Source organism: Oryza sativa, chromosome 1, assembly GCF_034140825.1.
Source record: "Oryza sativa Japonica Group chromosome 1, ASM3414082v1".
NCBI lineage: Eukaryota > Viridiplantae > Streptophyta > Magnoliopsida > Poales > Poaceae > Oryza > Oryza sativa.
The window spans coordinates 3,903,239-3,961,866 of record NC_089035.1 but is presented as its reverse complement, the minus strand read 5'-3'; the positions used below and the strand labels follow the sequence as shown (position 1 = coordinate 3,961,866).

Sequence of the window (58,628 nt, the reverse complement as noted above, 5' to 3'; positions counted from 1 at the left end):
GGTTTTAAAGCATATTGCAATGGGGATAATCACCAGATATACCTAGCTGTGGGAATCACACCACCCTCTCTCTCCCAACTCCCCAACTTGCATTACAAAAAATCAAAAGAAATCTATATTAGTACCTAAATTTCAACCGGGAATTATCGATACCGATATTCATAGATTCTCACATCCAACAGACAAGGGCCAATTAATCAACTTTTCTTTTCTCTCTCTCTCTCTCTCTCTCTCTCTCTCTCTTTACTGGTTGATGTTCTAATGGGTGAAGATTCTTTACATGATTAATCAAAGGAGGAAGGAATTAAATGGGTAAAGCAGTACTAAAAGCATATATCACACATAATTCAAGCCAAAGATATGAAAAAAGATCGCATGCCCTAGGTCTCTTTGCTTTGAAAAGGGGTGAGCTGCATCCCTTCACACACAAGCTCCAAAATTCTTCTGTGCTCTTCTTCTTCACACATGCATGTGTTTATGTACATGTATATGCATGTTGTGGCACTGTTATAGCACATATGGTAGTCTAGTGAGTGTGTGTAGATAGAGAGATAGCTAGATAGATAGGAGGACTGGCACACTTTGCATTCACAAGGGAATATATCAGCATGGCTCAAGCAAGGAATATCTTAAGGCTTTGGAGGGGGATATGAAGCACACGCACAAAAGGACACCACAAAGGAAGACATGGTGTCCTTTAGAGAGAGAGAAGAGAGGGGTGAAGGGAAGGAGAATGTGAGAATCTCCCTGCTGCTACTACTCTTGGCTTTTTAGGAATTGGGGAGGAAGCTAAGAAGATTCTCTCTCTCTTGATTTCTCTCTCTAGCTAGTTCATACACACAAGAAGAGGTGGGAGAAAGGTGTTGTGTGTGTGTGTGTGTGTGTTTTAGTGCATCGAATTCCCTGTGCAATAATTAGGGTTGGTCGCTTTCTTGGGGCAATCTTGAGGTACAAGACTCCAATCCCTACCTTTTCCATGGATTCTCTCTCTCTCTGTACGAACGGCATGGTCGCAGTCGTCGTACTGCATGCTATATATCCAACGTATAGCTAGCCCATGTATACGTATATACGTATATCATCTACGTACCTGAACACCGTACATGTACATGCCCCAAAAGTATATATATGCATGCATATACATTTGCATGGTCCAGAGACAAGAATATTCGCGTACAAGGTACAGACCAATACATGCATGTGTGTACAGGAACACTAGCTTGCACATCTGTTGTCTATGCATGCATGAATTCATTGGTCTTACTCACGCTACATGTTTTTAGGCATGTAATCCCTCCATTTATATTATAAGGCCTGGTTTAGTTCTCAATTTTTTCTTCAAACTTCCAACTTTTATATCACATCAAAACTTTTCTACACACACAAACTTCTAACTTTTCCGTCACATCATTCCAATTTCAATCAAACTTTCAATTTTAGCGTGAACTAAACACACCCTAAGTAGTTTTATTTTTTTCATCAAACTTCTGTAAGCTTGACTAAATTTATTAAAAATAGGGTAATTTGGAACCATACCATTATAATTTTGTAAAGTTTAAGATATGACATCGGTATCTCAATAACATATTTAATATTATAGCAATATTTTCAATACCAAACATACAATCAAAATATATTTAATATTATATTTAATGGAACTGATTTGGTATTACAAAAGTCAGCTTGTTTCTCGATAAATTTAGTCAAAGTTATAAAAAGTTTGACTAAAAGAACCAAAACAACTTATAATATGTTACGGAGCAAGCACTTAAAGAATTTGCGGTACATGTTTTGTAGCATTAGAAAAATTGTTCTGATATGTACACTTATCCCTACACATACGGAATTAAACGTTTTTTTAGGCGGGCTAAATAATGCATTTCTATAGGCAGGTTTTGTGCCCGCCTCTAAGTAAAGGCATGTGAAAATGGTTGTTTCCACAGGTGGACAAGAAGCCGCTAGTGGATATAATCTTGCGTGGAAATGATATATACATGTGACCTTTTTAAGCGGTCCATCGATAAAATGATTTGTTCGTACAGCTGACGTTTTTAATAGGAGCCCCGCCTCTGTAAATGTTTTACAAGAAGGATGACAAAGCTATACATAGTGGCTCATATTTGATCGGAAATTCAAAGATGTCTCATAGAAAGTTTTGTATATATTCATAGAAATGTTGCACTAAGTTTTCGTTTGTGAAAAATCGGTTTATGTTAGCCGGTTTTCGTACGGTATTGATCGAATATTTTTGTTTTTTTATCAGCTTTTGGCAAATCAGTAAGGAGCTGTTTTCACTTCGAAAAATTAGTGATAAGTTAAACCCTGGGTCTAACCGTTGAGCCGTTGAGGCAACTTTGTCGTCGTGACACGCGTGGTTTGGTCAGTGGTGGCCTGCCTTCCCTGACCAAAATCGTCCTCTGAATATCCCTTTTGTCTGGCCCGACGCCAAGAATATTCCCCTCCCTCATCGTCTTCCTCCTCTTTTCATTTCTCTCCGACCCATGCATACAATACCACCAGCTGATACTAGTCCTAGAGCTGCCATTTCTTTTCCCATTTTTTTCGCTCGCCTTTCCACACCAAATGATCCCAGCGAGCTTTGCCCCCATCTTCTCTTCGGCCTCCGGGCCAATGAGCAGTGAGTGTACTGGAACAAGATCGTCAGCATGGATGGATCTTGTTGATTGGTTAATTTAATTTAATTACCTGCATTGCCCTGCTCTAAATTCCATGGTCTGATCTGATCGATCGATGGACCGAGGTTTTGATTAATTACCCCCAAGTTTTTCCTTTTTGTTCTCCAGTGTTGAGTGTGTACTTTTTGGTGGTGTTTGCTATTCGGATTTCTGAATTTTGCCTCGGTTCCATCCATGACAGTGCTACTGCTACTTGCTGTGTGTGTTTTTTGTCAGTTCTCTTGGAAAATCGTTCCGGATCACATGGAAGTAAGAAAGAAAAGTAGAACTATGGTTACAACTCCATGTACACCAGGATTTACAATGTACTCCACTACTTTTATATTTACATACGTGCATCCCTGCATACAGACGAGGCCAAAGATAGGACGGTTTGGTTTGTGTCCATAATTTGCCATATTTTACCACGTCTCAGCTTAAGCAAGCAACTTAAATATTTGTTTGGTTGTAGCCATAGTTACGACAAAATACCCTATAACAAACTAGCTAGATCCCAAACATCAATGACTTAAAAAGGTATAGCGAGATTAATAACTTAGTCTTGTAAGAGGGTGTCAGAGATTGAACATCTATGGCCCGACTTCTGATAACCGAACTAGTCCTAAGTCGCCAAAGCGCGCTACAAGGGCAATAAAATTTGGCACTCATCCAAACAACCCCTAAGGTCCCGAACCAAACAACCCGTAATTCTGTCACTCAATGAAATACCCATTATTTTTTAAAAAAAGATCTACAGTATTCACTATCAGCTGAGAATACAATGTGCTCGAGACATGTCTCTATAATAGGCGTGTGTAAGTATCTAGTGTAGACAGCAACAGAGCGCACTGACATGTGGGCCCTCCCTTAGTTATTCCGCGGTTTTTGCATGCATATGCTTGGGGGGGCTAAGGAGGAGAATAATGCAATGTGGGCAGCGATGCAGAAAAGGAACGGCCATTGCTCATTAGGAATCCAACGGGATGCTAATTGTCACCGGTTAAGGTTCTTAGAGTAAAGCACCATCCAACTTTGTTTCTTCTTCTCTGATTGATGAGCAGCAAAGCTGAGAAAATGCAAGTGGAAAGATCGAAAAGAGAGGGAATTTCCTTTAGGGAAAAAAATCATATCTCTTGTTGGGTCGATTCGGATTTGGGTTCTGAATGTTCCTCATATCCTCCAGCTCTTAGCTTAGCTATGATCGATTGACATTCCTTTGCTTTGCTTTGTTTGCTTTGCAAATGGATGGATGGTTAAAGAAAAGAGAGGAGATGATTGCTCTCTCTCTCTCTCTCTCTCTCTCTCTCTCTCTCTCTCTGGGACTTGAAAATTTTAGGTCTAGATTCGATTGAGCTCCGACGGTTTTAGATTTTTTAGATAATGATGACGGTTTTAGATGCTGATCATCATAAGCAGATGCATTTGTAAAAACCGATGTGAATAAACTGCATCAGAGGAGACTCTGAACAGTTTCTAGTCTTCTTGTCACTGCATTGTTCTGACTTGTTTGTCTGCCTAAAAGTCTTCTCTTTTAGTAGGTTCAAATATTTTTTTTGGCGGTTTTATATAATTTATCCGCATCTATTACTGTGTTAGTGTATTCAACTTGCAACATTCATTATCTAAAAAAAATTCAACTTGCAACACTGAATATTACTTGCAAATCAGAAACTTTGGTTCGATGCAGAACGAGTTTCTTCAGAGTCTGCCTTTTCAGAAAGATAACGAATGATGCATTAGCAGTAAAACATTCCTCATATGGTCCGAGATTAACTTTTCCTTTTCATCCTCATTCACATTAGTGTAATCTAGTACAGTAGTAATCTAGCAGTAAAAAAACACTGGTCCACGGTCATCTTCGAGAAGTAGGCCACCTGTTGTCAAACTAAAGTTTCAGAAATCAGAACCTGCCTGACCAGGCAACCACTCTCGTTACCGTTTTAATCCCATTGATTAGATTAGCAACCCATCTTTTCCCCGACATCAAAGATGCTAAGCCACGTTAATCAAAGCCTGAAATGCTACTGCATGATTCTCTCTTGCTTCTACAAGGTGTTTTTGGCTTGGCTGCCTCTGAACCCAACCCATTCGTTCTCAAGTTTCTCTGCATTTGTTTTCTACTGTACAATGTTTGATGCTTTGCCTAGCTGCAGATCAGCCTTCTCGAGTATAGGCTTTACGAATCGATTCTTCCGTACCACAAGGAGCCATGAACAATCCATCCAATGTATTGTTCATCCCGGTGCAACACAAGATATATCGGGCTATCGGCCAATGGATCGCCATGGAAGTATGGAACTGTGAGTACAGTAATTCTGACGAAGTGTGACAATGTCAAGTCATTTCAGATTGAAGAACTTTTTTCTTTTCTGTTTTGCAAGCTCGTTTTCATCTCCAATTCTTTTCTGCAAAGATTAAATATCATGATATGCAGTGGTGTCTTGGCAGATCTTTCTTGGCTTATTGCTTCACACGAATTCAGAGGATTGCTAGTTTCTGTACTACTAGCAGGAGAACAATTCCTGAACTCTGACTCAAATCCTTTTTACCTGAACACTCCTGCAGCTGCTACGCAGTGTCCCAACTTCCATGACAAGATGAGTACTGCACTGCATTGACTGGAGTAGTATGGCACAAATCTTTCTGTGACCACTTTATATAGGAGTATCCCCTACTAGCTACCTTTGCAGCAAATTTCAGAGTCCAACTGCTGTCATTTCTGAACACACATTGCATCCATCCATCCTTACTACTGTTTTTGTTTTTGTGAGAGGGATTAAAGTTTAGCCCCACTTTAGTCCCTCCAACCAAACACCACCTTACTGCTGTTCTCTTTACCTCATGCCACCAATCACTTGTCGCATTGCCTCTTGGAACCTAGAGTATGGACTGCAGGAGACAGAAGCTTGGGCTCATAAACCCAAGCCAATCATTTGGAGATAGATACTGCCATGGCTGGCTGCAAACAAGAGGTATAGCTAAAGAAAACAAAACAAAACAAAATGCTTACTACTCGCTCTGTTCCAAAATACACCATCCGTCCTAGAAAGAATAAACTTCTAGGCTCAGAAGTTGTTGTTGTCTCGTTTAAAACAAAGGGAGTTTGGAGTATTAAGGATTTATAGGTTGTTTAGAAAATACTAAGTTTAGGGCAATTTTTTTTGTCATTTTAGTTGTCAATTTTTAAATTTTGAATTGCATAGATTCTCTTTCCAAGCATCTAATTGGCTTTGGAATTATTGAAATGATGGGAATTGTAGAAATCAGAGAAGGAATGCTTATATGAGTATTAAAAACTAAATACTAGAAATCCTGATATTTTGAAACGGAGGGAGTACTATAATTAAAACACATGCATTGGGATAAGGTTAGAGGGGGATCTATGCTGCTGCTGTGGACTGTGGTGAGCTTTAAAGGGTTTTAAGGGAAGGTGCTTGAAGATGTCAAAGACAATGGAAAAGTGGAGTTGGGAAAAGATGAAAAAGAAGCATCTTGGAGCAAGGATGGGAATCCAGATTCCATCCATCCATCCACAAGATGAACTGAAGAAGAAGAAGAAGAAGAAGAAGAAGACTCTGCTTTCAAAGGGGCTTTAGGTAGTCAAGTAAAGTACTCTAGCTGCATTTGCAAAAAGGCTTTTCTTGGGCCAGTAGAAACATGAGGAAGCTAGGCATAGGCAGAGGAGCTCTTGGTGATGATCCAAATCTTGGAAAGGGATACTGCAACTGCATGCAGAGTGGATGGATGCCATTGGGAACAGCAGCTGTTGGTTGGCATCGATCTCTGAATGACGAGTTGCCACTTCACAATGATAACTCTTGATCAATTCCCACTTTGCAAGTAAAAAGCATCAGAGGTTTTATACTCTGTTTTTGCCCTCCAGATTTCAAATACTACCTGTTTTTATATTTTTAAAAATATATTAAATACCGGTTTTCATAAATTTTGGTTGAGATTGAAGTAGTTTTACTCCATGTGCCTGTGTTGCAGCGCTTGATCTGATCCCTTGTCATTTACAGGACGAGGCCACAATGCAAAGTTTTGGTAATTGCGAGCACATGGGCCGTGAGAGAGAGAGAGAGAGAGAGGGGGGAAATTCGGCGAGTGGGCCATGCAGCCCACATAGTCAGCTTTGGCCTGGCCCGGTATCGGGGCTATGGGCCGCTCTAGATAGGCCCATAAATGACAGACCGCGGCCCATCATGCACGGCGTTCTCCAGATGGGCTCCAAATCTGACACTTCGGCTTAGGCCCCATTCTAACCTCCAACGACGACTTACAATTTTCTTGTTTTTCGTTAGCAAATTGCTAAACTCCTAAACGGTATTTTGGGGCAGCCTAGGCTCGGGCGCCCGATCAATTCGGAGTAAAATCGCCTCCGATTTACGTGTAAAACTACTTTAAACTGATTTTTCTTTTAAATTACTTATCCAAATCATGATCCGATTGCACCATTAAATTCGTTGCAATTAAATCTTCAAAACAAGATTACACATGGATATATTCCGATGAAAAAAATTAGCTTATTATTGAATTACTTTTAAGGCAAAATTGGTTATATAGCATCGAAAGTTCACGTTTTTGGTTTTATAGCACCGAAAGTTACCGGTTCACTTTAATAGCACCCAAAGTTTACCATGTTCCCATTTTTAACACTTCCGTCAATTCTCGATCGTTTTCCGTCCGTCTTGATCCAGTCACACACACGATATGACGTTTCTACCCCTAATAAGTACAAGTATAATGCATGTCAATGAGGGGTAGAAATATCATATCATGTGTGTGGCTGGATCAATAACGATTAAGACGGACGGAAAAATTGATGGAAGTGCTAAAAATGGGAACAAGGTGAACTTTGGATGCTATTAAAGTGAACCGGTAACTTTCGGTGCTATAAAACCAAAAACGTGAACTTTCGATGCTATATAACCAACTTAGCCTTTTTTTAAATGTTGCACGATGTTCCACCAGGTATATCGAAATTGTCTCACTAAGTACATCGAAAATGTTTCACTCGTTTAAATCGGGTGTTGTTTCACCTTATATAAAAACAATGTTTCAGCAAATAGCGAAAGAATGTTTTAGTTTACTGCAACATTTGATCCATACATAGTGAAACATTATAAGTACACTAGGTGAAACATTTTTCGATGGAACAAAAAATAAAACGAATTCCCTTAATAGGGGGTTTCCAAAATATGTGGGTTTTTTTGTTGCAATGGAATATCTCAGTTTACTGCAACATTAGATCTATACATAGTGAAACATTGTGAGTGCACTAGGTTAAATATTTTTGGTGGAAAAAAATAAACCAAATTTTCTTAATAGAGAGTTTCCAAAATATATGGTTAATTTGTTGCAGGGGCAGGCACTGTGGTGGGCCAGACACATGGTGGGCCAGCGGCATGCAGGCGCATGGCCGCGCGCGGGGAGCGGGGCCGGGGGGAGCACCCGATTTTGCTCCCCCGTCCAGTCACCCAGATAGCAGCATTTCCCCGGTATTTTTATAAAGGAAAAATATAATACTGGAATTGATCATGCGTAAATAATATGTCTCGTTTTTTTCCTCAGACTGATTTGTCTGTCTACACGGTATGATGTGTTGGATGGATTGAACTTTCAAGTTTAGGCCGTGTTCAGTTAGTTGGCCAATTTTTTTTATGTATACTGACACATATTTGAAGTATTAAACGTAGATTAATGACAAAACAAATTATAGATTCCGCCTGTAAACTGCGATACAAATTTATTAAGCTTGATTAATCTGCCATTAGTAAATGTTTACTATAGCACCACATTGTCAAATCAGGACACAATTAGGCTCAAAATATTTGTCTCGCAATTTACATACAAACTGTATAGTTGGTTTTTTTCGTCCACATTTAATGATCCATGCATGTGTCTAAATATTTGATGCGATGTTTTTTGCCAAATTTTTTTAAAATCTAAACACAGCCTTGTTGTTGTTTTGGAATTCAAATTCGTATGATTAGCGAGCCTCATGTTGATTTGGGAGTAGTAGAACAGCTTTCACCTGGCACTCCGTACAACCGCTCATCCTAGCCGAACGTGTATGACCTCGAATGCTTTCGACAAGGACAATCATTAACCATGTTTGTTTCAGGGCCCTGGCAAATGGATCACAACGATTTCACATCACTTCGTAAACCGTTTACTCCGTCCTAAAAAATCCAACCTAATACTCTATCCGTCTCAGAATATAGTAACCTAGGAGCGGATGACGTATCCTCTCTCCGTCTCAGAATATACTAACCTAGGAGCGGATGACGTATCCTAGTACTGGATACGATACAACCTAATTCTATAAATTTCTATTCAGATTTGTTTCGTTGTGTTAGAATATGTCATATTTCTTCATTATTTTTTTTACGAAGAGAGTAGTAGATCTCACATCTCGGTAGTCTATTCAAATCAACCTTGGCCGCCGTCCTATCCACGGCGAGCCCCACGGCCCCCAAACCCGCCGGCCGCCGGTGGGCCACCGCTCCCCCCACAACAATTAATTACTAACTCCTCATTACTAAATGATCTCTTTATTAATCCCTTGTACACCTGTAACCACTCCACAGTCCACCCCAACCCAGCGTAACGTCCACTCATCGCGAGCCGCTCAATCCAAATCCAACGGCATCCCGCAACCCACGTGTCCCTCACCGCGCGCGAGTTTGAATTTCCCAACGGCTCTCTCGACCGTTGCTGCCACGCTCCTGAAAAAAACCAAAAAAAAAAATAAAAAAAACACGCATCTGTTTTTATTCTCTCCCATCTCTCCCGATCTCTCGCCCATTTGCCACTGATCCCGAAACAAACAGTTGGCGGCGGCGGCGGCGCGAGGCGATGGCGGCGACGGCGTTCACGGAGGAGGAGAAGGCGGTGGATGACTCGCTCGGCTACCCCAAGGCCTACGCGCGCCTCTGCCGCGGCGGCGGCGGTGGCGGCGGTGGACTCCCGTACGGCCACGGCCCGCCGCACGGCTTCCTCCCCTACGTCCTCCACCCGCACGAGGTAATGGGTGCTCGTCGAGGTGATGGTCGCGGCTGCTGGTGCGGTGGTGAGCTGATTGGGGTGGTTGTGTTGGGTGGTGGTGCAGGCGATGCGGGCGAAGGATCTGAACGAGATGTTCCCGGTGGCCGACGCGGAGGCGGCGCCGACGGCGAACCCGCGGGGGTTCGCGAACCTGCTGTGGAAGCAGCTCGACCACCTCGGCAACGCCGGGTTCGACCCGGCGCTGTTCCGCGTCGACGCCTACGGCAACGTGCTCTACCTCCACGCCGACTCCGCCTCGCCTCTCGCGTGGGACATCGACCACTGGTTCCCCTGCGCCCGTAAGAAACGCAGATCGAACGAACTCATCCCAACATCCGCTTCCACATCATTCCTTCGATCTCTAACGAGATTGTTTTTTTTGTATTTGCTCGCAGGAGGTGGGAGGACGGTGCCGAGCAACCTGAGGATCGTGCAGGCGCAGGTGTGCAGGAAGAAGCACAACAAGCTGGAGTTCCTCGTCCCGTGGTGGGATCTGCAGCTCGGCATCTCCGTCAACCAGTTCCTCTCCATCTTCGCCTCCAAGAACGCCGACTTCAGGTTCGCCCATCCGCATCGAACAGCTTAATGTGTCTCTGCGGGTTTTTTTTTACCGATGCATCATGGATCGAATCCTTCTGAGACTTGCAGGAACAGAGCATTCACGTTCTTGTTCGTCGACGGGGCCAGCGAGGAGCTCACCTCGATGCAGGCTGTGGAGGCGCACGCGTTTCCGCACCATTTCTCCGATTTGACCAAGAAAGTTGGCCTTGCCCCTGCTGCCATTGTTTCCTCCAGGGGATCCGATAGCTCGGTGCTCAAATCTCTTGATGCAAACCGGCCGCTCAGGCCTAATTATCCTCTCATTGGTATGCGAAATACCTATTTTTCGATAATTTGAAGGATTTGTTGTGTTTGTACATGAACTTGTGCTAAACTAAATGTTCACTACCTGTTTCTTTAGCTGCCAAGAAATTCACGGGAGAAAAGGATGAGAATTTTAACGTGCCAATGTCCAACCATGGGCCTAATTCGACTAAGGAGAACAATAATCCGGATGCTGATGGCTACATTAGCAACCCTTACCTGTCCATTGCAACGGCTAGGGACTCGCTGAGGCAAAGGGAAGAGGCCAAGAAGAAGCAAGCTGAGCTCACTGAGCTGGAGAACGAGGCCACTGAGCTGAAGCAGAAGAATGAAGAGGAGCGGGTGGCCATCCAGGACATGGAGGCCCTCCTCATCAAGAGGCGGCGGCGCGTCGAGAAGTGCCGCCGCTTGGCGGAGGCTCAGTCGAATTACAAGGCTGTGCTGGAGAAGATGATCAGAGACGCCATGCACCAGTAAGGATGAATCTATGCAGCAAGAGCCAAGAACTCTCATGCAGTTGATTTCAATGTCGATTGTTTGTGCTAATTGTTGATTGTGGTGCAAAATGTGCAGGTCTGTTGTGTACAAGGAGCAGCTTAGGATGAACCAAGCTGCAACGAGCACTCTCATGGCGAGACTCGAGGCCCAGAGAGCAATGTGTGACTCATCCGAAACCGAGCTCCGGAGGAAGTACCAGCAGAAGGATGAACTGGAGAAGCAGATCAAGCCTTTCACCGATCAAGCAAGGAAGCGGTATCGTGTTGACGATGATGGATTGCTAGAGGAAAGGCACAGCTTAGAAGAAAGGCACAGTGAAAGGGTGAAGTATTTTCCAGGAATAAGACTGAGGAGCAGAAACCCTCTCAAGCAGGAGCTGAGGGTTTTCCTGGAGGAGGACCAGAGGGCTTCAGATGCATACATCTCCCTAGAGGAAGAGGAAATTGCAGGTGAAACTTCAACAATGGGAAATTTCAGGAATTCACCTTTCAAGGTGATAAACTTCCCAAGGAGGTCCATGGAAGACAACACAGTTGACACTGAGAGAGGAAGAGCATCAGTGAGGGAGAAGCTGGAGCATCTGGCGATCAAAGAACGGCAGCGCGGCAGAAGGAGAGAAAGGACCATGTCATCAAGGGGATCAAGGGCAACTAGCACTCCTGTGAGGTCAAGAGATGGCAATGGCAAGGGCAAAGCAGCCATGGTGCAATGTGAGTCTGAGACTGAAAGATCTCAGACAGTTTCAGTGCCAAGGACATCCTCAGTTCCTCCAAGTCCTCCTTACAGAGTAACTGGCATGTATGGAACACCTAGATATCCTGCAGAGAAATCGGTGCTATTGAAAAAGAATAATGTGATTCATCGGCAAGGCGTCGGTCGATCCGAAGGCGACGCAAACATGAACCACACCGGCAAAGGAACTGTGGATAAGTGGCTTCAAATGCTCATGGAGGATCAGCAGCAGCAAGAAGATCCTGCAGCAGCATATCATTCTTCTGAAGATCACAACACTGCTGATGAAATCGCTTCAGACGAGCACCAAATGCAAAGCAGAATTGATGATGAGAGCTGCAGGAATGAGATCACCGAATGCTCCGATGAGATCGTCGAGGTCGGTGGCGATGGTGCTACTGAGCAGCAGGACAGGTGCAGGAACAGCTTTGAGATCAAGGAGAGGGGAGAGGAGAAGAAGATCTGGTTCCCAAGGTCTGACAGCTCCAGGGGTTTCAGGTCTCTGCCTTCCTCACCTTCCAAGATCCTTGGAATGAGAAGGGGTGTGGAGTGCATGAGCAGGAAGCCCAAGGTGGTCGGCGACGACAATGGCAGATACGGCTATGAAGATTCAGTGTCCACAAGCAGCAGCAAGTTCCTCACCAGGTGCAAGCAAGCCATCAAGAAAGCAGTGAACAAATAAACAATTCTTTGCACCATGATGCAGCACATTTCAACCTGTTTATTCTTCAAATCTGTGTGTTTAAATTCGTGTCAAATTGCTAGTTTTGTTTTCTGTAGCTGAATAAGTTAGTACTCAAGTGAGGCATACATAGCTTTGCAGAGTTCCTTCTGCAACTAGTGAGACAGACATTTACTGTTCATGGTCACTATTATGTGATCATACTGGCGTTGTACAACTATTTGTTGATTTATTTATGAAGAGAAACTAAATTCTTAAGTCCATTTCGTCCTCGACCAAACCAGAAATCTTATATGCTTCCCTCTCTTTTTAGAACATCACAGATTTATTTATGCACTCAAGTGAGCAGATTTATCTGAATGGTTTCACCACAAACAATAGTTCAGACAGAAAGGTAACTGACTGTAATTAAAGGTAGTAAAACAGATTAACGACCCACTTAGCCATCAGCTTTGGCTTCAGAATTTCAGATCCTCTCATGACATCGACTTGCGCCATTTCGGCGTCGGCGTCGCGGCGGCGGCGCCGGCGGCGCCGCCCCTGCCCTTCTTCCCGCTCGCCGGCGTCCGCCGCTCGATGCCGCTCTCGGAGTCCTCCACCCGCGCGACGTCGGCGCTCATGCCGCCGAACCAGAACGTGCTCCACTTGAAGAACCCGCCGCCGCCACCGCTGCCGCCTCCGCCGCGCCGCCTCCTCTCCGTGCTCAGCCTGTCCACCTGAGCCTGCAGCGCGCTGCACTGGACCTGCACGTCGCGACGAAGACGAGGACGAACACCTCAAAAAGCTTTGAATCGAATCGATGAACGGCGGCGAGCGGCGGCGGAGATGGCCGTACCTGGAGGCGGGCGAAGTCCTCGCGGAGGCGGCGGAGCTCGTGGTGCTGGGCGAGCACCTCGCGCTTGGAGGGGCAGCGGGCGCCGGGGAGGTCAAACGCCGGGCTGGGCGCGCCGAAGGAGGAGGCACCGCCGCTGAGCTCGGCGAGGCGGTTGAGCTTGCCGTGCTCGGAGAAGAGCACCTGCAGCACGGAGCGCACGGGGAGGCGGTCGTTCTGGACGGCGTGCGCCGCCGCCTCCGCCGTCAGCTTCCGCGCGTCGATCAGCCGGCACAGCGACTTCCTCTCCTCCTTGCTCGTGCTCGCGTGTGCCTGCTCACCATGAAACAGCCAAAAAAAATTAGCTCTTTCTTAAAACTAGTTGGGTGGCCCGCATAATTGCGCGGCTAGCACCCAAACAAAATCATATATTTTTCAGTATGATTTCACTTAAAATTTATTAAATAGCTATCCACGTATCATCCCCATATTTCTAATTACGTAGCTTTTAAAAGTTATACCAGCTGCTACCCGTTACTTCTGTCATATCCTTTTTTATTTGCTTGCTCGGTCTACCACTATTTCTATTTATTCTTCTTGAAACCTTTAAAAATTAGATCTTATAGTTTTTTGAGTTTATTATCTCGTTGGGTTTCGTTTTTATAATTTCTGGAAGTCCCATCAAACGCTGCCATTATACTCCTTTACGGCCCATCCACTGTCTTTTCTCTTTATTGTCATTAGAATTTTACAAATCGAACATAATTATCGTTCAAGTTTATTTTTTTACTTTCTATAAGTCCCGCCAAACCGTCAGTGGCTTTGCCATTGTACTCCTTTATGGCTCACCCGGTGTCTCCCTTCTTTATTCTCATTGAGATTTTAAAATTATACATGATTATCATTGGGTTTTTTTTTTTACTTTTTAGAAGTTCCGAACCTTTAAAAATTGGACCTTGTAGTTTTTACAATTTATTGTCTTGTTGGGTTTCATTTTTTAATTATAATTTTTAGAAGTGACGTCAAATGATGCCACTATACTCCTCTACGACCCATTCGCCGCCTACTCTTTATTGTTATTGGGATTCTGAAATTCGAACATAACTATCGTTTCAATTCATTTTTTATTTTCTAGAAGTCCCGCCAACCATCGGTGGCTCTGGAACTATAATCCTATACATCATGCCCGCTGCTTCTCTTTTTTATTGTCATTGAGATTTTGAAAATCGAATATGATTATCAATGGGGTTTTTTTTTCACTTTCTAGAAGTCCGGCAACCATCTTACACGTTTGCTTCATGGCCTGCCTATCATCCCTCCTTTTAATCATTATTAAGATTCTATTTGGTGTTTTACTAATAGTTTTTATATGTCGTATCAACCGCCACCACTCTACTCTTTTATAGGCTTGTTACTTAATTTATCTCATCGTATGTTTTATATGGTCTTTTTTTTCAATAGTCTTTATTTTTATCACCAATTTTAGTTATTTATAAATTGTATTCCTAATTGAAATATTTTTTATTTTTCTTATTTTAGAATTTATTTTTTAAAAAAATTATTTAATACCATATAGCATTCTTTTAATATTTTTATTTTTTATTTTTGAATTTTAGTTGTTTCAAAATTGTATTCTTACTTGAACTCTCTTTTAGTTTTTCTAATTTTGGATATTATTTTATTTCTTTATTCTGAATTTTAATTAATCTCGTATTGGGTTATTATATGGATCCTTCTTTTAATATTGCTTATTTTTAATTCCGAATTTCAGTTAATTTTAAATTGTATTCCTACTTGAACTCTTATTTTCTTTTTGCTAATTTCGGATTTTATTTTTATTTTTATTCCGAATATTAACTAATCTCGTATTGGGTTCTTATATGTACTCTTCTCTCAATGTTCCTTATTTTTAATTCCGAATTTCAGTTAATTTTAAATTGTATTCCTACTTGAACTTTTATTTTATTTTCTAATTTCGGATTTTATTTTATTTTTATTTCGAATTTTGATTAATTTTGTATTGGGTTCTTATATGGACACATCTTTCAATATCGCTTATTTTTAATTCCGAATTTCAGCTATTTTTGAATTGTATTTCTACTTGGACTCTCCTTTTCTTTTTCTCCGATTAATGTGAGAATTTCTAGCTTCCACAGCGAACGTGGTGCCTCCTTTCAAGACTGTTTTAATAATATAATAGATAGATTATTTTTCTTTTTTCACTAATGCGCAAAATGATTACATATCAATATAATAGAAGAAGAAGAAAAGTAAAATAGAAGAAGAAGAAAAGTAAAGTTTAATTACACAACACAAGCAGCAGAAGGCTGTTGTCAGTGGACAAGGATAGAAGAACCGAAAACAAGTAACAAACAAAAATGTTACTCCTTCCGTATTTTAATGTATGACGTCGTTGTCTTTTTTATAAACGTTTGACCTTTCGTTTTATTCAAAAAATTTATGTAATTATAATTTATTTTATTGTGACTTGATTTATCATCAAATATTCTTTAAGCAAGACATAAGTATTTTTATATTTGCATAAAAATTTTGAATAAGACGAGTGGTCAAACGTTGGTCAAAAAGTCAACAGCGTTATACATTAAAATACGGAGGGAGTACTAGCTACTAAGAGGGAAAAACTCCTATCGCTAGGGAGGTTGAGGGGTTTAAAATCCTATACTCCCAAAAGGCCCCCAAAACAAGTGGCGCCAACAGCGAACCACAAACGGCCTTTTTTTCTTTTTAAAAAATATTTTTTGCACTTGAAAAATCATTTCTCCCATGATTTCACAGCACTTTTTGCTCAACAAAGTGTAAATTTATTCTAGACAAAAAATTTTGAAGAACAGAACTGAACAAAAGATGGCATCTTGATATTTGGCATAGTGCCATTGGCATGAACTTGCATGGCCTAACTGCCTAACATATGATTGGTTTTGACATTGAGAATCTTTCATTTGCAGACAGCAGCAACAATGCTGAGTTGCTGGCATTTCTGATGAACAGGGGATCTGTAAAAGCGCAGAGAACAGCAGAAACAGAATTCCACATGATTTTTGTTTGGTGTCATTTGGATCTGAAACTCTCAGCACTGTCAAGTCCTGACATGTAGAGCCATGAAATTGAAAGATGAATCTCCTGGCTCTGTTATACAGTAGTCTGGTACGATGGTTGTTAAAGACTGTTAATAAGTACCACCTGCATGACTGTTCATGCCTGCAAGATCTCTGATACTTGCATGTTTATCTGGCAATTTCAATCATCCACACGTTTTTAGAGTACTAAGGTGTGTTTAGTTACACGTCAAAATCGGAAGTTTCATTGAAATTGAAACGATGTGACGAAAAAAAGTTGAAAGTTTGTGTGTGTAGAAAAGTTCGATGTGACATATTTGGGTTCAAACTTTGAATCTAAACCAGGCCTAGGAGTATGATCTTCTCTCTTAGTACTCTTTGGACACTCGTTTGCTCGGTTGATAAAATTGAATGAAACAACTAAAAATAATTAAGTACAAATGTGGTTTTTTTTGTTTGTTGAAACGCGCAGCTACAGTAAAACTGCTTGTTAGTCACTCGCACCAGGACAAAGCACAAGTGTTGATGAGAACAGCAGGCAGCAAGCTAAGGGACAAGAAGGATTTGATATCCACAAAGCACCTATTCCCATGTGTAAATACAGGTAAACCTTTGTTCTTTAGCAGTTTGGAGCTCACGTGATCTCTTCCCTACGCTTTGTTCTTACCCTACTTCATAGAAGTACTCCGAGTTACGATTTATTTTTTTTTCAGAAAAAAAAACTACAAGTGATTTGGCTGAACAATCTTCAGATATTAGTAACTTTATAGTTTGGACACTACAGTAAACACCAACAGAACAAACACAAAGAAGGATCTTAATGGCCTTAATGAGCTATTTTAGTTTTATATATTAGTGAAGTGGGAGAAGCAACTACTGATATCAATCATTCAGTTCACAAGCTAACAAGACAAAACAAACCCAAGGGAGAAAATAACAGGTCTTATCAGTTGTCCTGATTCTCCTCCTGTTGATATACAATATTACACAAATTTTGTTTCTTCCAAAGTTCCAAGCCTATATCTAATTGGTTTATTTTGATTGTGCACCCTACACTAAACTTTATACTTATACTTGCAAAAAACCAAAAGGATGTTTAGTGAGTAGATGACACACAAGATTCTCTTCGACAGAGAAAAGTGAGCACCCGTACTACCAAACGGAGTATGTAGAATATGCTATGCTGTTAGTGCATTGTCCGATGCAATTTCAGTGGTCAAACACAAAAACAGATGCAGTAGACGCCTCACAAATTTTCAGGCTGTCTCGTGGCGATTGACCAAAGAACAAAACTCCCCATTTGGTTCAGTACATTTATATTGAACATGCATGATGCATCCAACGTTGGCACATCGGCCAACACATTTGCATGGTTGCATACTTTGCATATGCTAGCTGCTACTAGTGCAAACCCAACACACCACTAGCTACCATGTCAGCTGGAATTTAATTTCTTGTGAAAGAAAAACAAGAATTTCACCATAACAGTCAAATCAAAATATTCTATTTTGCGAGTAAAAAAATTCAAAACCTTCTTTTTACTAAATGTTGTGCATATTAGTTACATAGTTATAAAATATTCTGAATGAAATAATTCGTGTTTGCTAAAATTATGACACCATATTTTTTACGGCTACTTTCAATATGTTTCTCTCTCCTATCCCATTTTAGTTCTAGGTAGGTTATTGTTATTGTTGTTGTTGTTGTTGTTGTTGTTGTTATTATTATTATTATTATTATTATTATTATTATTATTATTATTATTATTATTATTATTATTATTATTATTATTATTATTATTATTATTATTATTATTATATTGTACGTGTACTGCAAATTTAAATTACAGTGTAGGTTTTAAAAATGTTATAATGTAAGTATATGTAATTTACAGTGTAATAAAATTTTGACAATTTTTTCTTAAATTGTAACGCCATGAATATTAAAATGTAGCTAGCTGGTCCCAAAATAATTCACAATTGTTTTGACGATATGTAGAAGATGGTGATATCAATTTTTTGAAACCGAAAAGATTGCGACATCAAATTTGTCCATAAGGTGTAAAAAAGACCTTATCGGTATATCGAGACACAATATGCAAAGCTACATTGGTAGCTTTTTTTTTTAGTAGTAAACGGAAACGTAAAATTAGTGGAGATGGAAGGAGGAGTACGTGTGGGTGACCTTGAGGTAGGTATCGACGGCGCGGTAGAGCGCGTCGTCGGCGGGGCGCGCGTGCGCGGGCACGGCGCGCGCGAGCTCCTCGAACTCGGCCGGCCGCAGCCCGGCCTCGAGCGCCGCCTCGGCGAGGTAGGCGTCGACCAGCCTCGCCACCCTCGCGGCGGCGGCGCCTCCGCCACCGCCTGCCTTGGCGGCGCCGCCCCCGCCGGCGCCGGCGTCCTTGAGGAAGCCGCGCACCAGGCGCAGCACCAGCGGCACGTCGAGCAGCGTCCCGCACGCGTACCCGTGCCCGAACGCCGGTATCATCACGGCGCCCAGCGTCGCCTGGTCCAGCCGCCGCGCCGCCCTGGACTCCAGCTCCTGCAGCAGCGCCGCGTCGGCGCCCACCATGCTCCCCGCCCGGAGCAGCTTGAGCAGGAAGTCGCACGTGATGCCGTCGTCGGCCGCTCCTCCGCCGCCGGCGGGAGCCGGCGGGTCAGGCGGGAGCGCGGCGACGAGGGACTCCAGGAGGAGCCGCTTCTTGAGCCACGTGGCGGTGGGGCTCTCCGGGGGCAGGAACCGCCCCGACGCCGACGTCGCCGGCGACGAGGACGACGACGACGCGGCCACCACGTCGGGGAGCCACTTGGCGGCGTAGTGGGACAGCACGGACGCGAGCATGTCGGGGCGCGACGCCGCCGACGAGCCCACCAGCTGCCTAGACTTGGCGGCGGCGACGGTGCGCGCGAAGTTCTCGACGTCGTTGACGCACGAGTCGTCGCAGGTGCTCGCCACCGCCGCCGCCACGAGCCACGGCTCCGAGGAGGACCGCGTGTGCTCGGCGGTGGCGGAGGTGGCGCGCGGCGACGGCGTCCTCGGGCTCTGCCCCTGCGACGACGACGACGCCTTCATGGCCGCGCCGCGCACGAGAGCTTCAGCTCGTTCTTGGCTGGCGAGCTATGCCCACGAGAGCTGCATAATATATGTCACCCGCGTATGGATGTGAAATTGTGGATGGAAACGTGCATGTACGCGTACAAATACGCAATTTTTTTTAGATGATGACAAATACGCAATGATAAACAAGAAGCTCGTGTACAGCGCTGCATGCTTCAGTATTCATTTATTTTTGCTGGGTAAAAATGAAAATTTTGTGTGGAGGGAGCGTAGCTTAACACGTTAGGTTTTGTGGTGTAACTAGCCTATATGGATGCAAGTCTTAGGCTTGATGGTATTCGCATTTACGGCAAATTATTCTTTAAGAGATAGCCAACGTAACCTATACCCCTTGACAGCAACCCGGTACTCGTATTTACGACTAGTTATTCTTTGAGTGATAGATGACATACCCTGTACCTCTCGACGACAACAGGCTCAATCTTCTGAAGATACTCATTAAAGGTAGGATGAGTGTGCGCGCATTATACGTCTGCTTGTTTTTTTTTAGGAAAAATGAAAATCTTGTGATTAATTATGCTGCGTGTACAACTAGGCAACTATCTAGTAGCTACTACTACTGTTCATTGTATGGGTGCGGAGTGTACGTGCATTATGAATGCCTACTTATTTTCCATGATAAAATGAAAATTTTGTGATTAATTATACTTTGTGTACGACTAGGCAACTGGAGTATATAGCTGCTGCTACTACTACTGTTCATTGTATGTGGATGTAGTACACTCCTGTACAATGTGTAATGCAGGGAAACTGACAAACAAATCCGTCCGCAGTGTGCCACCTGGCATCAACTAGCTAGCATTTGATTAAATCAAGGTGCTACCTAAGCAACGTAGGTATGTATACTCCTGTTCATCTATATATGGTTGTACATGGTGTCATGCATATATGTTGTATGTGTATTTACCTTGACTTTGCAAAAGCTTAATTGATAAACCAAGTGAGCGGAAATATCCTTTCGACTAAGAATAGGTGACTTTGACCATTACTACATCAGTTTCATATAATAAGGTTTTTAAATAAGTTTTTCCTAAGTCAGCTTTTTAAAGTATGATTAAATTTACAAAAAATCTAAGCATTATTTCCGACACTAAACAAATATACTATCAAAATGTATTTGATAATGAATTCAATAAAATGTAGTACTACGTTTTTATGGGACCAAAGCCCATATGGTCGAATGGACCACGAGCATCGTTGGCCATATACAGTGCATTGCATACCAACTTTACTTTTTTCTTTTTAGAACTATACCTATATACATGTGTGCGCATTATATCCGTACAAGTGCAACGCAAGTTAAGCTTGCCTATGTAGCACGAACGTTGTTAAAAGTTTCTCTAGCCATCAATAGGTTATTATTAGTCCTTTTTGCTGAGATGTACTAGTAGTAGCATCTAGGTTAGTCATTGTAATTCAGTTTATAGCTCACGTGAAGAGGTTACAAAAATTGCTGTCATGTCATGTCTTCAACGAACCCAAAGTTAGCCTCATCATTATTTCAAGTGCACATTTTTTCCTTAAATTGAGCCCAGGTTTAGTTCGTGTGCCAATTTTTTTAAAATATACAGACACACATTTAAAGTATTAAACGTAGACTAATAATAAAACAAATTACAAAGACTGCCTGTAAACCGCGAGACAAATTTGTTAAGCCTAATTAATCTATCATTAACAAATATTTACTGTAGCACTACATTGTTAAATAATAGCGTAATTAGACCCAAAAGATTCGTCTTACAATTTACATGCAAACTATGCAATTGGTTTTTCTTTTTATCCACATTTAATGCTCCATATATGTGTCTAAATATTTGATGTGACGGAATTTTCGAAAGTTTGAAGGAAACTAAACACTGCCCGAGACTCTTACCATTTTTCATGGATATAAATATGAGTACAACATCATATCCTCTTCCTTTGCACTCGATCTCGATCAATAGAATGAATAGGCACGTTTTTCAAGCTCCTAAACATACTTTTTCTAGAAGCATATATTTTCAATTTTATTAGTATATTTAATTCATTTATATGTATAAAAAAGGACGGAAAACGTGACGATGATGACATGATTCAAATTTCAAAAAATATTGATGGCACCCAATCGATATCATGAACAGTGGTGATATTTTTTAATTAGGTAAAGTTGTAATGACATGGATTCAATTATCGCAAGAAACAAACGCTGGCTTTTATTCTAAAGATGTGAAGATACAATCCGAAGCACCATATTACCATGTTTTCTAAGAAAATAAGCAAGGGCTCTACCTGAATTAGACGAAGATGGAAAAAGGGATGAAAACAACCAACTTTGCCTGCAAAACGGCAAAGAGATTAACAAAGAGAAAAAAAAACAGAAGACCTTTGTTCTTTTATGAGAACTCAAAACAGAATGCAATTAATATCCGTGTACCATATATTGTTTACATTCCAGAGCAATTAACGAGGACTCCAAACAAACATGGCGTAAAGGTGACAAACAAAATTCTCTCTATTATCTGAAAAGAAAAATCTCTCTGCACCTCCGGGTCCTATTCGTGCGTATACGTACAATAATACATGTGCGTACATATGTACGGTGACATCGACGTTGCTAGATACAACAAAAATCCTTCATTATACCTGTACATCTGTACATGTACGTATACCCGTCGTATACTAGTACAAATTGAATAATAACCGTATAATAATAAAAATATTTTTCATTATTTTACCTGATGCTTTACCGTGCCTTTGGCTTCAGAAAAAAAAAGAAAAAAAAACACCGAGCGACTAAGAGAAGGCGAAGCACTCGCCGCCGGCCCGCTGTCTCGCCGCGGAAATTTCGTCTTCCCCGGGATTCCGCGGGGAGGCGGCGCGGTAACCGCCGGCGGTTATTCCGTCAATAGAATGGCGGGGACCGCGTGGGGGAGGCCTGAGGAGAGGAGGTGAGGCGGATGGTCCGCGCCCTGTCACGTGCCCGCAGCCTGCTCGACGGAATTCCCCACCGGCGGGGGCGTGCTGCGAGTTCGTCCGTGTCCGGCCATGGCGCGGAGGAGGCTGTTGCGGGATACGTCCGCATGCTGGCTGGCGGGGCCAGGCCCGACGCGTACACGTTCCCGTCCTTGCTCAAGGCGGCGGCGGCGGCGCGGGGCGCGGCCGTGGCGGCGGCATCAGTTGGCGGTGCCATCCACGCGCACGTGGTTAAGTTCGGGATGGAGTCGAACGCTCACGCGGCGAGCTCCCTGATCGTCATGTACGCGGCCAGGGGAGACGGCGCCGCGGCGCGCGCGGTGCTGGAGGCGGCGTGCCTCGCCACGGGAGGGGGAGCGCCGGTCATGTGGAACGCGCTCATCTCTGGCCATAACAGGAGCGGGCGGTTCGAGCTGTCCTGCTGCTCCTTCGTGGACATGGTCAGAGCCAGCGCCATGGCCACCGCGGTCACCTACGTCTCGGTGCTCTCGGCTTGCGGGAAAGGGAAGGACCTGCTGCTGGGGATGCAGGTGCACAAGCGCGTCCTCGAGAGCGGGGTGTTGCCTGATCAGAGGGTGGAGAACGCTCTGGTTGATATGTACGCCGAGTGCGGCGACATGGACGCGGCCTGGGTGTTGTTCGAGGGCATGCAGATGAGGAGCATGGCGTCCTGGACGTCGGTAATTTCTGGCCTTGTGAGGTCAGGCCAGGTTGATCGTGCCAGGGACCTGTTTGATCATATGCCTGAAAGAGACACCATCGCATGGACCGCGATGATCGATGGCTATGTACAGGTTGGCAGGTTCAGGGACGCATTGGAGACATTCCGTTACATGCAGATTTGCAAGGTGAGAGCAGATGAGTTCACCATGGTCAGTGTGGTCACTGCCTGTGCCCAGCTAGGTGCTCTGGAGACAGGGGAATGGGCAAGGATTTACATGGGAAGACTTGGGATCAAGATGGATGTTTTTGTCGGGAATGCACTCATAGACATGTACTCAAAGTGTGGGAGCATTGAGCGCGCATTGGATGTATTCAAAGATATGCACAACAGAGATAAGTTTACCTGGACTGCCATTATACTTGGTCTCGCAGTGAATGGCCGTGGGGAGGAGGCTATTGACATGTTCTATAGAATGCTCAGGGCTTTACAAACTCCAGATGAGGTGACCTTCGTTGGTGTTCTCACTGCCTGCACTCATGCTGGCTTGGTTGACAAAGGCCGAGAGTTCTTCCTCAGCATGACAGAGGCATATAATATTTCCCCTACTGTGGTGCATTACGGATGCTTAATCGATGTCTTAGGCCGAGCTGGGAAATTAAAGGAAGCATTGGATACAATAGACAAAATGCCCATGAAGCCCAACTCCACTATTTGGGGAACCCTGCTGGCATCCTGTAGGGTTTATGGTAATTCAGAAATAGGTGAATTGGCAGCGGAGCGTCTCCTTGAGTTGGATCCAGATAACAGCACAGCGTACATCTTGTTGTCAAACATGTATGCAAAATCTAATAGATGGAAAGATGTCCGACGGATTAGGCAGATAATAATGGAGAAAGGAATCAAGAAAGAACCTGGTTGCAGTATGATTGAAATGAATGGCATAATTCACGAATTTGTAGCCGCTGATAGGTCTCATCCTATGAATAAAGAAATCTACTCAAAGTTGGAAAATGTGCTAACTGATTTGAGGAATGCTGGATATGTGCCTGATGTAACTGAGGTCCTTGTTGAAGTCACGGAAGAGGAAAAGCAGAAGGTTCTTTACTGGCACAGTGAGAAGTTGGCAGTCACTTTTGCTTTACTCACTTCAGAATCTAATGTTATCATAAGAATTGTGAAAAACTTGAGGATGTGTTTGGACTGCCACAACGCAATAAAATTGATATCGAAATTGTATGGAAGAGAGGTCATTGTGAGGGATAGGACACGCTTCCATCATTTTAGACATGGATCCTGTTCATGCAAAGACTATTGGTAAGTGGTAGCACATTAATACATTATATATGAATCATACGGACAACTGAACATCTGTAAGCAAGTGAAAACCCAAATGACCAACAAGCATTTCAGTTGAAATGTGGCAGTGACTGCAAATTTTTAGTCCAGGGAATGAAGTTAATAATGAGAGAATATTCTTAATCCAGCTTAGCCTATACATGTTGTGCTCTCCTTAAGGCACTATAATATCTTGGTGTAAACCTCTCTGTCGCTGATGGTTGTACTGGCAAAGTTCTTATTGAAAGGAAGGTAACCTTACATGTTCTCTTTTATGTCATGCTGAAATCTGTTTTCCTTTTTCTGGTTAGAGAGTATTAAGTTTTTCCTGATTTCTCAATAAGTTGTTCCTTAATTTAGACTATTCTGTTAAGGAGGTTTTCTCATTCAGATTCTTATGAGCTAAAAATCGAAATATGATATGTATGGAATTTATTTATTTTTAAAACAAATCCTTTTACTAACATGCTGTACATGATTCACTATGCGACTTGCCAAGATATCTTACACTTGGAGCTTTTCCAGCTTTGCAGAGATTTTCATGTAAGAATTTCTTGCAGTAATGTTAAATTTATCTTGTGGTCTGGAGCTAATCTGGTGCGCCGTTATGCTATTAAGCAAAGGAGGATGTCTGATGGAGCCTTACTGTTTCATTCATAGAAAAACCAGGTATGCTTTATTTTCTCCAGTCTGCAGCTTTCATATATTTGATTCCATTTGCTAGGCTGCTATTTGAAATTGTAATGACCCAAAACATGCATTTGACTTGCTTGGTAAAGCTTTAAAGAACTTAAAAACAGTCTATTTCTGTTTATCTGCTTTAACATATGGAGGTTTGTAAGGGATGCATGATCTTATGAAGCAGCCACAGTTGCTAGATAATATACAATATTTTCAGAAAAGTTAAAGAAGTATATAATTGGCAAAGTATTGTTTTCATAAATTTACACCAGTCCTCTATGCTCGTAAGATGTACCAGTCGTACACCCAAATTACTTGGAGATTAGACTTTGAGAGCATTTTGGCCTAGGGTGTTGCACAAACGCTATTTTATTTAATTTTTACTCCTTCTCTAAAATGTATCAACTCTGCTGAGAAACTGAGCAACTGATGCAATTTAGACCAGGTTTATTTTAAACCATAGAATCATACCACACAACATACTGGTCATTTGTAAAACACAATCCTTTATAGTTAGAGGGATGAAATTCAGGCCAAATCCATAGTTGAATAACCAAATGTGGACATCTTCCATACTTTATGAAGATATAAGTATGATAGGTCCTCCACTTCATGCTCATCATGATTAAAAAAAATGCTTATTCCCATCTGTATCAACCAGATGCATTTTGCTTGTTTCCCATTTCTTGAATCAATAGGCTTATGTTATCATAGGAAGAACCTCCCTCTTCCAAAGCCCTCCTTGCCTTTACACCCAAGTCTTTTGCTCTCATCCTCATCTCCTGTGCAGCTTCTCCATCATTCATCAATGTGGACACTGCTGTCTCCACAGCATTCCTTGTCACCCTAACTTCTTTATGTTCACTTCCCCATTGTGCCACTCCTTTCACTCCAATCTCCAGCCCAATTTTCAGCAGATTCACCACAAATTTCTCATTCAAAAACTGCTCTGCGAAATGTGGCCATGTGATCATGGGCACGCCCGCGCAAATGCCCTCTATTGTTGAGTTCCACCCACAGTGTGTCATGAACCCTCCAATGGCCTGGTGCCATAGGATCATCACCTGTGGTGCCCAGCCCCTTATTATCATGCCTCTGTCTTTAACGCGTTCCTCGAACCCATCTGCAAGCCATTCCTCAACTTCTGGAAACTTATTTCCTGCTTTGATCACCCAGATGAAAGGCTCCTTGGAAGCTTCAAGCCCCAGTCCCAGCTCAACAAGCTGCTGAGGTGCGGTGCTGGCGAGGCTGCCAAAGCTGACAAAGATCACTGAACCAGGCTTCTTTGAATCAAGCCATTGCAAGCACTTTGCCTCATCCACTGATGCCTTGTTTCCTCTAGCAGCCATCATGTTGCTGTCTCTGTCACAGAGGCACATTGGGCCGATTGTCCAGACCTTCTTACCTGTTATCTGTTCAAAGGACTCGATGTACAGAGTCTCCAGCTCCTGGAAGCTGTTCATTACATTGCCATCGCTTTGCAGCTCCTCCTCATACATCTTATCACGAATTTGTTCCATACCTGGAACACACAAGCTTCCAGGGCATCTAGCCTTTGGCAACTCAAGCAGCATAGGGAACCCTGAGAAAGTGACGATCTCCTCATCTGCGACATTGTCCAACAGTTTGTCGCGGAAAATGATATACCTGCAAGGTAGTATCGTACTTCAGTTACATCTAACTGGTACTTCTTATGCTACCTGAAAATTCTCTCCGGTTCAAGTGCATGCTCTTCATATTGAGAATACTTTATTGACACAAGATTAACTCATTCGAAAGCTAGTTGCCTCACAAAACTTGCTTTTTCTATGATTTTTACCTGGCAAGGGAGGCGAAGGTACAGAAGCCATCAAATGTTAGCCTTGGGATACCGAGCTCCCTTGCAATTTCACCGGTCCACCACTGCACCATGTCAGATATGATGCAGCTTGGAGGTGGGCATAGCTGACGGAGCCTCGCCGTGAGCGGCTCCCGGAGCGCTCCGCAGGCCTCCATGAAGTTTCGGCTGAGATCCCTGGACTGGATCATATCCAGGTTTTCGCACCCGTCCGGCAACCCAAACTCGGTGGCCGGGAAGGGGAGCTTCACCAGCTGCACTGCCAGGCCAGCCGCCTCCACAGCGGTGACGAATCCTGCCATCCTGGCGGCGTTCACCGGAGTGGTGACAAAGCTGACCTGCGCGCCATGCTCGGCCAGCAGGCGGGCCATGCCGGTCATGGGGATCATGTGTCCCTGCGCCATCATCGGGACCAGCACGAAGTGCGCCTTCATCGTGGTGGATTTGCGCTGCTGGTCGACGGCGTGGCCGGCGGAGGACATGGCTGTGGTTGTATCTAGTCAAGCGGAGGTATGCAATAACTCTGGAGAAGTCGTATGCTGTTTGAGTTGATGACTGCAAGCAGTCTGAGGGCAAGTTTTATATTGGAGGTGACTATCGCATCTAATTTTATACATAACATAGATAATTAAATTAAGAGGTGATATGTATAATAGGTCATCTCTACCACACAATCCCTAATATTTCTAACACTCTCACATGTTTATTAAAGTTTGTGTAGGGGCTGCCCCTTGCATGAGAGGTGACTATTTCTCTCTCATCCTTCTTCTCTCCTCCACCTCACAATTTAGTCCTATGTGACATCTTGGGGCTTGTGCTTGGATGCTCATAGTACTTGCTTTGAGGTGCTACGGAGTAGTGCCTGATGCTTCGGATCTCGGAGTCGGAGGAAAGTGGAATGTTGCCGATTAATCAAATAATTGCAGCTTCTTTCAAAAAAAGAATTAAATAATTGCAGAGCAGCTTGTCCTCCTATCAAATCAGCCAGTTTGAGCTCATGCTGAAAAGGATAACAGCATCGCTGAACTTTGGCAACTTTGGTGTGCATGTTATAGTTATGGACTCATAGCCAAAGTCCTCGAGTTTATTCCATTCTTTGAGCCGTCCGGACAACGCGGTTGGTCAGGTTAACCACGGTTGCTATACATACTCATACTCCCTGTCCTCTGCAGTCTCACTATTCAGTATTTTTTTTCTTTCGAAGTCTACGGCATAACTTGACCACTATTCCTAATTTTTATCTTCATATATTCAGAAGTAACTAGGAAACTTGGGCAAGAGTGTCAGAAACAGAAAGTGATATAATTTAATAATCCAGACTGTAAACAATCATGCCACAAACGAGCCTCATACAATAATACTGATCATTTGTAAAATACTCCCTCTTTGCATCTGCAGGGATCCTGGAAATCCCCTCCACTACAGGAGCTGGTGGACTGCCAGGCTGCAAATGTAAGCCATTTTATGCTTCACGATTCTTTCTCAATATCAAGTCATTTTAGAATACAGAAGTTTTTACTATTCTTCCAGATTTTCCATACTAAATAAATGTTATCCTTCTAATAAATAAATCATATTTATGCACAAGTCTTTACACGGCTTGTATTTGGAATTGAAGGGAGCACAATTCTTAGGGATGAAAATCCGGGCAAGACCATAGTTAAAGGGCCAAATATGGACTCCTCCCATCCTTACAAGTATATAGGTACGATAGTATCCTCCAATTCATTCTTTCAGATCTAGAATTTTAATAAAAAAAGCTTATTCCCATATATATGTATCAACCAGATGCATTTTGCTCGTTTCCCATTTCTTGAATCAATAACCTTATGTTGTTATATGAAGAACCTCCCTCTTCCAAAGCCCTCCTTGCCTTTATGCCAAAATCTTTTGCTCTCATTCTCATCCCCTGTGCAGCCTCCCCCTCATTCATCAATGTGGACACTGCTGTCTCCACAGAATTCCTTGTCACCTGAGCCTCTTTTTGTTCACTTCCCCACTGTGTCACTCCTTTCACTCCAACCTCCATCCCAATTTTCAGGTGATCCACTACCAGTTTTTCATTCAAGAATTGCTCTGCAAAGTGTGGCCATGTGATCATAGGCACACCCGCGCAGATGCCCTCTATTGTCGAGTTCCACCCACAATGTGTCATGAACCCTCCAATGGCCTGGTGCCACAGGATCATCATCTGTGGTGCCCAACCTCTTATGATCATCCCTCTGTCTATGACACGTTCCTCGAATCCATCTGCAAGCCATTTCTCGACTACTGGAAACTTATTTCCTGCTTTGATCACCCATATGAACGGTTTGTTGGAAGCTTCAAGCCCCAGTCCCAGCTCAACAAGCTGCTGAGGCGCGGTGCTGACAAGGGTGCCAAAACTGACAAAGATCACGGAACCTGGCTTCTTTGAATCGAGCCATTGCAAACATTTTACTTCATCCAATGACGCCTTGTTTCCTCTAGCAGCCATTGTGTTTCTGTCTCTGTGACACAGGCACATTGGGCCGATCGTCCAGACCTTATCTGTCACCTGCTTATAGGACTCCATGTACAAAGTCTCCAGCTCGTCGAAGCTGTTCATGACCTTGCCGTCGCTTCGCATCTCCTCATCATAGATCTTCTCACGGATTTCCTCCAGACCTGGAACGCACAAGCTTCCAGGCAATCTAGCTTTTGGCAACTCTAGCGGCGTAGGGAACCCTGAGAGCTTAACGACCTCCTCCTCATCAGTGAGGTCCCGCAATAGATTGTTACGGTAAACAATGTCCCTTCAAGATAGCAGTCTTAGCTCTTAAAACACATCCAACCGGCAGTTCTTAAGATACCATGAAAAGTTTTTCTATTTTCTGAAATGAGTTAGTAGTGCTGCCAACCAATTGCCAACCTGACCTGAAGTATTTTTTAGATAAAAGGCTTAATGTGTGGTTTTGATTAAAATCCTTTAACCAATATCATTCTCATGTCTTGCCTCGTCTATTGATCAATTCTAACTATTTGTTGTTCTTGTAGAGATAAATATGCCAGTGGCCTGTGATTTTTACCTGGCGAGGGAGGCAAAGGTACAGAAGCCACTAAAGGTAAGCCAGGGGATACCGAGCTCCCTGGCGATGTCACTGGTCCACCAGTGCATCATGTCGGATACGATGCAGCTCGGCGGCAGGTCGTGCTGCCGGAGCCTCGCCATGAGTGGCTCCCGGAGCGCGCCACAGGCCTCGAGGAATTTCCTCATGTCGTCTTTGCACTGGAGCATGTCAATGTTCTCGCACCCGTCTGGCAGGCCGAAATCAGCAGCCGGGAAGGGGAGCTCCAGCAGCTGCACTGGCAGGCCAGCCTCCTCCACGGCGGCGACGAACCCCGCCATCCTGCCGGCGTTGACCGGAGTGGTGACGAGGCTGATCTGAGCGCCGTGCTCGGCCAGCAGGCGGGCCATGTCGGTCATGGGGATGGTGTGCCCCTGCGCCATCATCGGGACCAGCACGAAGTGCACCGTCCTGGAGCAGCACCTGTGCTGCTGGTCGCCGGCGCCGGCGCCGGCGTGGCTGGCAAAAGACATGGCTGTGTGGTTGTATCTAGTCAAGCGGCCAAGACAAGCGTGGACAGTGAGAGTGTGACAAGAACAGTTGGAGCCTTGGAGGTATGCATTAACCGAGAAGTCGTGTGCTGCTTGCCTGCTCGAGTTGATGAGAAGCTTGACACTTGACAGCAACCGAGGAGTGCATATGTGGTGCCTGCCACTTCGGATCAGAGGAAAGTGACGGGTTGAAAGTATTGCAGCGCCAACAGTTTGTACTACTATCAACTCGGCCAGTTCGAGCTCGTGCTGAAAAAGAACAGTATTGCTAGACTTTGGCAACTTCAGTTTCAGTGACGCATGCTAGTCATGGACTCGTGGCTAGATCCCTCGTACATGAAGCTTCTTCCATTCTTTATGCAACCACAGAGGCCACAGTTGCTATCAATACAGTACGTACTTAAAATCGAAAGATACTCCCTGGCCTCTGCATTATCTGGTACAAGGAAATTCCTTTTGTGATCTTTATAAGTCTATGCCTGACTTTGACCACAAAATTTGCATTCATATATTCAGAGGAATCGAAGCAGCAATTACGAAAGTGATGTAAGACCAGGTCTAATCCACTCTATACACTGATCATTTGTAGAATACTCTTCTCATCCGCAAGGGGTCCTGGGAACCTCGTCCACTGCAGAAGCTGGTGGGACTGTTGGGCTCCAAATGTAAGTCATTTGAGTCTTTCTCAATTCTTACCCAAATATATATCGTTTCAGAGCTTCTTAGCAATTTTTTTTTACTATTGTTCAATGTTTGTGGTTGCTAAATAAATGCTATATCCCTCTTAAAAATAAATAATTTATCTTTCTTGATATAGTATACTGTAGATGAAGGGCAACAAATTCATTAGAGTTGTTTTTATTAATTCTTATACAAATTGCACAAGTATAAAAAGATTTATATTTGGAATCAGAGGGAGAGTACAGTTCTTTATAGTTTGAGGGATGAAAATCAGGGTAAGCACAATAGGATCCTCCAGTTCTTGCTTACAGATTTACAATTAAGAAAAAATAAAGCTTATTTCCATATGTATCAACCAGATGCATTTTGCTTGTTTCCCATTTCTTGAATTAATAGTTTTATGTTGTTATAGGAAGAACCTCCCTCTTCCAAAGCCCTTCTTGCCTTCATGCCAAAATCTTTTGCTCTCATCCTAATCTCCTGTGCAACTTCCCCTTCATCCATCAACATGGATACCGCTGTCTCCACAGCAGTCCTTGTCACCTTAACCTCTTTTTGTTCAGTTCCCCACTGTGTCACTCCTTTCACTCCAACCTCCACCCCAATTTTCAGGTGATCCACCACCAATTTCTCATTCACAAACTGCTCTGAACAGTGTGGCCATGTGATCATCGGCACACCCGCGGAGATGCCCTCTAGTGTCGAGTTCCACCCGCAGTGCGTCATGAACCCTCCAATGGCCTGGTGCCACAGGATCATCATCTGTGGCGCCCAGCCCCTTATGATCATGCCTCTGTCTTTGACGCGCTCCTCGAACCCATCTGCAAGCCATTCCTCGACTTCTGGAAACTTTTTTCCTGCTTTGATCACCCAGATGAATGGTTTCTTGGAAGCTTCAAGTCCCAGCCCCAGCTCAACAAGCTGCTGAGGGTCGGTGCTGGAGAGGCTGCCAAAGCTGACAAAGATCACTGAACCAGGCTTCTTTGAATCAAGCCATTGCAAACATTTCGCATCATCCATTGACGCCTTGTTTCCTCTAGCAGCCATGGCGTTGCTGTCTCTGTGACAAAGGCACATTGGGCCGATCGTCCAGATCTTCTTACCTATGGTTCGCTCAAACGACTCGATGTACAGAGATTCCATCTCCTGGAAGCTATTCATGATCCTGCCATCGCTTCGCGTCTCAGCCTCGTAAATCTTGTCACTTATTTGCTTCAGACCTGGAACGCACAGTGTTCCAGGGCATCTAGCTTTTGGCAACTCTAGCGGCGTAGGGAACCCTGAGACTTTGACGATCTCATCATCCGTGAGGTTCTCCAATAGATTTTTGCGATAAATGATGTCCCTGCGAGATAGTTGGAAACTTGGACCAAGTTCTTAGGATGTGTTTAGTTCAGCGCAAAGTTTGTATTTTGGTTGAAATTGAAGGTGATGTGACTGAAAAGTTGTGTGTGTATGACAGGTTGATGTAATGGAAAAGAACTAAAGTTTGGATCCAAACTTTGGATCTAAACACAACCTTAGGTCACATCCAAACTGTGAGTTCTTAGATCACATACCTGATAAGTATCTCCTTCTACTATCTCTATCCCAGAATATAAGCATTTTTAGCTATAAATCTGGACACGACGGAGGGAGTAAGTATTCTCTGTTCATATGGAAAGTAGATTTTTGTCCCTCGAGGAGATATCCCCTCGTTTTTTACATGTCGTTTAAAAAGTTATAAAAAAATTTATCAAGATAGATCAATATATAAATATATCTTTTCGCAAACATGCGAGTTAAAATTCAACTTATACAATTCGAAACAAAAATAACAAATTTGACCGTGAATTGCGCGTCCTATTCATAGTCAAATTTATTATTTTTATTTCCACTTGTATAGGTTGAATTTGAATTTGCATGCTCGTGAAGTTACATATCACATATTGATCTATCCTACCAAACTTTTTTTAAAATATTTTGATGACTTTTTAAGTGACATGTAAAAATGACGGGATACCCTTATTCATATGCAGAGAAATATGCCAGTGGCTTTTGCTACGATTTTTACCTGGCAAAGGAGGAGAAGGTGCAGGAGCCGTTGAACGTGAGCCATGGGACGCCGAGCTCCCTGGCGATGTCACCGGCCCACGAGTGTATCATGTCGGAGATGATGCAGCTCGCCGGCGGCCGTTGCTGCCGGAGCCTCGCCGCGAACGGCTCCCGGAGCGCGCCGCAGGCCAAGAGGAAGTTGCTGAAGAGGTCTTTGGACGGGAGCATGTCGACGTTCTCGCAGCCGTCCGGCAGGCCGAACTCGGCGGCCGGGAAGGGGAGCTCCACCAGCTGCACCGGCAGGCCGGCCTCCTCCACGCCGGCGGCGAACCCGGCCATCCTGGCGGCGTTGACCGGCGTGACGACGAGGCTGACCCGCGCCGCGCCGTGCTCGGCCAGCAGGCGCGCCATGTCGGTCATGGGGATGGCGTGGCCCTGCGCCATCATCGGGACCAGCACGAAGTGCGCCGCCGCCGTCGTCGTGTAGCCGCCGGAGGCGTGGCCGGCGGTGTCGTCGTCCATGGCTGTGGTTTGTTGCTAGTGAATTGTGGCGAAGTTGTTTTATGGCGTTTGAGTCAATGAGCTTCGGATCAAAGGAGAGTGACGTGTGGACGATTAAACAATCGGAGGGCCGGTTTGCTTGTATCAACTTGCCGGATGGAGCGATCATGCCGGAGAAGAAAATAGCAAAATAAACTTTCAACTTGGAGTGACGCATGTTCACTCGTCATCTATGGACTCCTGACCTCGTGAATGGGAGTGTAGTGTGTAGTAATGGAAGTTCTAGAAGAACTATGGATACTATCCATTCGAAATTGGTCAGAGGAAATTCCAAAAGAAGGTAGGAGTATGAGATATTCCTCTATTGTCTCTCTCAATGAACAGCTTGAAAATACTTCCAAGCAGGATTTATAAAACTGACGGTAACTGTGCTTATTGCTAGGGTACCAAAAATAAAATTAAATAGATTCAAAAAATAGTCTGAAATTTTGATAAATTTTGTATGGCTTCTATGGTTTGTTGTGGTTACCGCAATTGCCGCATGGCAACTGTGCAATAAACCCATCGATAAGGGTAACCTTGGTTTCATGTGATTTGAAGTGCTAACATTTAAACTCATTATGGCTGTGTTTAATTCGTGTGCTAAATTTTTTTTAATTATATGGATACACATTTGAAGTATTAAACGTAGACTAATAACAAAACAAATTACAGATTCTGCCTGTAAACTGCGAGATGAATCTATTAAACCTAATTAATCCGTCACTAGTAGAGTAAATGTTTACTGTAGCACCACATTGTCAAATCATGGTGTAATTAGGCTCAAAAGATTCGTCTTGCGATTTACATGCAAACTGTGTAATTGGTTTTTTTTCGTCCACATTTAATGCTCCATGCATATGTCTAAACATTTGATGTGACGGAAAAGTTGGAGGTTTGAATCTAAACACGGCCTATATAAGAAAGCCAAGCAGATGGCTATTGCCCTCTTTGTTTAGGCTTAGGCTTATTGGCCTAGACTTTTAAGTCAGCTTATTGGCTTATATGATTTATAAGCCAGTGGATTTAATGTCCTAAGTTTAGTAGTGGAGTCATACATCTATCTCATTTAAGCCAAAAAAGCTTCTCCAACCTAGCTTTTGGCTTAATAGTGTTAGAATAGCTTATGGCTTCAAAAAAGCCAAATGAAAAAGCTACTTGTTTGTTTTGGCTTAGACTTTTCAACTTATAAGTTGGCTTATAAGCCTAAACAAAGAGGGCAATATATATGCCTTCAGGCCAGTACGCAGAATCTTATCTTTGGCCTGGTTTAGTTCCCAATTTTTTTCTTCAAACTTCCAACTTTTCCAACACATCAAAACTTTCTTACACACAAACTTCCAACTTTTCCGTCACATCGTTCCAATTTCAATCAAAATTTCAATTTTAGCGTGAACTAAACACACCTTGTTTTTGTTAACACACTTTTCAAACAACTAAACAGTACGTTTCGTGTGAAAACTTTCTGTATAAAAACTGCTCTAAAATATCAAAGAAATCCTTGTTTAAATTTGAAATAATTAAAACTCAATTAATTACCTTCTTGTTTGTTGCATTTAAAAAAAACTTTCTTGTTGAAATTGGACTTGGGAGCCACGAGTCCACGTGACAGAGGCAGCTGTGAAGACTACGAGGCGGGCGACGACGAAGCTTCGCTAGGCGCATACGTCATCACCCCTCCCTCCCGACTTTTCCAGGAGGCTTCTGCCGCCGCGGCGCGGCGCCTCGACACAGGCGTCGTCCTCGTCGCGTCGACTTGTATACGCACACTGCAACTTGCTTGCTTCCTCACACTCATCGGCGGCGGGATGGCGGCGGAGCTCCATTTCTTGGTGGTGCCGCTGATAGCGCAGGGCCACATCATCCCCATGGTGGAGGTGGCGCGCCTCCTCGCCGCCCGCGGCGCGCGCGCCACCGTCGTCACCACGCCCGTCAACGCCGCGCGCAACGGGGCCGCCGTGGAGGCCGCCCGCCGCGACGGCCTCGCCGTCGACCTCGCCGAGGTCGCCTTCCCCGGCCCGGAGTTCGGCGTGCCGGAGGGGCTGGAGAACATGGACCAGCTGGCGGACGCCGACCCCGGCATGTACCTGTCCCTGCAGAGGGCCATCTGGGCCATGGCGGCGCGGCTCGAGCGGCTCGTCCGGGCGCTGCCTCGCCGCCCGGACTGCCTCGTCGCCGACTACTGCAACCCGTGGACGGCGCCCGTCTGCGACCGCCTCGGCATCGCTCGCGTCGTCATGCACTGCCCGTCGGCGTACTTCCTCCTCGCCACCCACAACCTGAGCAAGCACGGCGTGTACGGCCGCCTCGCGCTCGCCGCCGGTGACGGCGAGCTGGAGCCGTTCGAGGTGCCGGACTTCCCGGTGCGTGCCGTCGTCTACACGGCCACGTTCCGCCGCTTCTTCCAGTGGCCTGGCCTGGAGGAGGAGGAGCGCGACGCGGTCGAGGCCGAGCGCACCGCCGATGGCTTCGTCATCAACACGTTCCGCGACATCGAGGGCGCCTTCGTCGACGGCTACGCGGCGGCGCTCGGCCGGAGGGCGTGGGCCATCGGGCCGACGTGCGCCGCCGCCGCCGCCAGCACGGACGCCGACGCGAGGGCCAACCGGGGCAACCGCGCCGACGTCGACGCCGGGCGTATCCTCTCCTGGCTCGACGCATGACCGCCGGCGTCCGTGCTGTACATCAGCTTCGGCAGCATCTCGCACCTGGCGGCGAAGCAGGTCATCGAGCTCGCCCGCGGCGTCGAGGCGTCGGGGCGGCCGTTCGTCTGGACCATCAAGGAGGCCAAGGCCGCCGCCGCCGCCGTGAGGGAGTGGCTCGACGGCGAGGGATACGAGGAGCGCGTCAAGGACAGGGGCGTCCTGGTGCGCGGGTGGGCGCCGCAGGTGAGCATCCTCTCGCACCCGGCCACCGGCGGGTTCCTGACCCACTGCGGGTGGAACGCCGCGCTGGAGGCCATCGCCCGCGGCGTGCCGGCGCTGACATGGCCGACCATCCTCGACCAGTTCAGCAGCGAGCGGCTGCTCGTCGACGTGCTCGGCGTCGGCGTCCGGTCGGGCGTCACGGCGCCGCCCATGTACCTCCCCGCCGAGGCCGAGGGCGTGCAGGTCACCGGCGCCGGCGTGGAGAAGGCGGTGGCCGAGCTGATGGACGGCGGCGCGGACGGCGTGGCGAGGAGGGCGCGCGCCAGGGAGCTCGCCGCGACGGCGAGGGCGGCGGTGGAGGAAGGCGGGTCGTCGCACGCCGACCTGACGGACATGATCCGCCACGTGGGGGGTGGCTACTGCGCGCATACGCGCCAGCTAAATTGCTGGCGCGCACGCCAGCTGCCCCACCCTATAGCTCCCTTGTCTTTTTTTTTTGCACTTTTTTTTTTCCGATTTTGGTGCTTACGGGTGCCTTTTTCTTTATCTTTTTCGGTGTTTCTTTTCCGATTTTTTTAATCTTTGGCATATCTCTTTACAAATATAGAATTGAAAGTTTTTAATTTTGATTTGAAAGTTATCAAATTTGAATTGAAAGTTTTTAAATTTTAAGTTGAAAGTTTTCTAATTTGACTTGAAATTTCAAATTTAAGTTGAAAGTTTTAAATTTGAGTTGAAAGTCTTCAAATCTGAGTTGAAAGTTTTTGAAATTTCGGTCAAAAGATTTGAATATTCGAGTTAAAAGTTTTTAAAATTTAGGTCGAAAGTTTTTAAATTCGGGTTAAATTTTTTTAAATTTGAGATAAAAGTTTTTAAATTTTAACTTAAAAGTTCAAAATTCGACTTAAAAGTTTTCAAAATTTTCAATTTTTTTTGCTGAGAAAAAAAGAATGGTTAGCTTAATATACCATAATTATCGATAACTAATTACGTATACGATTTTTTCTAAAAGTCCTGCGCACTTCGTTGCGAAAAAATAGAAAAAGAAGGATGTAGCTAGTGGGCCGTGCGCGAGGATATGGGCCGAAAACGCTCGCGACTTAGCTAGCCGGCGCGTCTGCGCGCGATAGGAATCTCGCGCCAAGTGGCGGAGGTGGCGAGGACGAAGCGGCAGGAGAGGGAGGCCCGGCCCACTTAAAGTGATTAGGCCCGGCCTATTTACGCAGGGAGGGTTTTGGGCTGGGACGTGTATGCGTGGAGCGGCCCAGTTAGTGAGATTGGGCCGTAAAAAGAGGATGAGATAGCTTTTCTGTCGATCGGCCCAGTTAGTGAGATTGGTGCACAAGTCAAAATTTTGTCAAGTGATATGTTTTTTTCTTATATAAAACTAAAATGATAAAATTTTGCATGAAAGTTGTGTTTGCTTCATTTGGACTCGCTAGCTCGTTATTAAAATTTGGCTTTAAAAAAATGTAATAAATTGTAATAAAATTATTTTCAATCACAGCTCAATAAAAGACAGTGCCGGCTTGATTTCCAGACTACTACAACTTCTATAATCAGAAGCTCTCCAAACAGTTTAGATTAAAAAAACTATAATTATAGAATCCATAAAATAAACTAGAAATCAAAATCTAAGAAACACATTTTTTTAAAAAAATTCTCAGAAACTTACTACTACACGAATCAGCTATTTCTTATAATCTTAAACTTCTTAAATATGTTTTGAAGTACATGATGAATTTATACATGCAAGCCGGCTGGTGAAGATGATTAATTTACGTTTAGTTTGTTTATATAGTGTTTATAGTATATAATGATTCTAAATTCTTAGTTTTTAATAACAATCTTTTCGGCAATCATAAAAGCAGAGCGGGACAGTAATGAAAGTTGATAAAAAGAAACCATAAAACCAATCCATAAAAATTCAAAATGATTCCGGATTATAATCCGCAGCACTACGAGCAGGGCCTACTCTTGAGGGGCAAAAAGAACAAAAAAACCCATGATTTGTGAGATCATACAGCCGACCACTCATTCGTTTGGCCATTAATTTTGTATTGCATTACAAATATCTACTACTCCTGCATGCTAAACGGAAAAACGTAAAACATTGTGATCTTGACTAATGAGATCTACATGTATCTCTTCGAAAGATTCTTGACTGACAGCATAGAAAATGTCATGTGCCGCACTCATTGCACAGAGCCACAGACTGATCAATCTTTTTGCATCAATAATTCAAGCATATGGCCTGTGATAATTCTCAGGACGATCAATCTGTTTATGCCTTGCCTAGCGAGTACTCGAATCATCATGTGCTTATAACTTCAACAGATGGATGTACCGTACGTCACCGCTTAGCTCATGCATATATACTTCCTGTTTAATTGTTCACAGAATAATTAATTGCACGGGACAGTAAAATATTATCGCAGCAAAGTACCACGCAAATATCGTGTAAAAGGCTCCTACTTTTCTTAGTATACCACGAGCAATTTTAATAATATAATCAACTACTAACTTTATAAAAAACTAAAGAGTAAAGTCCATCACCGGTCCCTAAACTTGTACCGTTGTATCATCCCGGTCCCTAAACTCGCAAATCGATCGTTCAGGTCCTCAAACTTATTCGACTGTGTCATCCCGGTCCTTACAGATCACTCGTTTAGGTCCTCCAACTTGTTCAGTTGTATCACCCCAGTCCCTAAACAGGACGGTCTAAAAACTTTATATCAAAAAATAATTCATAACTTTTTCATGTGAACTCTAATGAAGACAAACTTTATATCAAAATTGTAGCCCTCGACGCGACCTACAACTTTGTAGTTGAAAATTTTTTGAATTAAAACTGTTTAGGGTCCCAAAATATTGTTGCATATTTATAGATTTTGAAATTTTAATTTTAAAATTACATTTTGGAACAAAAATGACTTAAAATAAAAAAAATTCAACTACAAAGTTGTAGATCGTGTCGAGGGCTACAAGTTTGATATAAAGTTTGTCTTTATTAGAGTTCACATAAAAGTTATGAATTATTTTTAAATATAAAGTCTTTACACCGTCCTATTTGACACAGATGATATTCAAATCCAAGTTTAGGGACTGGGTGATACAGCTGAACAAGTTGGAGGATTTAAACGAGTGATCTGCAAGTTTAGGGAGCGGGATGATACAGTCGAACAAGTTTGAGGATCTGAACGGTCGATTTGCGAGTTTAGGGACCGGGATGACACAGGGGTACAAGTTTAGGGACTGGTGATGGACTTTACTCAAAATTAAAATATCATCTGCAACTTATTTAATAATCCATTCATATAATTATTAGCTATATATATATATATACTGCATCATTAATACCTAATTCATTCGATCTCAGATAGTTTATTACAGAATGTGTTGTAGCTGGTTACGAATCTGTAGCACGTTTTTCTTCTCTCTCATCTCTTCTCCATGTAATCACAAATGTGATGTGCGTGTGCGAATCTAGGGGTGATCCTAGTGCTCACTTGGAAAAAAAATCCTAATCCAATGCATATATATATACACATGTGAAAAAAAACTTTTAAAAAGTTTTTTTTATTGATATATTATTATGCATATTTGACCAATTTATATTTCTAACTTGGTTACATTTAGGGTGTTTAAAAAAGTTTATATAAGTTGGATCACCCATATAAAATTTCTATATACGTCACTGGTGATGTGATAACTTGTATAGCACGCTCATGTAATTTTATTTTTTAAATAATACGCACAAGATAGTGTGACGTTTTGTATTGATAGAGTAGAAATAAAATATAAGTCTACAGTTCTGAAAGGTTATACTTAGAAAAAGAAAAAACAACATCCATGTCACGTATCTATGACCAAATATCCGTATTGAAGATCAAAGCAGAACACACGACTTTTCTTAAGGGAAAGGATCTTTGATTTTATTGTACTCGCTCTACTAAGGCTCTGTTCGATCCCCAGGTTCCTAGCTCTTCACCCCCGTTTTCCACGCGCACGTTTTTCAAACTACTAAACGGTGTGTTTTTTTTTCAAAAAGTTTCTATACGAAAGTTGTTTAAAAAAATCATATTAATCTATTTTTTAAAAAAATAGCTATTAATTAATTAATTACGCGTTAATACAAACATCGTTTTACGTGCCGAGAGGGGTTCCCAATCCCTCCTGCCGAACAGAGCCTAATTTAAGTCACAGACGGTGTACTTTGTACGCTTTTGTTATGTCTGCGTAATACTCCGCACTATGTAAAGTACTGCTATATAGCCATATAGGAGTATCCACAACAACCAGATATTTTACCTATAGCGCATCAACAACTGGTACACAGTTCCTAAAAATTAAAAAGAAAAATAAAAGAAACTGATGCACATTTCATGTTTTCATACCTCCACCAAACTGACGAGATAGTCGTATAGGAGTATCGCGGAAGAGTATTTTGTTTCTCATCTGATTTTGTAAGATTTGTCTGGTCCATTATTATCGTTTGCCAAAATATTATCAAACTTTTAAAAGAAACTTTTTAGAAACACGGTATAAATGCATACGCTTGTAACACGCACGAACTCACCCTCATGAAACGGCGGACATATTCCAAAAATTACGGGGTTCTATACATACTGATTATCTAATTATTGACTGATATATTAATTAACAGGATAAAAATTAGCTGAAATTGAATAATCTACCCGCGGTCTTGTGACTCAAAAAAAATTACCTCCGAAAGATTTGTTTTATTGTCAAGGTTATATTATGCCATACTTTTCATGTATTGTTATAACTAGTCGCCAACCTATACGACCCATCAAATTAACGATCATATATTCTTTTAACCGGGAGCTCTCAGGAAGTTTGATTAGTATAGGTATAGGTAATAGATTTTTTTTCGATCTCAGCTAATCAGCTAAGGTGTGGCCAACAAAACATTTGGCTAAGGTTTCATCCGATCGAAGAGGTTAGGTTTTGATTTGTCCACCCGATGACATTCTTTTCCTGAAAGGATAACCGGGCGGGGAGAGCTTTCGTACCCACTGAATATTCATCGAGGGACCAGAAAGTCCAGAGAAGGTACACAATTAATCAGTCATTAGATATACAATTAATCAGAGTATAGTTTGCAATTTGAGCCGTTACTGGCGAATGGTGACTGACAATAGTTACTGGCGAATGGTAACTGACAACTCCAGCTAGCTGTCGCTGAAATATGCAAAATTCGAACTGAAAACCTCACAAAAGGCCAGCACGCAGTTGCTCTCTTGTGCCTTATTACAGGCTTGAATTACAAGTGATTACCGGCCACAGAAAGAAAAAAAAACATAAAGTACAATTCAGGAGCAAGTCTTGTCCCTTCAATTTTAGAGGTCACTTCATTTTTCTTGGCTTGAAGTCCTTCGTTCACTTCTACCAGAAAGTATCAAAATGTGATCCTTCAAAAACAAAAATTTTAGAATTTTAGATAATAGCAGAGGAAAAAAAAGGTTGTGGTCTTAAGATGATGAGCTAGTTGCTATAGCTAAGATCCTCTATAGGGTGTGGATACCGTGGGATATCAAGTCCCTATAGCCGAAGTTAGCATTTCTTGGGTGTTTTTTTGGTTGATTGCAACCATACATTTGAGTAGTTATTTTCAGTGACGTCTCGATGGGTAGAAAAATACTTTCCGGTTTTGAAAAACGAGAATGATATTTTTGGACCTCTGCATCAATCCACAGCCGTTTTACATCTTCCAAAAAATATATTAAAACCTAGTAATTGTTTGTTATCAACAAATTGACAATGTGTCAACATAAGCTTCCGGAATTCCACTACAGTAATTTGTGCCGGCCACTCCGATCGTTCTTGGGTTAAGAATACAATACTATCTTCTGGGAAGTTTTGACGGTCCCGGTAATAATATCCCAGTTTTTTTCTGGGCATTTGATTGGCTGCAAGGATTTCGGTTGGAACAACCAAGCGAAGATCAGGTCATCTGGAGATGGGGACAAGTGAATCTTATTCTGCCGAGACAAGCACATAGGGCCTTCTTCTAATTGACCTTCACAGCTTTCCGTGTTCAAATCAGCTACCGCTCGGGGTTATTCCAAATACAAGTACTTCCTTTGACTTGACTCATAAAAAAAATCAAGCTAGTATCATACTACCTCCATCCTAAAATATTTGACGCCGTTGACTTTTTTAAAAATATTTGACCGTTCGTCTTATTCAAAAAATTTAAGTAATTGTTAATTCTTTTTCTATCATTTTATTTATTGTTAAATATACTTTTATGTATACATATAGTTTTACACATTTTACAAAAGTTTTTGAATAAGACGAACGGTCAAACATATTTAAAAAAATCAACGGCGTCAAATATTTAGGGAAGGAGGGAGTATATTTTTATCCAGATTCGTAGTAATATGATATATCATATTTGAAATTAGATTGATTATTTATGGACGGAGAGAATACGTTGTAGAGGTGATGCTGAACTAAGAACACACTCTCACTGTAGGGGTGTGGTAGTGTGGCACAAAGTTTTTTTTTTCACTTGTTTGATTTGGAGCTAAATTTTCCCCTGTTAATATTTTTTTGATGGTGCTAAAATCTTGATAATTTCTGCGACTACAAAATTTGGTACCATAAATTTATATTAGTGAGGGAAAAAAAAGCAAACTAAACATCAATGCAATACTATTTAGGCCGCTAAAATTTTGGTTGGAAAATAATTAGCTTCACTCCAAACAAGTTCTTAGTCTTTGGCTGGGTTGCTAAAAATTGGCATCATGTGGCAACTTTCGTGGAAGCAGCTAAGTAAGCGCATTCGGCATAGATTCACCGTTTGTCTATGGTGGTCAAGCCCAGGAAAAAATTTCACAATATATCTTTTTCTTCGTTATTTTGTGTTTATATACCAATGCGATGAAATTTTGCACAAATATATCTCTACCGCATAAGGGTTGTGGAACCAGCGGTCGCGCAAAACAGCAGTGCGGAACCTATCGATCCCGCAGCCTGGAAACGCGGAACCGCCGCGCCGTCATCGCTGCATGCAACGTGAATGCATGCATGTATGCAACATATGCACATCCATGCATATGTGCTTGTTTGCCGCACCGGCCGCGCGTCATGAGCGCGCTGGACCGCGCCGGTCGCGCGGGAGCGAGGAATTGCGTGCGGGAACGACGGTTCCGCACGGACGTTCCGCGGGAGCAACGGTGCCACGCGGACGCTGCGCGGGAAGCACTGCCTTGATCCCGCATCTCCATTCTAGGGTAGAGATATATTTTCACAACTCTTTTCTATGCATGTATATAAAAGCAAAACGTTAAAAATAAAAGTATATATTAAAATTTTATTCGTCAAGCTCATAGCAAGACCGAAAGTGGATATTGGTTGGACTTCACACTGGTGGAGAAACCCTTTGTAGTCCCGGTTTTCAAACCGGGACTACCAATCCGGGACTAAAGATCGCTATCTTTAGTCCCGGATGAAATAACTGGGACTAAAGATATACCAACCGGGACTAAAAATCGAGCTGACCTTTTTTTTCATGGCTCTGTTGCTGTAGGGTTTATATATATATATGCATATATATATATATATATATACATATATATATATATATATATACATATATATATATATATATATATATATATATATATATATATGTATACATATATGTATATATATATATGTATACATATATATATATATGTATACATATATATATATATATATACATATATATATATATATATATATATATATATATATATATATATATATATATATATATATATATATATATATATATGTATACATATATATATATATATATATATATATATATATATATATATGTATACATATATATATATATATGTGTGTGTGTGACCAAAATATATTTACATTATAGAAAATGTGTACACATGCATATAGAAACATATGTAGTCATGTATTAATTACAATCCATTATATGTCCTAGCTAGCTACGATTTCGACGTAGTAGTCGCTAGCTCAGAAGCTAAGGACCTATGAATTGTGTTTCCGTCGTAGTAGAATTCACCCTTGGGATCAAGGACTTGTTCGTTGATGAATCCCATAAGTTGTTCTTGAACCGCCACGATAAATTCCTTGTGTGTGGTCAGGTTATCCCTCATACGAATAAACTATATGAATGTATGAAATTGATTAGTAATTAAACAAGAAATCGATACGTAATGAAATTTTGAATTTATTTGTACGTACATCGAGCTCTCTTGTGGTGATGATTTGGTCTGCAAGGCAGTGGCAATACTCACACACGTAATAGCAGCACAAGTTAGTTCCCTGCTTTTGCTTTCCGCACTACAAATAAATGACAAACGACGAGAGATCTAATTAATATACACTTGTATATATTTGAATCGGAGCAATATAAATGTAGAGCATGTGTACTCACAGGAAATTTAAACTTCCGCCTAAGTCTTTCTCTCCATTTGCCGCGGACCAAATGACGGAACCGATACCAAGCCCTACATGGAGTTTAAAGCTATGATTCGTAGTAGCAATTAACATAACAAGATTTTCTTAATTAACAGAGGAACTTATGACAATACCTGTCCATAAGTTCGAAAACCTTGTCAAACGTAGACTCTTTTTTTATCCATTGAGTCATATACGTTGACGGTGTAGGCCGACAGGTCGAAGAGTAAAAGCACCCAGTGGAATCTGCAATGTGCGTGGGATGCATTACATATGAAACACTTAGCAAGTTCGTACGGGAATGAAATTTGGTATAGGAAGACAGTAAAATTAAACTAACTCTGTGTTGTACGGCAACAGTATGAACGTCTTGTAATGCTGCGCCTTCAGGAGATGGACGAGATTGTCCTCTGTGGCTTGCGGATATTGGTCGAGCATTGCGATGTTTACTTTCCGAGGGTCGATGAATCCAGTATCGAAAACCCCCCGCCGTCGGGCCCTTTGAATCTCCATTCTACAACGATAAAAGAGAATATATTATTTTCTATAGTCTACTTATATACAAGGACCTAATTAATTAAAGGAGACGTAGTAAGAAATCTAACTGAACGATATACTTACAAAATCCAGCAACTCATAATAGAGACGTCGAGAGCGTCCAGCTGGTATAGTTCGTAGATTCCCTTGAAATTGATCCAGAGAATGTCATCTCCTTGCAAGAAGTCCGTGTCCCTGATCCTCGCTCCGATCATCTCTCTACCGGTGGCGCTCATCTCCATGTACAGCTGATGGAACTTGTACATTTGTGTGGGTAGGGACTGCAGCAGCTCAGGCTTGACAAGCGGTTTACCGAGTTCGTACATGTATTTCACTTCCGCCTTTTCGATTGGTGCGACTCCTAGCAATTGATCCGTAGTTAGACTGGTGTCAGTAATAAATTCTTCTATCGTCATTTCTTCACCGGTCACCAACGGCTCGATCTCCTGGTTTGGTTGCTCTCCAAGCTGAGGGACTGGTTTGGACTTTCCAGAAGATGCTTTCTTCAGCGTTCGCTCATAGTCCGATAGCTTAATGGCCTCCTTGGCAGGTGCAGACATACCCCTAAAGAACTTCCTGACACTCGGGTCTATAGGAATCTTCTTTTCTGGACTTCGAGGCTTGAATTGTCTCTTGACTTCTGATGCCACGTAAGCGTCAAGCTCCTCTTGCGTGCAATCGTACCCTGGGTCCTTGTTCTTGGCGGCGTCAACTTTCGCCTTCTTCGTTGCCCTTGTGTGGGCAGGCGGTGGAGCTTGGGGGGCCCTTGACTTTGAAGGTGCCGGAAGAGGAGCTTGCGGAGGAGTCGGTGTAGGAGCCCGAGGAGGAGTCGGTGCAGGAGCCTGAGGAGGAGTCGGTGCAGGAGTCTGAGGTGGAGACGGTGTTGGAGCATGAGGAGGAGACGGTGCAGGATCCTGAGGAGGAGATGGCGGAGCCGGAGGAGATGGTGCACGAGACGCCGCTTGTCGCCCAGGGAGGATGATGTACCGCCTGCGCCATAGAATAATGGCATGGCTTGTGTCTCATAGATGCGTATCACTGTCTCCTCCAGGGTAATCCAGCTCGAGGTCCTCGTACGCGCCTTCGACCAACTCAACTTCGACCTTGGAGTATCCTGCTGGAATCGGCCTGCAGTGGTAAGTACCTGAAGGGTCCGTTGGGATGGCCATGCCCGATGCCACCATCATGTGGTGAGAGGTTATTTATTAGTAATCAACATATATAAGCAGCAACTAGCGGAATGGCCAAATCTAAAATATATAAACTACGAGCTTACCTTTATTGATAAGTTCTTGAAAGGAATATGCAGCTCACATGGTGTCCGCTGAGTGATGTCATCAACAGGGCAGGTGGATTCGTCCTGGGTTTGTATGGCGTCCATGCTCTGTGATCCTACCTGCCCCGTTGAGGCGCAGCTGCTACGGTTTCCTGACGGGCTCACCATTGCAGGAGGAATGGTCGGCTGGGGATCATGGGACCGATGTGCGTGGCGTACGTCCAAGAATTCCTAATAGGGTAACTCCCAAAATATAGAGTTCTTTTTCCACATCGCCGCGTGACCATCTTCGCTCTCTATAGGCTGGCTTCTAGGCCCCTTTCCGAACACTACTTTAAGATCTTTAACCATAGCAAACATTGTTTTCCCGCTGCGATGTTTAGGCTTCATACGGTGGTTAGCCTTATGTTCGAAGTGCTTGCCTTTCTTCCGTACCGGGTGGTTTGCTGCGAGGAATCGACGATGACCCATGTATACAACCTTCCTACAGTGCTTAAGATACGTACTTTCTGTTTCATCCATACAGTGTGTGCAAGCCTTGTACCCCTTGTTGGACTGTCCGGATAGGTTGCTAAGTGCAGGCCAATCATTGATGGTTACGAACAGCAGCGCTCGTATGTTAAACTCCTCCTGTTTGTCCTCGTCCCATACGGGGACACCTTCCTTCTTCCACAACAGCTTAAGATCTTCGACCAGTGGTCTTAGGTACACATCGATGTCGTTACCAGGTTGCTTGGGGCCTTGAATAATAATCGGCATCATTATGTACTTCCTCTTCATGCATAGCCAGGGGGGAGATTGGAGATACACATCGTAACGGGCCAAGTGCTATGGCCGCTGCTCATCTCTCCAAAAGGATTCATGCCATCCGTACTCAAACCAAACCGTATGTTTCGTGCGTCCTTTCCAAATTCTTTAAATTTTCTGTCGATGTTTCGCCATTGCGAACCATCGGCGGGGTGTCTCAGCATCCCGTCCTGTTGACGCTCTTCAGCGTGCCATCGCATCATTCTAGCATTCCCCTTGTTCCTGAACAAACGCCTTAGCCGTGGTATTATAGGGAAATACCACATCACCTTAGCAGGAATTGTCTTCTTTGTTAGCTGCCCGTCAACTTCTCCTGGATCGTCTCGTCTAATCTTGTATCGTAGTGCTTTGCAAACAGGGCATGCTTCTAGGTTCTCATACTCCTCACCACGATATAGGATACAATCATTCGGACATGCGTGAATCTTCTGAACTTCCAGTCCTAGCGGGCAGACTATCTTCTTAGCCTCGTACGTTGTCTCGGGCAATTTGTTTCCCTTCGGAAGAATGTTCTTGACGAGTTTCAATAAATCGCAAAATGCCTTGTCACTAACCCCATTTTTTGCCTTCCATTGCAAGAACTCCAGAGTGGTATCCAACTTTTTGTGCCCCTGCTCGCAACCTGGGTACAACGAAGTTCTGTGGTCCTCTAACATCTTGTCCAATTTATGGGCCCCCTTTTCACTTTCGCAGTCCTCCTTGGCGTCCTGCAACATCTGACCAAAATCATCCGCAACGTCGTTACCATCAGCATCCCTTTCCTCCTCGCCCGTTTGATTTCCTTCAAATCCAACGTACTGAGCAAAGTTCGGAATATTGTCGTCTTCCACTTCATCTTCTTCCATTTCAACACCTTGCTCTCCGTGGGATGTCCAACAGTTATAGCTTGGCATGAACCCCCGACTCAAACAAGTGGAAATGAATAGTCCTGGATGCAGAATACTCCTTCTGATTCTTACACTTATTGCATGGACAACAAATAAAACCCCTTTGCCTGTTAGCTTCGGCCACTCTCAAAAAATAGTGCACGCCATCAATAAACTCTTTGGACCGCCGGTCAGCGTACATCCATTGCCGATCCATCTACATGAGTCGAAAAAAAATCATACAAAAATAATTATTCTTACAATAATAACAGTCATACAATAATTATAAGATAATTACAAACTGTTTCAACAGTCATACAATAATGACATATCTTTATTCATACAAAAATCATAAAATATTACACCAAATAATTCTTATTTACTATTTCTAAAGTTTTAAACTAATTTTAATGTGTTTTACTTCTTTTAATTTTCATTTTAGTTTGTTTTCTAGTATTCAAGATTAATTTTCACTATAGTTTTCCTTCTCAACTATTTTATAAAACTTTCTTTAGCAAATCAACTAAATTTCTATATATTCTTTCTTCCCCACACAAATTTTCTCCCTCATCAACTTACAACTAATTTTTGGAGACAAAAAAGTATGCAAAACATAGCTGCAAATGTAATATGACAAAAAAATATTGGAGGATGAAGTTGCAAACCTTTTAGGCACCTCCGATTTGTATGTAATCACCAAAATAAATTCACTAGAAATTTTAGCATGACCTCCCCTCTTTTTTGAAGAAATTTTGAAGCTTGCTCAGGCAGCTGGAGGAGGAAGAAGACATATATATAGGGGTGAGACTTTAGTCCCGGTTGGTATTACCAACCGGGACTAAAGTTACGATCTACCAACCGGGACTAAAGATCCCGGGGGGCCTGACAGGCCCTGACAGCATTTGAACCGGGACTAAAGATCATCTTTAGTCCCGGTTGGTGTTAAGATCAAATATGCCCGTTACCCTTTTGAACCGGGACTAAAGATCATCTTTAGCCCCGATTTTTATTGCATCCGGGACTATTGTGGAATTCGGCCGACCGACGAAAGATGGTTTCTCCACCAGTGTCAGAATTTATCGTACCAGTTGTTTGATTAGGATGTGTTTTAAACATAATCTTCGCTAAGCTGCTTTGTCATAAGCACGCTTCCTAAATTAGTTTAGGATAAGTTTTTTAATAAAAAAAAAATTATATAGAAATATTCTTTAAAAAGTTCAAATAAATTTTATTTTCCAATATTTTTTCTAAATAAAAAAAGAGTAAACTACACTCCCGGTCTCTAAACTTGTGACGTCGTCCCATCTGGGTCCCCGAACTCAAAAAATACAGATTCAAGTCATAAAACTTGCTAAAGTATGTCATTTCGGTCCAACATAGCCACCACCATTCCAGCATCCTACACGGCGCTGATGTGGCATGCCACACGGACACTGATGTGGCCTCATCAATACCTCTACATTGACTGACAAATAGGACCCACTTAAAAACTCTTTTTTCCTCCCTTTTCTCTTTCTCCTTTCACTTTTTTGTCCTTTCTCTTCTCTTTTTTTTTTGTTGTACAAGCGGCGGGGGCATGCGAAGTAGCGGCGCTCCGGTGAGCTTCCGACTGGGCACGGCTGCCTAGGAGCATCAGGGCGTCGACTTGGAGCCGGAGGTGTTCTCGGCTTGGGCAGGGACGCCCAGCGGCGGTGCACCGTGCTGACACAATGGCGGCCAAACAGGTAGGCGGCACCGCAGCACACGGGTACCTTGCTGGTGAGCTCCGATAGCAGGACGGCTCGGGGAGGAGAGGGGAAGGGGGGAGTTTGGCATAGAGAAGATGAGGAAGACCTCAATTTTGGACAAGGATCGACGATGGCGACGAATTCCGAAGTCTAAGTCAGCGGCAATAACCCTAAGCTTCGGCCAGAACGGCTCCGCTGCCGACGAGCGCAACGGCAAACCAACCTCGCCACCCTCGCGGCGATGACAACGCCACTGCCGCCGTTCTTGAGCAGGCCGTGTACCATGCGCAACACCAGTACCGACGGCGGCGGCAGGCGGCGACGCGGCCTCTTCGGGGTTTGGTTGCTTCGGGATCATTGTCTTGTCGAACAGGTGATGAGAGATGGAGGTGAAGGCACACTTGTTTCAACAACGAGCTCCTTGAGGTAGGTGTGCTTGCGGAGCATGTCGATGACCTCGGCCTTTGACCGGGAGGCGAAGAAACAGAGCTCGACGGCAGCCTTCGGGTCAGACTTGACGAGGGGCGGAAGTTGGCGACTGCGTCACGGCTGCGGAACTACTGTGCCGCAACATCGTAGGCATGCCCCGCCTCGGCCTCACCGGTAAACGTGCCGAGCCACACGCAGTCGCGCCGCTCCCGGCCAGAGTCTCCTCGATGCCCAGGACATAACCGCGTCCATCACTGCGCTGGCGCCGCTACCCACACGTTGCAGCGCCTCCGTCGACGCGGCTGCTGCGCCGGTGCCTTCTTGCCCACGGACGCACCTCTGTTCATGCCATCAAAAAGACAGCTCGACCAGAGGCCATGGCTACGGTCAATGCAGTAGGAAGAAAAGAGGAGAAACGAAGAAAGGACATGATGGGAATGAACAAAAAAGGATATTAAAAAAAGTTTTTTATTGGGGCCCACTTGTCAGTTGGTGTAGAATTTGTGATGCTGCCACATCATTGTCCGGGTGGCATGCCATGTAGGATCCTGGAGGTGTCATGGTAGTTTGGGATCGGATTGACACAATTTAACAAGTTTTGGGATTTGAATATACATTTTGAGAGTTTGGGGACTCAAATAACACAGTCGTATAAGTTTAGGGACCGGCTATACACTTTACTCAAGAAAAAACTTTGCATGTTTTTGAAAACTTCCAATTTAGCTTGTCATCAGTTAATTTGACGAGAAACCGAGAACCACATGCGCGGTGGCTGGCGGTGGTGTGTCCCTTGGGCCGCGGCGTACGTGGCGGCGCCCTGCAACAGTGGATGCCTGGGTGGACGATGACGCGTCACCACCATCCGGCCCCACCTGCAGCCACACATACACCCCCGGGCCACAAGCCGCTGACCCTTCAACCTTGTCACGGCTACTGCTACCATGCGCGGCAGAGCCTCCCATCCCCGCCACGTCATCGCTAGTGGGCCCCACGCGTATCTCTTTGTGGTCCTCCACATGTCAGACATGGGCCCACATGTCAGAGAGTGACGACGTAGTACTAGAAAATAATGGAGGAATTTATTTATTTATTTATTATTTTTATTCTAGGTAAACGTGTTCGTTTTCCTGGCCGCCGCGGCTTCTCCTCCTCTCTTCTTCTCCGCGGCGTCCATTCGATTCGCCCTCGATTATAAATACCCCCTCCCCCGCCGCGGCGGCGCAGAAACCCGCGTCTCCGCCACCACCCTCCAACTCTAGGGTTTCGCTCCCGCGCCGTCGAGCGGCCAGCATTGCCGCCGCCGCCGCCACGCGCGCCATCGATTTGCTCGACGACTGATGTGAGTGATGGTGTTTGGAGTTTCGCACTGTGTCCGCTCTATTTCGAACTGAACTGAACTGCGAGGTTTGGGTTTGGGTTTGGGTTTTGGTCGCGTTGGTGGTGGTGGTGGACTGGTGGTGGTGGCTGTGCGTTGCATGCCTGCCGGTGTTTGCGCTGGGTTTGGGGGGGATTTGTTTGGGTTTTTTCCATGGCTGTTTTTTTTTTTGATCGATTTCGGTGGCAAATTTCTTCGAGGAACGCTACGTTTGTTTGTTCGCAAGGTGCGGCGGCTGCCGGGATGTGGTTTGTGGGGTTGCTTGCAAATGGATCTACTACAAGTTGTTCTGTCAAAACTTTGCGAGTTTGCAGTTTGGATGTCTGCTTCTCGAGTTTTTTTTTCTGTTTTCTGAATTTTTTTATCGCCTATTAATTGATGAGTAACTTGTGTTTCGAATTTTCTTTTCGAAAAAGGCTATATTCACTAACTTTTTCTTACTAAACTCTTAGTAACACGGTTGTGTCATGCTATGTGTGCATTTAATTTTTTTTAACTTCTATCTACCTAAATCAAATGATCAAAATTTTAGTAAGAAAAAATTAGTAGGTGTAGCGTTGCGCTTTTTTTTTTTTTTACTGCGTGCCATTGGTTTTCCATGTATCTGGCTTAAACCGAGCCCCACCACGCATGAGGGATGAGAGGAGGTGTTGGATCGTACGGTTGTACTCGGACATGTTTGTAAGCTAGCTAGCCGCGGTTACCTTACCTGACGACAATTTTGAAGTGGTTTGTGGCACTGACGCTAAAAAGTTGTGCTGCAAGTGTCGAACTAGTTTGCACCTTGGTAAAATCTTCGTAGAAAGTGTATGTTGAAAATCTATATTCGTCTCCTCCGAATACAAAAGTTCGGAAAATTATGTTGCGGTGTACGTAGTACACGCAAAATAAATATTTATACTTCAAACCGTGCATGTTATATAAGTAACACACCAAGCAATTAAGCACACGTCTGATATTTTGATGGCTATAAGTTTGTTTCGAGGTTTCTCTCGATTTGACTCGTCTTGAGGTAGCTTGACGCCTTGACCCGAGTTTGCAAATTTTGTAGACGACATGGGGCTTCTGATGTTTTTATATGCCAATATGTGTGTCTTGAATTCAGTCAAAAAAATATGTGTCTTGAAAATCCATGTAATATTTATGTACTGTTTCTGAATTTTAATTACTATTGCAGCTTCTGTTTAGTCTCGAGCTAAGTACAGCTGATGGATCTACTAAGGACTCCCTTTAAGGGAGTCGTCGCTGATATCGAAGGCCGAGTAGCTTGGTACAAGCATGACTGGGTTGCTGGATTCCGCTCTGGCTTCAGGTTGATTTTTGTTTCAAACAGTTAATTCATTGAGTGTGTATTCCCTGCTTTTGTTGCTTGTTAATTTCATTTCTGAATTGCTTATGTTGATGCATTGTTAGGATATTGGCACCTACCATGTATATCTTCTTTGCCTCTGCCCTCCCAGTCATCGCCTTCGGAGCGCAACTGAGCAGAGAAACAAGTAAATGCTTACCTTCTTACCACTATGAGTCTATGCTACAGTCGTGCTATTTCTTGAGTTATTGTTCTTAGTATTTAATCACATTTCTAATAAAAGAAAAGTGGTTCATTTCAGATGGTATACTCACCACAGTAGAAACACTGGCATCTACTGCATTATGTGGCATCATACATTCAATTCTTGGAGGGCAGCCTCTGTTGATAGTTGGAGTTGCAGAGCCAACTATAATCATGTACACGTATCTCTACAACTTTGCCAAGAACCAGCAAGCTCTGGGGGAACGACTGTATTTAGCATGGGCTGGATGGTAACAACTGAATCTGAATACTATCACGTTAGCTTTTCAGAAAAAAAGTTAATGCTCTCCTGATTTGCCTACTGTTGACAGGGTCTGCATCTGGACTGCGCTCATGTTGTTTCTTCTGGCAATGTTCAATGCTTCTAATGTTATTAGCAGGTTTACAAGGGTTGCAGGAGAACTTTTTGGGATGTTGATTACTGTTCTGTTCCTGCAACAAGCCATTAAAGTATGCTATATCTAATAAGCTCAGTTCTTTCTATCTTGGAAGAAAATATTTAGACCAGGGCCTATCTATTGCAGGGAATTATAGAGGAATTCAAGGTGCCTAGAGATGCAGACCATAGTTCACCTATATATCAATTCCAGTGGCTGTATGTCAACGGCCTGCTTGGTGTTATCTTTTCAATTGGGCTGTTATACACTGCATTAAGGTCAAGAAGGGCAAGGTCATGGGTGTATGGTCAAGGTTGGTCACTTTTTCATCTTATTTTTATCTCATGAATCCAATTTTGAGAGCAAACCGAACTCTGGGTAATCAAATTAGCAACAACTGTTCCATTAATCATCCATCCAACCGTTAGATTTATGCCAAACATTTCTTTAGCTGTGTTGAAGTTTGGACTGGGCCTGCTTTAGATCAGGCTTAGGTTGTGCTGGGCTACAAGCTTGTGTTGTGAGCCTCTCAGCTTTGGACCAGACCATATGGGCTCCTTTTTTCCTTCTTGAGTAGACGGCTTGGCTTGAGATGGTGTTTTGTAGCCTTTATATTGACAGATTCTTTTTTTTAATGAACTTATATTGACAGATTCTTATTCCTTTATATTATGTGGATAGTTGCTGCACAGTTTTTTTTCTCTTTGAAAGTTTTAACATTTAGAAACAAAAACAAGAAATTACTACTATCTTCTCTACTAATATATACATGGCAAAGCTTTTGCTTTATTTCAAAAAAAAAAAAAAACTACTATGTATGCTACATCAGTATGTAAATGGCTCCATGATTATAATTTGTAACCATTGAGAAGCACATGTATGTGCACTGATCATTGTGCGTTTGAGTTGACACTTGCAGGGTGGCTCAGAGGCTTCATTGCTGATTATGGTGTCCCACTTATGGTGATTGTTTGGACAGCATTCTCGTACACGTTACCAAAGGATGTTCCTTCAGGAGTTCCTAGGAGGCTGTTCAGTCCACTTCCCTGGGAGTCGAGTTCACTGCAACATTGGACGGTAGCAAAAGTAATTAGTCAAACTTGCTTGTGATACTGGAGATGTGAATATTTATGGTCTTCAATTTTAGAAGTTTCGCACAGCTTATTTTGCATGGCATCATTAATAATATCTTCTCTTTTTTTATTTTCAGGATCTGTTTTCAGTTCCTCCAGCATACATATTTGCTGCCATTCTGCCGGCTTTGATGGTTGCAGGACTTTACTTCTTTGATCATAGCGTGGCTTCACAATTGGCGCAACAAAAAGAGTTTAACTTGAAGAAACCCTCTGCCTACCATTATGACATTTTGGTCCTCGGATTCATGGTGTGTGGCATGTTTTTATGATACAATTTATCTGCTTATGGCGACCCTTCTTAAGTTTCTCTTAGTATAGTCTTTTGAATAAGAAATGTTCTTATATATTTTAAAGTAGAGTTTGTATTTGTTACACCAATTGAATGGGTATGATTGAAAATACACCTGCATTTCTTAGAAAATTAAATTCCAACATCCGTAATATCTGAATTTTTTTTGCGTGATTATGGCACTACTGCAATCTACAAGGCAATGGCAGATAGGATACAGATTCTGCTTTCTGGTCTAATGTACACCCTGCATCTATCCTGTGTTCTGACTTCATTATCAGTCCAAAATTGTGGCATGCTCCTTTTCTCATAGTAGTACATAAATGATACAGGTCCTGCTTTGTGGTTTGATCGGCATCCCTCCATCTAATGGAGTACTTCCTCAGTCTCCGATGCATACAAGAAGCCTTGCAGTCCTTAAGGGGCAGGTTGGTGAACTTTAGACCGAAGTGTTTTGTTTGCTACGGTAGCCATATTTGCTCATCAGCTCATCCGTCTTGTTCCTTTGTTTGCTTAGCTGCTACGCAAAAAGATGGTTCAAACTGCCAACGAAGGCCTGATGAATCGTGCTAGCAGTTTGGAAATCTATGGCAAGATTCAAGGGGTTTTCATCGAGATGGACTGCGAAAAAAATGTAGGTATTTACTCTTCATTACTGAAGTATGTTACCATATAATTTCCTCTTTAATTTATCTGCTGCATTTTACTTCTATTGTGAATGCTGGTTCCTGTCAAAATTACTAGTTGTCAAGAAACTTAGTCCTGCTCCATGTAATTGCCTGAACCCCTTACTTTTCACCTAACGATTAAGGGTTCATACTTTTGCTTTTCTTTCACCAACTATTCGAAATGTTGATGCCACTGTTAGTCTTGTATGGAAAATGTTCAAGCAAATCAACTTATAGGTCAAAAATTGTCCTGCAGACTGATTCTGTTGACAAGGAGTTAAAGAGCTTGAAGGATGCTATTCTGCAAGAAGTTGATAAAGAAGGGACATTGGCTGAAGAATTTGACCCTATAAAACATATTGAAGCACATTTGCCTGTTCGAGTGAATGAGCAGAGACTAAGTAACTTGCTGCAATCCTTATTAGTTGGTGCTTGTGTTGGAGCTATGCCAGTCATCAAGATGATACCGACATCGGTCCTCTGGGGTTACTTTGCTTATATGGCTATTGACAGTCTACCTGGCAACCAGTTTTGGGAAAGGTTAAGACTTATATTCATCCCATCAAGCCGACGCTACAAGTAATATCTCTATCTGCATCTGTTTACCCCAATTGAACAATGAAATTGCATGCTTGACTACTTGCGGTGCAGCCTATGTGCCTCCTTTGGATTAATCAAAAGATAATCCATTTTTTTTGTTAGAAAAGTGATTAACAGCTTACACTATGCTTCATCATTTGCAGGGTTCTTGAGGGTCCCCATGCCTCTTTCATGGAATCAGTGCCTTCAAAAACAATTACTGTCTTCACGATCTTCCAGTTGGTTTACCTCTTGATATGCTTCGGCATTACGTGGATACCAATAGCAGGGATCCTGTTCCCGCTGCCATTCTTCCTTATGATTCTTATCAGGCAGCATGTCCTCCCAAAGTTTTTTGAGCCAAATGACCTTCGGGAATTGGACGCAGCTGAGTATGAAGAGCTTGAAGGTGTCCACCACGATCACACGCTGGTATACATTTACCTCACCTTCTTGGATTATTTGCTTGTAGTGACGATTTTGTGTTTCATTCTTCAATGCTCCGATGCCCCACATCTGTTGTTAATCTGAAGTTTGGTTCCTCACAGGAGGATGGTGAATCTGATTCAGGAAGCTGTGGCAGCCGTGACGACGCTGAGATATTTGATGAGCTGACAACTAACCGTGGAGAGCTAAAGCACAGAACTTCCAGCCACCGTGAAGAAAGGCACCTGCAGGTAATTAAATTATTTGCAAATGAACAATATTGCAGCGAATGTGCACAGGATTAGAGATGAGATGATAGAGGGTGTGGGCTTAATTAACAATTTGCTCTCTAACCTTCTGCTGTGGTCAACTACTAGGCTACTAGCCAGTCTGTTGAAATACCACTCACGATCTATTGTACTTTGGACCTAAAATGGCATAGAGTAAATTCTCTTCAGTTAAGCGCATTTCATGGCATCCTTTTTTTTATTTTACCTATTTGAGTTTCACAAATGTTTCGTCTCCATCGTGCAGGTGCATTCAAACGCCATTCAACCCAGGTGTGGAGATACTGAAAACTTGTCCGAGTGCTAATGAATTTCTGCTTATTCTGTCGGATGAGTATATTATAGGCGTATATAGCACTTCCTCAAGCAGCGGTCCGTTGTATTATATACATAATACATTCATACTTTCATATACATCGTACTGTAGCTGGAGATCGGCCGTACGATATGACATGCTTGTACGTTGTCAACTTGTCACATTGTGCATGCAGTAAACAGAAGCAACTGGATTTTACTGAAGGTCTGTAAGGCTGTGTGACATGTAGATTTCAATGTTCTCTAGCCTGTGAATTGTTGCTCCTAGATTGTTCTGTTTGATTGTAAAATTGCATGGCAATCAATATGGAATATAGATGTGGAGTTTGGGCTTTCAATGCAGTAGCACTTGATGTTTCGTTTGATCTGGCATAAGCTTTTAGCGTTTTATTTATATAGAAAACACTCGTGCAAAAAGTAAGTGGATGGACTCCCAAGATGGTCATGTCCAAGTTTGGCCATTTGTCTGATTTAATTTTTTTTAGATTAATATTTAAGTAAATTGCACCCACAATGTATCAACTTGGCAGGTGGGTGTAAATTGGTGTAAAAACTTGTGAAATGAGCGTTCTAGTGCAACAACTTGGTAGGTAAGTGTAATTTAGTACAAGAACTTTATAAGTGATCGCATAAGAACTTGCAAGATACGTACAATTTTGATATAATAAGTTAAGAAGTTATGCGACAACTTAATTATTTGGAGCACTTTTTTTTATACATATTCAATTTTTAAGTACTTATTTTGGCAATATACTAGTGTGGATTTGTATATAAGCATATTTATATTTTTATCCTAATAACTAATAACTGAAAGTCAATTAAGCTGGATGTAG

At 43.2% G+C, this 58,628-nt stretch overlaps 8 protein-coding genes and 1 pseudogene across 14 annotated transcripts; 4 read left to right on the top strand and 5 right to left on the bottom strand.

Annotated features, from left to right (window-relative positions):
* Window positions 1-9,477: 9,477 nt before the first annotated feature.
* Window positions 9,478-12,761, top strand: LOC4326223 (uncharacterized). Its single transcript, XM_015767124.3, has 6 exons — window positions 9,478-9,701; window positions 9,787-10,021; window positions 10,118-10,280; window positions 10,371-10,588; window positions 10,684-11,059; window positions 11,160-12,761. The coding sequence occupies exons 1-6, from the start codon at window positions 9,534-9,536 to the stop codon at window positions 12,496-12,498; spliced, it is 2,499 nt and encodes an 832-aa protein (XP_015622610.1). The 5' UTR covers window positions 9,478-9,533; the 3' UTR covers window positions 12,499-12,761.
* Window positions 12,762-12,804: 43 nt separating this feature from the next.
* Window positions 12,805-19,647, bottom strand: LOC4326222 (coleoptile phototropism protein 1-like). Its single transcript, XM_015767135.3, has 3 exons — window positions 18,571-19,647; window positions 13,334-13,642; window positions 12,805-13,241 (listed from the first exon to the last, which is right to left on the bottom strand). Exons 1-3 carry the CDS (start codon window positions 19,456-19,458, stop codon window positions 12,975-12,977), a joined length of 1,464 nt encoding a protein of 487 aa, XP_015622621.1. The 5' UTR covers window positions 19,459-19,647; the 3' UTR covers window positions 12,805-12,974.
* Window positions 19,648-22,244: 2,597 nt separating this feature from the next.
* Window positions 22,245-33,382, top strand: LOC4326221 (pentatricopeptide repeat-containing protein At3g62890). Of its 6 annotated transcripts, XR_010742471.1 has the most exons (7): window positions 27,551-28,098; window positions 28,371-28,424; window positions 28,591-28,677; window positions 29,988-30,988; window positions 31,139-31,214; window positions 32,693-32,768; window positions 33,249-33,382. XR_010742471.1 is itself a non-coding variant. In XM_015757792.3 (5 exons), the coding sequence occupies exon 1, from the start codon at window positions 22,440-22,442 to the stop codon at window positions 24,435-24,437; it is 1,998 nt and encodes a 665-aa protein (XP_015613278.1). In that variant the 5' UTR covers window positions 22,245-22,439; the 3' UTR covers window positions 24,438-24,706; window positions 25,015-25,123; window positions 28,371-28,424; window positions 28,591-28,677; window positions 29,988-30,396. The 6 variants fall into 6 exon arrangements, 5 of the variants coding, with proteins under 5 accessions (XP_015613278.1, XP_015613256.1, XP_015613263.1 ...); XM_015757792.3 differs by lacking the exons at window positions 27,551-28,098; window positions 31,139-31,214; window positions 32,693-32,768; window positions 33,249-33,382 and adding exons at window positions 22,245-24,706; window positions 25,015-25,123 and having other exon boundaries at window positions 29,988-30,396; XM_015757770.3 differs by lacking the exons at window positions 27,551-28,098; window positions 31,139-31,214; window positions 32,693-32,768; window positions 33,249-33,382 and adding exons at window positions 22,245-24,706; window positions 24,980-25,123 and having other exon boundaries at window positions 29,988-30,396.
* Window positions 25,346-27,497, bottom strand: LOC4326220 (UDP-glycosyltransferase 73C6). Its single transcript, XM_015757846.3, has 2 exons — window positions 26,955-27,497; window positions 25,346-26,782 (listed from the first exon to the last, which is right to left on the bottom strand). The coding sequence occupies exons 1-2, from the start codon at window positions 27,452-27,454 to the stop codon at window positions 25,789-25,791; spliced, it is 1,494 nt and encodes a 497-aa protein (XP_015613332.1). The 5' UTR covers window positions 27,455-27,497; the 3' UTR covers window positions 25,346-25,788.
* Window positions 28,254-30,590, bottom strand: LOC4326219 (UDP-glycosyltransferase 73C6). Its single transcript, XM_015757822.3, has 2 exons — window positions 30,020-30,590; window positions 28,254-29,746 (listed from the first exon to the last, which is right to left on the bottom strand). The coding sequence occupies exons 1-2, from the start codon at window positions 30,529-30,531 to the stop codon at window positions 28,753-28,755; spliced, it is 1,506 nt and encodes a 501-aa protein (XP_015613308.1). The 5' UTR covers window positions 30,532-30,590; the 3' UTR covers window positions 28,254-28,752.
* LOC4326218 (UDP-glycosyltransferase 73C6) lies at window positions 31,427-33,877 on the bottom strand. 2 transcript variants are annotated; one of them, XM_066312266.1, is made up of 2 exons: window positions 33,284-33,877; window positions 31,427-32,593 (listed from the first exon to the last, which is right to left on the bottom strand). In XM_066312266.1, the coding sequence occupies exons 1-2, from the start codon at window positions 33,784-33,786 to the stop codon at window positions 31,582-31,584; spliced, it is 1,515 nt and encodes a 504-aa protein (XP_066168363.1). In that variant the 5' UTR covers window positions 33,787-33,877; the 3' UTR covers window positions 31,427-31,581. The 2 variants fall into 2 exon arrangements, with proteins under 2 accessions (XP_066168363.1, XP_015613320.1); XM_015757834.3 differs by having other exon boundaries at window positions 31,427-32,575.
* A 1,271-nt stretch (window positions 33,878-35,148) lies between these two features.
* On the top strand, window positions 35,149-38,194 carry LOC9271808 (UDP-glycosyltransferase 73C10-like). Its single transcript, XM_066312271.1, has one exon. It carries the CDS (start codon window positions 35,613-35,615, stop codon window positions 36,465-36,467), a length of 855 nt encoding a protein of 284 aa, XP_066168368.1. The 5' UTR covers window positions 35,149-35,612; the 3' UTR covers window positions 36,468-38,194.
* An 11,781-nt stretch (window positions 38,195-49,975) lies between these two features.
* On the bottom strand, window positions 49,976-50,699 carry LOC107276926 (uncharacterized; annotated as a pseudogene).
* A 1,291-nt stretch (window positions 50,700-51,990) lies between these two features.
* Window positions 51,991-58,133, top strand: LOC107275818 (boron transporter 4). The gene is made up of 14 exons (XM_015772567.3): window positions 51,991-52,109; window positions 53,323-53,457; window positions 53,559-53,641; window positions 53,756-53,948; window positions 54,030-54,168; window positions 54,243-54,408; window positions 55,015-55,181; window positions 55,306-55,479; window positions 55,853-55,948; window positions 56,038-56,154; window positions 56,445-56,767; window positions 56,932-57,199; window positions 57,316-57,444; window positions 57,728-58,133. Exons 2-14 carry the CDS (start codon window positions 53,354-53,356, stop codon window positions 57,785-57,787), a joined length of 2,019 nt encoding a protein of 672 aa, XP_015628053.1. The 5' UTR covers window positions 51,991-52,109; window positions 53,323-53,353; the 3' UTR covers window positions 57,788-58,133.
* Window positions 58,134-58,628: the final 495 nt, after the last annotated feature.

What these genes read in the sequence shown, in the direction of transcription:
- LOC4326223 (XM_015767124.3), top strand. Translation starts at nt 9,534, where the DNA reads ATGGCGGCGACGGCGTTCACGGAGGAGGAGAAGGCGGTGGATGACTCG. An exon ending in CCACTGGTTCCCCTGCGCCC is followed by an intron (nt 10,022 to 10,117) that starts GTAAGAAACGCA and finishes ATTTGCTCGCAG; the next exon opens with GAGGTGGGAGGACGGTGCCG. An exon ending in GCCTAATTATCCTCTCATTG is followed by an intron (nt 10,589 to 10,683) that starts GTATGCGAAATA and finishes CTGTTTCTTTAG; the next exon opens with CTGCCAAGAAATTCACGGGA.
- LOC4326222 (XM_015767135.3), bottom strand. Translation starts at nt 19,458, where the DNA reads ATGAAGGCGTCGTCGTCGTCGCAGGGGCAGAGCCCGAGGACGCCGTCG. An exon ending in CCGTCGATACCTACCTCAAG is followed by an intron (nt 13,643 to 18,570) that starts GTCACCCACACG and finishes CATGGTGAGCAG; the next exon opens with GCACACGCGAGCACGAGCAA. An exon ending in AGGACTTCGCCCGCCTCCAG is followed by an intron (nt 13,242 to 13,333) that starts GTACGGCCATCT and finishes CGCGACGTGCAG; the next exon opens with GTCCAGTGCAGCGCGCTGCA.
- LOC4326221 (XM_015757792.3), top strand. Translation starts at nt 22,440, where the DNA reads ATGGTCCGCGCCCTGTCACGTGCCCGCAGCCTGCTCGACGGAATTCCC.
- LOC4326220 (XM_015757846.3), bottom strand. Translation starts at nt 27,454, where the DNA reads ATGTCCTCCGCCGGCCACGCCGTCGACCAGCAGCGCAAATCCACCACG. An exon ending in ACCTTCGCCTCCCTTGCCAG is followed by an intron (nt 26,783 to 26,954) that starts GTAAAAATCATA and finishes ACTACCTTGCAG; the next exon opens with GTATATCATTTTCCGCGACA.
- LOC4326219 (XM_015757822.3), bottom strand. Translation starts at nt 30,531, where the DNA reads ATGTCTTTTGCCAGCCACGCCGGCGCCGGCGCCGGCGACCAGCAGCAC. An exon ending in ACCTTTGCCTCCCTCGCCAG is followed by an intron (nt 29,747 to 30,019) that starts GTAAAAATCACA and finishes GCTATCTTGAAG; the next exon opens with GGACATTGTTTACCGTAACA.
- LOC4326218 (XM_066312266.1), bottom strand. Translation starts at nt 33,786, where the DNA reads ATGGACGACGACACCGCCGGCCACGCCTCCGGCGGCTACACGACGACG. An exon ending in ACCTTCTCCTCCTTTGCCAG is followed by an intron (nt 32,594 to 33,283) that starts GTAAAAATCGTA and finishes ACTTGGTCCAAG; the next exon opens with TTTCCAACTATCTCGCAGGG.
- LOC9271808 (XM_066312271.1), top strand. Translation starts at nt 35,613, where the DNA reads ATGGCGGCGGAGCTCCATTTCTTGGTGGTGCCGCTGATAGCGCAGGGC.
- LOC107275818 (XM_015772567.3), top strand. Translation starts at nt 53,354, where the DNA reads ATGGATCTACTAAGGACTCCCTTTAAGGGAGTCGTCGCTGATATCGAA. An exon ending in TCCTGCAACAAGCCATTAAA is followed by an intron (nt 54,169 to 54,242) that starts GTATGCTATATC and finishes TATCTATTGCAG; the next exon opens with GGAATTATAGAGGAATTCAA. An exon ending in AGATGGACTGCGAAAAAAAT is followed by an intron (nt 56,155 to 56,444) that starts GTAGGTATTTAC and finishes ATTGTCCTGCAG; the next exon opens with ACTGATTCTGTTGACAAGGA.